Source organism: Parasteatoda tepidariorum, chromosome 12 (genome assembly GCF_982258835.1).
Source record: "Parasteatoda tepidariorum strain Cologne lab strain chromosome 12, Ptep-v5.0, whole genome shotgun sequence".
NCBI lineage: Eukaryota > Metazoa > Arthropoda > Arachnida > Araneae > Theridiidae > Parasteatoda > Parasteatoda tepidariorum.
The window spans coordinates 39,502,829-39,562,710 of record NC_141766.1 but is presented as its reverse complement, the minus strand read 5'-3'; the positions used below and the strand labels follow the sequence as shown (position 1 = coordinate 39,562,710).

General features: G+C 27.7%; 1 protein-coding gene across 7 annotated transcripts; it reads left to right on the top strand.

Annotated features, from left to right (window-relative positions):
- Nucleotides 1–7,195: 7,195 nt before the first annotated feature.
- On the top strand, nucleotides 7,196–58,585 carry LOC107455086 (protein SERAC1). Of its 7 annotated transcripts, none has more exons than XM_087155857.1 (15): nucleotides 7,199–7,291; nucleotides 12,583–12,658; nucleotides 15,029–15,147; nucleotides 17,880–18,032; nucleotides 18,581–18,697; nucleotides 19,933–20,051; nucleotides 22,466–22,585; nucleotides 27,650–27,935; nucleotides 29,309–29,462; nucleotides 38,911–39,097; nucleotides 44,859–44,959; nucleotides 46,174–46,271; nucleotides 48,402–48,590; nucleotides 53,793–53,930; nucleotides 58,370–58,585. In XM_087155857.1, exons 2-15 carry the CDS (start codon nucleotides 12,612–12,614, stop codon nucleotides 58,555–58,557), a joined length of 2,016 nt encoding a protein of 671 aa, XP_087011983.1. In that variant the 5' UTR covers nucleotides 7,199–7,291; nucleotides 12,583–12,611; the 3' UTR covers nucleotides 58,558–58,585. The 7 variants fall into 7 exon arrangements, with proteins under 7 accessions (XP_087011985.1, XP_087011983.1, XP_042912258.2 ...); XM_087155858.1 differs by having other exon boundaries at nucleotides 7,269–7,439; XM_087155859.1 differs by lacking the exon at nucleotides 53,793–53,930 and having other exon boundaries at nucleotides 7,196–7,291.
- Nucleotides 58,586–59,882: the final 1,297 nt, after the last annotated feature.

Here is a 59,882-nt window from a genome sequence, read left to right as displayed (position 1 = left end):
GTGTAGATACGTTGATCAAAAAATGACGTTAATAAAGTGTGACAAAATAAAGATTACTAGTGAAGCAGGATGTAATGAATGCTATTCGGGGGTAATTGTGAGCCCAAGTCAAAATTCCAAAAAATGTCGTGAGTTTAAAAAAGAAAACAAAAAAAGAAAAAGCGTAAATTGAAACAAATGTAAACAAGGTTTTTTTTCCTTTTTCTCAACATTTCTGAGTTTACTTTTATATTTAAAATTTTTATTTATATTTAAGAGTTATATTTAAAATTTTACACATACCTATACCATTTACACATACCTATGATGACCATGAGAAGTAATTAAAATTTACAAATATGTTTTTCTGGAGTTTATGATTGTAACAACTATTTACTGATAAAAAATGAATATTTATCATGAATATAAGCTTATAAAGTATCTCTCTGGCTCTCCTTTACAAACAAATGAAAAAAACTGTGTTTTTAAGCTCCACCTTTGAAAATTTGATTTCCGGAAACTTCAGTGATCAATGATTTTTTGAAACGTCTAGACCAGTGATTCTCAACCTTTCTTTTGTGGCGGCACAATTTTAACGATTTCGAAATTTGCCGGCACACAATAAAAAAAAATTAGTTTAAAAGTTGTTTACTTACCTATAATACACTGTGTTAAATAGTTAGTGATAATAATTTTGAATGTGAAATAAAATAATATGTACAACAAAAGCACGTTTATTAAGAGATAATTATTTCTTTCGACTAATTTTGTATTAGTTGGTAACAGTTATTTATTTTTTTGCTAGTTATTAATTGTTAACTTGTTTTCTATAGTTATTAACTGTTAGTTTTTCTACATTGCTATTTTTGTGTGATTTCTTGTTAACTAGTTTTTTTGCTAATTAATTGTTAGCATGTTTTTTTGTTAGTTATCCTTTGCTAATTCACTTTTATAACTATTAATTGCATAGCTTACTTTAATGATTAGCTTTTATTTCCGTTTGAAAATCATATTTAGTTTTCTTTCTTTTGTTAATTAATAATTTTAATGGTCATTAAATTTTCTACTTATTTCAACATTTTTTGAAATTGCCATAGACAATTTAAATTTAAATGCTTCCTTCTTATTTTAACTTATTTTGAGATTGTCAGAGACAAGACAATCGATGACAAAGATTTTCACGCTGTTAAAACCCGGAAAAATTGTAAAAGTATATATATATATATATATATATATATATATATATATATATATATATATATATATATATATATATATATATATATATACAGAGCCGGATTATACCTTTCGTAGGCCCTAGGCACAGCCGTTTTTGGGACCTCCCCTCCTTCCCCCACTCCTCCCCTCTTTTCAAAATATATGCTAAAATTTTCTTGCATATAATTTTTTACATTTTTATTAATATGGATTTTAATTTACAAATTTGTTTATCGAACTTCATCTGCAATACCGACATACTTCCGATATTGCAGTTGATATCGATAATACCATTATGATTAGTTCGATCGATAACTATGTTAAAGATAAACTTGTGAATACTTTTCCTAACGTTCACATTGCATTAAGAATATATTTGTCGATTCTTGGATCAAATGCAGGAGAAAGATCTTTCTCCAGATTAAAATTGATAAAAAATTATTTGCGTTCAACAATGAATCAAGATCGTTTGGCATCGCTCGCTCTTATGTCTATTGAATACGACATTTTGCGTAGTTTGGAATTCGACAGCATAATACAAGATTTCGTTGAATCCAAAAATCGCGAAAAAGTAATATCATAAGATTCTGCAAAATAATTTATTACCGAAAAATATTATATTTTTTATTTGTATCTTCATAATTTTGTGCAAAATACACTTGTTGTTTTTAAAGCTAAATTATTTTTGTCAACAAATTTTTTTCGCCCAAGTTTTTCGTAGGCCCCTGAATTTCGTAGGCCCTAGGCACGTGCCTAGTGTGCCTATAGGTTAATCCGGCCCTGTATATATATATATATATATATATGATATTATACATAATATACACTTTTCTTTAATTTAAACTTTACTCGTAATAAAAAAAGCATTTTAATTTTTATTGTATCATTTCTAATATTTGGCGACACATTTTAAAAATTTGGCGGCACACAAAAGTGCCGCGGCACAGTGGTTGAGAATCACTGGTCTAGACCTTCGATCTCCGGAAACTTCCGGAGATCGAAGATCACTCTGTTAGCGAAAAATCCGGATTTTTTTCCGGAGTACAATCAGCCCTGACTATTTAAATATTTTTATCTAAGAAAATCAACTTCTGGAGTCGACTTGCTAAGAAAAGAATTATTTACTGATTTGATAATAATAAAAAACACGGTATTTTGATCTGTTCCGCAAATAACCAAACAATTTGTCGTTTCGGGAAAATCTATTCAGCTTCAGTATTTTTCATTTTGGAAAAGCTATGAGTTTTGGAATTATTGGCTACACCTGAAATTTAAGCACATCATAAATAAATGCTAATAATTAGGCTAATAATATGATAATAATTAAATGCTAATAATACGTAGCGAGTCCTAAAACTTGGCTGGGTCCAGTTATTCAAAACTAAACAGAAAAAAAAAAAAAATCTAGGTGTATATATGTATAAACTACAGACGTAACTTATGATGGACGATGGGAGCTACCTAAAGCATTTGCAGCTGTTAATGTTAAACCTTGTCATTTTCAACTACACCTAAAAGATAAGAGGATTCCTAAGTCAAGCCCAGCAACCTTATCGATTCGACCAAAATCGATTTCGTGAAGAATTTTGTAGTTAAAACTAACGTGTATTCGTGGGAGAAGAGAAAAACCGTCCATTGTTAGCCTGACGGTAAGGGAACTCAACCGGAGAGAAATTGAACACATTGCATCGCTACCAATAGATAATTTTATTCCGTTATGCTTCAGTTTTATGTAAGCACGAATAATAAAATTTCCGAAAAAAGTTTATTATGTCAGAAATTAATTTTTTTAAATAATATTTTATGGATGTGTCCTTCTTCTCAATCTTAATGTAACTTTCTGTATTATTGATTTTATTATTTGAATTCTTCAAAATAGAAAATTCGAAAGACTTCAATCTTCAAAGAAAGATAACCAGAAAATAAATAACTTATCAAATGCGAAAAACAAGAAGATTTTCACCGACATCAGAATTTTTCAATTGAAATTGTGGGATTGATGAGAAAAATTTAGAGGAATCGTATTTCACCACTCTTAATGACTTTTTATCATATTTCTTTTATATTACATGTATAAAAGTAACAATTTAAAATTTCTTAAACTAAGGAACCTTATTCGAAAGTGAATAATAAAAAAGAAATTTTTTTAATTTTATTTTTCAGTTTCAGTTAATATGTAATTAAGATGTGTTAACGTCCACTGCAGATTGGTAAGCAAATATATAAATCTTCAACGACGATTAAGTGCACTATTCCCATCCTTTTTGTTAAAAACCTTTAAGGTCGTAATCAGCTATATGGAATTAATAAATGAGAAGTCATAGAAGGGGAGAGGCGAATTCGTGAAAGCAGGACTTTAAAACTAGTTTATTATATGAACCTTATTGACCCTACCCAATATTTATTTCTGAGATCAATTTTTGAACTCAGAAATAAATATTAGGTTGGGTCAATTTTATTGAAGGCAAATGCATATAATTGATTTATTACATGGCAGTTCCTTCCTGGCACCCCCCCCCCCCGAGGCTGGCTGAAGTATTAATAAAATATCAGAATCTAGATTTCTGAAAAACCATGAAAAAAAGATTAAATGATTGAACCCATTAACCCTTTTCTGTTGACACTAGATAAAACTTCTTTTTAATAATTAATTGAAGACTATAAGTGTTATTTATAGAATTCGAAACAGAAGTTAATACCGAGAAATTATTTGAGCAAAAAATATGTTGAAATGTTAATTATTAGGAGTTCAATAATTTTTAAACTATTTAGTGCCTCTGAAAATTAGTTCGTGGATATAAATGCATTAAATGTTTGCATAAGGCGTTTTAAATTGTTACATGCGTAAAATTATTACATTTACAAAATCGGAGTTCCGTCGAAAAAAGTTGGATCATACAGGGTTTCATAATCGAAAAAAATTTGGGAATCGCTGTCGTAATACATACTTTTTTATTTGATTGAATGCTCTTATTCTAAAAAAATGTAATTTATTTTGAATTTTATTCACCCTAATTATTAATGGAAGTTACTATTACGAAATAATTTAAGTCATAAAAAATTTAGTTTATAAGGAATATTTTTTCAGTCATGAAAGCATAACTTCAGTATTGCAATGGTAATAAATTTCCTTTCCTCAAAGTCCCATTGAAGGCGGCGTGATAATTTCACGGTCCTTTCTGGAAGATGAACTTTGACCTTGATGAATTTTTTCCCCACAGCAGCTGTGGGAGGAATGCCTTCTAAGAAAAAGATCATGTGATGCTTTGGCAAGTTTCCCGCCTAACACGCCAAAACTAACGTTTTGATTGGTTCGATAGAAAAGCGCGCACTTCTGTCTTTCAATATGGCTGAGTGGAAAGTTTTGCAAACTGTTTTTTTTGTAAGAGTTTTTATTTGAATTAATAATTTATTAAAATTGTCTAATTTGTAATAAATATAATTTTATTTCTTAATTTCAAACTCCTTTTTTTTGTTAATTTAAGATTTGTTAATTTAAGATTATTAAAAAGTTACTGTTTATTTTCCCCCTTCTCTTTCGACTCGATGTTTATTCGTAAATGAAGTAAGTTTTTTTCCCTGTATTTTAAAAATTTTATAGTGTATAATTTAGACGTAATGCATCTTTATTTTTTACTAATTATTGTTTTTTTTTAAAAAGTAAATATAAATTTAAAGTTAGTATGATTTTGCTTAAAATTTATGTTTAAAAAAAAACACCATTTACTTTGCTTAATTTGTTTAAATAAGATCTAAATTGTATAGAGTATTATAATGTTTAAATACTGGAAGAAAAAGTATTATGTATTCAGTTTTAATATAATAATTATTTTGTTTAGAAATCGATAACCATAAATTGAAGTTTAATTAGAAATTTCTCCGAGAAAGTTTAATTCAATTAGTTATTTAAAGAAAAAAATAGTTTTGTTTCATTGAAAACGTTACCTTAAAAGCATAGTATTTAATATGCAATAAATATAAAAATTATTACGTTTGCCAAACTTTCCATTTCGAATTAACAGTTAAAACTTAACAATTTTAAAATGGATTAGCCTACTTGAACAGAGTTTCCATAAGTAAGTGTTTATTTATGTTTATCTTTGATTTTCTACTTCGTTATCCTTGTTTCTTTAAAACCCAGATTTTTCACTCTTGAACTATGTTTACATTTTGCATGCGATTTTTTTTTCTATCTTCTGTACCTGTTATTTCAATTTCCTCCCCGTTCCTGATATCACGACGGTAACACCGTTCTTTTTTGGTCCTCTCCTCTTAGAGAGCGCCTTTTCTTTCCCCCATCTTCCCCCTTTCCGTCGTGATGTCATGATCGGGTTTCTCTTTTTCCTCCTACCCCTTGGCGACCTATCCAAATAGGTCGCCAAAAAATTGGCGGCACTTGGCCTTGCCGTAGTTATGATAATCATCCCGATTACTGTTGGAATTAGGTGGTGAAAAATTAGTGAATCAATAAATATAACTCATGTCTAGCAAATAAAATGCTAAATGTTAGCAAAATAAATTCTTTAATAAAAAAATTTACCATAGATGAAAAATTTTATTGTGAAACTAACCTGTGCCTTATTAAACTAATTAAGATTATGAAAGGTTCATTATATTTCAAGTGCAAAAGTAAATTAGAAAACTTTAGTAATGAGCAAATAAAATTTTTTTTTTTAAAGAATTAACAGTTCGTCACCTTAAATGAAAAAAATTAAATCAAAATTTTTAGGATGAAAATATTTACTAGTAAATTAAACGTACATTTTTAATTCTAATTGTATATTTCTGCTCCAACAATTACCAAGCATACTAATTACAAATAGTTTTAATTTGATACAATCTGCATAGCAAGTAATTCTAATTTGTAACAACATCCATTTTCAACCAATTGAATCTTCAAATTTTCTGATAGAAATATTGGAAAATATCATGTGATAAATTTGCATAAATAAAATTTGGAAGAATGTGTTGTTTCGAAAAAGACTTGGACAATCCAAGCTCACCAGCTTTGATAAGATAACCCCTCAAGGTGCATCTTGCATAGATGGCAGCACCACTCATTCGTTTTACCACTTTTTAAATTTAGACATAGATTTGAAGGGGAAGGAACATTTTCTTCAGAGCCCTGTACCCATGGTAAGGCTCAGCAACAGAACAAAAGACTTTCGATTCCACAGATTTTACTAAAACTTATGTTACTTGCTTTTGGTGGGTCGAGTGGACTCAAAGACTGGATCCTGTCCTCTCTGGACCCAAGTCCGACTTATTCACGAAACATAAATTACTATTAAGAAATGAAATTGACGATATATAATGTTGTTGTTGTAGTTCATTTACGCTGCACTAGAGCTGCACAATGGGCTATTAGCGACGGTCTGGGAAACATCCCTGAGGATGATCCGAAGACATGCCATCACAATTTTGATCCTCTGCAGAGGGGATGGCACCCCCGCTTCGATAGCCTGACGACCTGTACGCGATGTCAAGCACTTTACGGTAGAACAGTTTAACGAGGACCAATACCGCACACCCTCGTTCCCTACACAGGCTGATCCAAGTGGTCACCCACCCGCACACTGACCGCAGCCAGTGATGCTTGACTTCGGTGATCTGCTGGGAACCGTGTCTTAACGATCAGTCCACTGCGGGTCCGATATATAATGCAATTCAATGCTAAAGAAAACAAAGCCAAGAAAATAGCACAAGGAAACACCGTAAGATGCTATGAGTACATTTGTAAAAAAACGCATTCATTCTAAAAATCACAATTTCGTGTTATCGTATTCGTATCGTATCGTTACAATTTCGTGTTATCGTTATTAAATGTTTTTAATCAAGAAATACTTTCATCAATAAGACCCGATTTGGTTAAGTATCCACGATGTTGAGATTCAAATCAGATTGGTAAAACTCGCCAATCAGGTTTTGCTCGCATCTCCAAATTCACATTCTATTTGTATGCAGTGAGAATATCCCTTATTTTAATTTAGTTTTAAACTTTTATTTCTTTTACGTCTCATAGTAACAGAAATGGATAGCTATAAGCGCCAGTTGTTTAAATTAAACTAAGTAAACAAAAACAATTCTTGCTGTCGTTAGTATAATTTAATTTCTTCGAATTATTTATTTTTGCAATTTTTTCACAATTTTATTATAATAGATAATTGCTTATGAAGAGATACAGAAAGTTACTATAAACTATGCTTTTAATTAACGAAGTTTAGCTTCGATTATAAAAATCAGTATGCTCTTTATAAATTAGAATTCAATATGTTTTTAGTAATATCTATGCTTAATATGTGATTTGTTAATTTAGTGGTATCAATAAAATTTGATTATTTTACTTTAATAATTCTTTATATAATTATTCAATTAAACTTTACTTTATTATAAAAAAAAATATTTAAAAGCTAGTTATTTTAATTTTTTGAAAAAGAGAAGAAAAAAAATTCCAGAAATTTTTTCTGCTTTTTAGTTTTTACTTATTTAAAAATGATACATTAAATAGCTTTAAAATTAATACTACAATTTAAACTAGATTGCAATTATATTCTGTTAAAAAAACGGTTTAGATATTTCATATTTCTTTTTAAAAAGAAGTTTCTTCCATTTGGATTGGATGAAACCTATTTATTCAGGGCAATTTAATGGTTTTTTTCAGCAGTTTTTTCAACTGTAGAAGAAAATATTCATCCCTAATTGTTAAATAACGTGAGCAAATTAGGTCATAATTTCTCTTAAAAATGTTTAAAATAAAAAAAATAACCCATGTTCTGTAGTTTTTTAAATTAGATAATGTTATTATTGAAAGAGTTCAAGTTCCTCAAAGCTTATTTTTATCTACTTGTTAAGTATGCTATGTTTACTACAATGAAAAGTATAAATGGGAATGAGATGTTTTACTAAATTTATTGTTTTCTGTTTAATTTCTGTCACCAGTGTTTATTGTGTGTGTGCAGTGTTATTATATTATTATATATATTCAATAAATTATTGTCGTGTATGTTTAGTGCGATTATATTCTTCATTGTAATTTCCAAATTGCGTTTTCTTATTGTATGAAGAAAGAAAAAAAAAAGAAATTAAAGGAAAATCTTAAATTAATTTAAAATATTTTTAAAGTATTTTTTCTTATTTATTTAATGCTGCAATACATCTTAAGAATATAGTTAAATTTAAGGCTTCATCATGTTAAAATAAATGACAAAAAAGTAATTTATTCTTTATTTTTCAAACAATATTATAAAACATACATTAACAATTTGAGCAAATTTATAGTTATGTAGTCCAGTTGTCTTTTTCATTTCTTTTCATCCTATGAATTTGAAATGTTTTTTAAATGAAAATTAATAAATATGAATATCTCACGCCCATTTATGTTAAAATCTGTTTTGATTCAATAAATAAAAACATGGAATGTGTATTTTAACACAATTATTCCTACAAATTATATATTGCTAAATAATGTCATTATTGTAAATATTGAATTACGACATTTTTATGTATATTAATAATCAAGGAGGTAAAATAACTTTTACATACATGCACTACAAAAAAATTATTTAGATATTAAATGTTAATTTGCCTAAGTTAAGTTGTAATAAATAAGCATATTGAAGATCTTTGTTATACTTTTTTACTATGTTAACATATTTATGATCAAAGATGAAATTTTTTTAGGTAGTCTTTATCAAAATATTAATCAATAATTAAAAATATTTCTGTGAAACACTTTTTAATGGTTTAATTACTTTTAGTCTATGGCTTAGCGTGTTATTCAACCTTTTGTTATAAATAAACCAAAAAAAGAAAACATTTTTTTCCAACCCTAATTTTAACCAAGATTTAAATCAGGCAGTTTTATTAAAAAAGTGAATCCTATTTTTTTTTTAAAATAATACTTTAATTTTTTATTTATTCAAAAGAAAAAACTTTAAATATTCCTTTAATTTTTTTTCCATGTTGTGTTTAATTTTTAAAATTACTACAATATACAAAGCTTGAGTAAAATCAATTGAATAGTTCCTGAGAAATTGAATTTTAAAGAAATCGTATATTTAAAATTCAATTTCTCAAGATTCAACTAATTTCACTCAAGTTTTGTATTTTGTCATGCGAAACTATATTCTTCAAAATGATGTAAGGAATAGTATACCTTACATTTCAAAATTGTTACGACTATTATTTAATACAATAATAAATATTTATTGAAACTTAATTTTTGCATGAAATTATCTTTGGATAAAAAAATTTTATAATGATATGCAAATTTTTTTTAATTTGCTTGAAAATTTTACGGGCTATGGTGAAATACGCAAAAAGTGAATTTAACATTAAGGGATCCAAACTTTTGATTGCTCTCCTGACCAAACTATGGGGACATTATTTCCCAGATTGTGGCTACCTCATATATTTTGGATGTCAGAAATCTGAATTCGTGGAAGAAAAAGATATGCTTATTCAGAGAAAATACGTTTTTGTGTCTGATTTAGTAACTTAAAACATTCATTGGAAAAAAAAGATATGTTTATTCAGAGAAAGTACATTTTTGTGTCTGATTTAGTAACTTAAAACATTGTATGCACCAATTAATTAGCATATTTGAGGTCACCCCCTTAAACCATTAAGAATGAGTCCTAGAGCGTGAGGATCCGATCATTAGATCAAAAGTTATTCAGGGTGGTTCTTTTTTTGGCTCTCTGTACGTACAAATGTGAAAAACCCAATGATGAACGTAAATACAATATGTGTATGTATTTATGTACTTGCAGTGTATTTATACGCACATGTTTGTTGGTAATTCTATTTTTAAAATCCTTCATTTAATAAAATTAATAACAATAAAAAAAAAAAAACAATTCATGCATTGTTATAAAAGCAATCCATTACCAACAATTCCAATTACAATGTGATCAACTCCACTTGAAATTATAATTATATGTAATTGTGCTGTAATCATAGATATTACAATTACTAGTATTTAAGATTGTGTGTAATTGTTACATTATGATTTCTTGTAATGTTACCTTATGATTACAAGAAGTCATGATGACTTGCAATCCCAGGGTTTGATTATATGTAATCCTGATTATCTGTAATCACTTTTTATTATGGTTATAAATTGGGATTATAGTAACATGATTACTTGTAATCATAACTACAGAAAGTTGATTACTAAGTTGTCCTTATCTGTTAATAATTACATTTGTAATCAATTACTGTAATTGACATGCAAGTTGCAATGAAAAAATTCTGGTTATTCAAAATTTTATTCTAAAAAATTAGTCATGACTATTGAATTTATTCATCAATCATAATTCAAAAATTTACATGATGAATAACTAAATTTGCATATGAATAATCTTTCATAATAAATTTATTCTGTCGGAATTTAGTCATGAATAATATTTCTGCAAATGATGCCGATTAAAAGCTCATTAAGCTGAATAATGGAATAAATGAGAGGTAGAAAGCTTGCAGAAGAGTTTTTTCCTACACTGTTTACTTGACTTATCTTTAAAAATTTTTGATGTACAAATCTGTTAATCTGTAGATGACTAATTATCTCCAAAACTCTATTTGATAATATTATCAACAATTATCAAAAAATGTAAGTACAGTGGAAAGTCGCATATCCGGAATCGGCGGGACTTTCCGAAGTCCGTATATTTGATTTTTCCGTATAATTGACTTCCAAGGTAAACAAAGCTTAAAATGATCTGAATCTAAGAAGCAGAAAATAAATAAACATTATTTTTCGGGCAATAATGTTTTAGTATTAGAATGATATCTAATCAATCATAAACAAAATATTAGAAAAAAAATAATTATTGCTATTCTAAAAGTAAATGTAGAAAACGAAAAAAATTCCCAGTTATGAAAATATTAATTGCTCTCTCCACCATTTTGAACTAGAACGATTCAAGCAAGAAGGGGAAATTCCCGTCATTCAATAAGGTGGGTAGGTGGAGAAGAAAAATTCATTTCCTCCTTACTTGTCATTCAAGTTGAGGGCAGGGTAGTGACAAATTCTTATTTTCTCTCCCATCATTGGCTATCAATCAAGCATAAAGGCGTGGCATGCTAATTGGGTTCTCTTTATTTTTTCTTGTGTGACTAAAGGGGATTCCCCCTCCAGTTTAACATTCAAAAAGGTTCCAGGAAATGCCTCTTTTACTAGCCAGCTGCATAGAAAGAAGGGGGAGAGAGGGGACTCAGTTGTGCTCTTTTGAAAACAACCCCCCCCCCCCCCGTTTCCTGCATTCCAGAGGAGGAACGTCATGGTCTTAGTAAATCTTCTGTTGATTTATGGGTTCAATGCATAGATCTCTAGAAGCTGAGAAGGGGAAAAACCTGTCAAAAGACTTCCTTTTTTTTTTTTTTGAGGAGAGGGAAAGATGAAGAAATGTTTGTTTATTTTGATTGTTAAAAAGTGTCCGGGAAATCGACCCTTCCAGAAAAGGGACGTCCGGATATGGGACGTTACACTGTATAATTGTTTAACCAGGCAATGTAAAAAATATTTTTTTTAACGGCTCATTTTAAACTCTCATTCTTCACCTTAGAAGATACCAGAAGTGTTGCTCATTTATCGTTACCCAGAGGGCACCTGTGAACCAAAGTCACGGAGGCGAGCAATGTTACCCATGTCACACTGCCACAGATACCCGTTCATAGGGTGGGCCATATTCAGAGATCACTGAACAGACAAAACACGCAGAGAGAAACATCCATGCCTTGAGCGGGATTCGAACCCACAACCATTGGCTTCGCAGTCAGGCATGTTAACCACTCCGCCGCCTGGCCCCTATTGTTGAAAAATATAATAAAAGAGTTATTTTAGTATTTTAACAAATATCTGCATATTCTTATTTTGAAATATATAGGATATTTAACTGAAAATACAGTGATAGCCAAAACTGACTGTTTTTTATTAGACAAGATTTTTTTAAAAAAAAATAGGCCCCAAAAATTAAACCTGGATCAACGCCTGGTTTTGCTGTATTTCAATTCTTTTTCATAAACGTTTTTATAAATGTGTTTTAATCTTCTTACCCCTAGTTGTTTTCCTGCTGATAATATTGTTTTCTGGCTGTGGCTTTTCTAAACTGTTTCTTTATTGGTTTTAAAACAGTTTTTTTGATAACATTCTTTATTATTTTGAAAAAGACAATAAAAAATATACTATAGGAATGTAACTAAAATAAAAGTAAATTAGTTTTTGGAAATTGGGAAGTGTATATCATATTTTCTTAATTTTTTATGACCTATATTATTTAAAATTTGTATCTAATTTTTCAAGAATTTACTGTGCCAGCATTTTCTTTTGTTATTTTTTTTCAAAGATTTTTATTGTATAATTCTATAATTCTACTACTTTTTTAGGGAATATGATGAATTGAAAATTGACTGAAATGCTGTGGAATAGAAAAATATTTTACTATACCTCTGCTCTTGCTGGGTAATAAAATTTATTATTGTTTTACTAATAATTTAACATCATGAATCATTGTTGGCCAACACAAACCAAAATTCATGTATCTTAGTTACTTAATGAACATAATTAAACAGTATTAAAGTAAATATACTCATTCTCTCAAAGTAATCATGAAGCATAGTGCTCCTCTGGCCAAAACCATGTAATAAATATCAGAAGCCTTGAATTAAAGTTCCTATAAAGGTGTATCAATTAAAAATATTGGGTTTAAGTTCCAAACAAAAAATTTTTGAAAAGTTTTCAATAAAGGTGAAAAGTTGAAAATTAAATGTATTTAATAGGTGCTGTATATTTTAAAAATTTTCATGTTTGTAAAAAATCTTCAGAATATGATTATTGACTTGTGAAATTCATATTCCTGTTGTAGATAAGTGAAACATTAAAAAAAAAAAGGCAATTAAAAGATATTCAAAATTTTTTTAATAAAATAGTATGTGATATTATTATTATGAAGAGTATTAGAGATGTCTTATTCAGTGCCGTTCCTGTCGGGTATGCAGCGAATGCCCCGCACGCAGGCGCCCAATTTAAGGGGCGCCAAATTCAACTATTCGAAAAAAATCAAATTATAGCAAATTATTAAAAATCAAATTATTAAAAATCAAATTATAGCAAAGCTGTAAACTTTGATTACAGGAAGAAACAGTAAACTAATATAAGAAGTAACTTCTACACTTTGCTTCTACACTGGAATTTATGACCTCTATATTGTACGTTAATAGTCTATTTTATTTGATGTCGAAAATAAATTTTTTTGTCATATTTTTTCGTTGTTTTATTTTATTACGCCCATTTTCATAATCAAACACTTACACTAAAGTGACTTTAGTCTATAAGGAAACCATTCAGTTTAAACCTCAAACTAAAAATGATTATGAAAATTGGCCTTATCATCAAAATTTAAGCATAGTATATAAGGGCGCACAAAATTATTCTTGCACGCAGGCGTTCGCCACCCCAGGAACGGCACTGGTCTTATTTGTTATTATTTATTTATAAAAGATGTATTACAAATAAATTTGTATCTAACTGATTTATGGTTTTGATTTTGTTTATATAATATGCAATATTAGAATTCCATAAGAATTATCTATAAGTGAGAATTAAGGATTAGATTGAATTGTTAAATAGTTAATTAAAATTGGATAAGTAAAATCTTGTATTGAAATTAAACTAAATTATTATCTGAAATTATTAAAATATTAACTAAATTATTTAACTGACATATTTTTTATAATGACTTAGCCTTCATTTTTTAGTAGTTTTAATAAAAATGATTTTATATCAGCATAGGCATAAACTTTTCCTGTTGTATCAGCAATAAATATGTTCAAAAATGTAGACCTCTGCCAACTTAAATTTTTTTTTTTTCTGTTAAGAATTAAAAAGATATCGTTGAATTTTCTTGTGCCCTGCTGACCAAAAATAAAAATTTCTATTTTTTTTTTGGTTTTTAATTTTTTTCATAGTTATTGCAACCATAAAATATTTCTAATTTTTTCTTAAAAATTATAAGAAGTTGAAATTTTTTTGCACCCATCTAACCGAGAAGTACCCAAACTGATATCAATAAAAAAGTTTTGCAATACTTTTGTTCAGAGAATATGCTAATTTCTCTTTATTTTTTTAAAAGAAAATAAGGTACACAGGGCTGATTGTGCTCCGGAAAAATCTGGATTTCGGGATTTTTCATTAACAGTGATCCGGAAGTTTCCGGAGATCGAAGGTCCAGACGTTTAAAAAAATCATTAATCACAGAAGTTTCCGGAAATCAAATTTTCAAAGATGGAACTTAAAAACACAGTTTATTTTATTTGTTAGTAAGGGAGAGCTAGAGAGATACTTCATAAGCTTATATTCATGATTAATATTTATTTTTTATCAGTAAATAGTTATTATAATCACAAACTCAAGAAAGAAAGACATATTTGTAAATTTTAATTACTTCTCCAGGTCATCATAGGTATATGTAAATGGTATAGGTATGTGTAAAATTTTAAATATATTTTTAAGTAAACTAAGAAATATTGAGAAAAAGGAAAACAACCTTGTTTAAATTTTTTTCTCAATTTTTAAATTTAAACCGTTTTTTTTTGTTTTTTTTAACTCAAGAAATTTTCCGGAATTTTGACTTGGACTCACATTCATCCCTGGGTACACAGCTTTTCAAATTATTAACTAAGCTACAGGCATTGCTGTCAACAGTGTATTACTTGCTCTTTAATTGTGTAACCGTATACTTATATGTTAATTATTAAATCATATTGTACACTTCATATTATGTTTCTAAAAATTTTCTGTGATTAAATATATTTTTTTTCCTATTTTGTATAGTGGATGTTATTCACTGAGGTGCTTACATAAAGCTCTAAAAGTCCAATGTGAAATTCCAACTTGTGATGAAGTAACAGCAGAAGAGGAAACTTCATTTATCTCTATACCAGAGATATCAGGTATGATTATTAAACTGGAAGCAATGTGAAATGATAGGTGCCAATACCTTTACATGCGTTTTTGGAGCCAGTGTTGGAAATTTGTCAAAAGCCAATGCATCACATCGTTGCTTTTTCTATTATTTGTCAATGTTCTTTGAAACCGATCAATAAATTTTGAGATAAATGATTTTTAAAAAATTTTATTGTGATGCATTTTAGTTTACTTAAAGAAATGGGAATATCAGAAAAAATCAAGGAAGACAAGATTGGATATAAAATGTCACGGAAAAACATAGTTTTACCCCAAAACCTGGAATTGTCTGATAACTCTTCACCTTATCTAATTTCAGGGCTTCATGCTTTTCTTTGCAGTTATGCGAAGTAATATTAAAAAATAATAAAATTAAAGGTTAAATCGACAGTCATTTGGTAGATTATTGAGATTCTTTTTTTGTTATGCTTCAGCATTTCTGCCAATAAAAAAAAAAGCAATTGGATACGTAGAATTTGGAAAACTTTTGTCTTCTCATTCCCAAAAACAATGTTTTAAAAGCAGTGGTAGAGCTCAATGAATTGAAGGTGTACAGACTTTTCTGCCTTTTCAGTGGGCTTGTGATTTCTGATTGCATCTCTTTACCACAGTGTTTGAGCCGAGGAACTTCCAAACAAATTTAAAATTGCTTTTCTTTTCTACAAAAAAATTTGTTTTCATGTTGTGATTTTTTCTGCTCTGATAAAGCAATTCCATTTTCGATGCGTCTCTATAAAAATGATAGTGTTAGTGCACTGTTTGATTTGTTGATCAGTTCTGAAATGCCTGAACGTATGGATTGTTCACTGATCAAGTTTTTCATCTGGGTTTAAGACAGTCAACAACAGAGCCTCATCACTTTGTAATTTTCTTCTCTCTTTTTGATTAAATAAATATAAAATTTCATAAAATTTTAAATTTGTGAAGCTAGCACTGAGGAATCGTTCACTTATTGCAGAAGGTATTTAAAGTATTTATTTCAGTAATTAGATATTTTAAATAGGCAATAGCAAATCGTATATGGTTTAAATTTATCATTTTCAAAACATTAATTATTCCCTTTATCATTCTTGTTAAAAATAATTGATATTAAGAATTAAATGATCACGGAATTATTAAAATAGTTATTAGAACAGAGGAACCATTTACTTCTGGCACAAATGTTTAGCTACTCAAAAAATGTGCTTTTTTTTCAAAATTATTAAAATTCTTTTTTTAATGATTTACTTAATGAAATATTGACCCCAATGGCTAATTTTAATAAAATATTGAATTTTTAAAATAGAGTGACATTTTGATCCAATTTTTTTTTCTAAACATAATAAATTACCCCTTTTTTTAATTTTTACATATTCAACCCTAAATAACAGTTTAAATAATTAAGTTGAATAGACAATTTAATTATTGAAAATTTATTTGAGAGCCATTCACTAATTTACTTACATAATGTGATTTTATGTATGTGCTCCTTTTCTGCTTATTCATGACGCCTGTTTATCGTAAGTAAATGTTAAGGTAATATGGAAAACAGAGATTTTTGGTTATAAAGAAGAGTCAACAGTTAAAAACGATTTTTGATTTTTTTCAGGTACTTTCCTGCATTTCTTTTCTCAATAAAATTTCAGTTTTTTATTATCTATTTGTCTTTAAAGATTTTAAATATAAATCCCTATGCATACCTGCCAACTCTTCCGGATTTTCCGGAAGATTTTATTTTCATATTTAAAGTGGTAGTAAGAATATACTATTTTTTCTTTTAAAAATTTAATTTTTAGATGATTTTGATCACCACTATTCTTTCAAAAATTAAACACATATATTAATATGCGTTAATATCATGATTGTCAGCTTAAGTTTTCTCAAATGCAACGTATTTGTTTGCTTAAAATTGAAGTTTTAATTCCATTTTAATACCACTGGGAAAAATGATAATGGGAGGGATTAAAAGTTGGCAGGTATGCCTATGGCAGAATCATTTCCAACGTTTTTTTAAATTTTGGGCAATTATTACTACTAATTTCCACTTGCTTTTTAAAAATTTTGGTATTTCTTAGTTGATATTATTTTGAGACCTAAAATTCTAATCACGCTTTTAAAGTAAATAATCACTTTTTGACGCACTCAATTTACACTGATAGTATTGTAAGTCCATGTAGTGTTTCAATTGTTTTTATCCAAAAGTTATTGATATTAGTTTTTACTTGGTGTTTTAAGATTCTGATTCATTTCAAACAATATGATATGGGAAATTCAAATTGTGCATTAAAATATTTATTTTGACATTATGATTCTATTGCTTTTCATAATAATTCTTTGGCAGCTATTGTTATTGGCTTCCACATAGTTTTTAAAATCCACTATTTTTAATACAATATTACAGGCAAATCTCGAAATGAAACATATAGTTGAGTAACCCTTTTTTAGCTTTTTTTTTTTACCCTTTTTAATTAGCATGATCTCTTTGTTGATCTTTTTTTGGTAGTTACTTAGGAATTTCTTTAAATAATCTATTCTTGCATTGTAATTTATTTATTATCGTTTAGCGGTATTTTTTTTAAAGCATGACTATTAGATCAAAAGATATAAAGATTGTAATGTTTATTAATTTTTTTGGTGCACTGTGTGTTGGTTGTAGTATAGAAACTTCAGTTTTCCTTAACTTTATTTTATTTGTTGTTTGTTTAATTTTATTATATCTTTATTTGTTTATTTAATGTAGAATACTACTTTGACGATGAAGATGTATCACAGAAGTTTTTTCCTCATCATAACACTTCTCAATTTTGGATGTTACTAATGCTGACTAAGTCTAAAAATCGTTCTGTACGTCACAAAGCTGTCAAACTTTTGTCTAATTTAAACAATTTGGAAAGTAAGATAAATCTATATATGAGTATTTGTTTCTGAATTTGCTTATTATTCTAATTTGTTCTTTAAATATATCTAGAATTGATGAAAAGTATGACTTTCATGTCACAAGCCAGAAAAACATAAGATTACAAATTAATAGCACTATAATAGTTCTTATATTTAGTTTAGAATTAAATTTTTTCAAAGCTTAATTGTGAAATTTTAAAATTAAAATTTGTTAATCTTATTATTTTATATAGTGTAATCATATTTTCTCAGAGCCTAGGGAATAAATTCGGGAAAATTACCTACATTTACTATCATATACTCATTTTTTAAAAGTTCTTTATAGGTGCAAAACTGGATCCGGAAATCGGAAAACCGGAACGAAATTCAATGAAATTTCCCGCCATTTTTTGAAAAAAAAAGTTTTTTTCCTCATAAGATTTTAGGATTTTTCTTTCTATTTTGAGAGGTATTTACCTTACCATCATTTTGGAAATAATCATTAGTGTATTACTTCATCGTTTTTTCTTCTTTTAAAGATTATTTCCAAATTTTTTTTTTTAGTTGGGTTTAACAATAAAAAAACGGCTTTTTGTAGCGATTCAGAAAACCGGAAAAATCAGTTATCCGGAATAGCAATGGTCCCGATAGTTCCGGATAATCGGTTCTCTACTGTAGAAGGTATTTACATAATTTAGACTTTTTTTCCCTGTATACTTTTACTATCTTGTTTTTCTCTTAATTATATTTATGTCTCATTTATTTTTTATTTTATAACTGAGAGAAAAATAAGTTGCCCCTTTTTTAACATCTTGTTCTAGTTTTATGTTCTTACCTAATTTATCATTTAATATATTTCCTGCGGGCGGAAATTAAATATAACAAAGCTTACTTTTTGTATCATTGAAAATTTTACTTTTGATTGGGTTTAATTCCTATTAATTTTATCATTAATTTTATATTTTAATAAAAAATTTTAGAATTCTGGTACTCTTGTTTTTTTTCATGTTTTTAAAGACATAATTTTCTAATAAATTTTTAATGTTTTTCTCTCTGTGTTATGATTTTTTCATCGTAATAAGGGGTTGGATGTTTTCTTTTCTTTATAACAAATTTAATTAAATTTTTTAATCAATATAAAATAGTGGAAAAAAGGTTAAAATGTTATTCATAACTAAGCGGACAATCCTGAACATTTGTCATATTTTGCGTATTTTATTTTTTGGGATATTATTTTATTTAGCTGATAATAAGTAAGCTGATAATAAAGAAAGATTTTAATTACTATTGAATTCAAAATGTCTGGATAATTTAGTATTTTAAAAAATATTTTTTTATGAATTAGTGTCTGTAATACATAGTATATGTGTATAGCAGAGATAATAAATTTATTAATAATTAAATGTAAGCATTTATTATTATTATCAAATTTGGGCAAAAAACTCAGATTAATTAGGTTTATTTTTATATTTAATTTGCATTACACATTAATGTTATTAGCAAGTTTATCTTCATTAATAATAATGAATTAATGATTCATTATTAACTGAAATTGTGTTTTAGGATATCTTCTCTTCATTATTTTTAAATATATGTATAAAAATAGCATTTTATTTTAATTTACACAAAAACTTGAGATACACGCTTTTTTTTTCTTTAAAAATGTCACTTTCGTTCATTTTTGCATCATGCAGGAGCAATGTTTAAAATTAAATTAAGCACGGATATAAAATTAAACATTAAATGAGAAAAGAATGTGCAACAGGAAAATTTCATAACTACTTTGCCTAAGAGCTCAATGCTTATAAGGATTAAAGAAATTATATTTGAATTAAAAATTATATTAAATTGCATTTGTTGCTTTTAATTGCCATAAATTATAATTCTTGAGAACTAACTTATATTTTAAATTTAAGAGTGGGAATATGTGATGATTTCTCAAGCTTGTGAACCATCCACTGCTATTGGTCTTGCTCGATCCCTGAAGATACACAGATCTTTTTTTATATCCCCCCAAAAGAGAACCAGTAAAATGGTAAGAAATTTATTAGCTTAAAAGCTATAATTGTATTTAAATTTTTTTTGACATTTATTAAAAATTGTGTTTGTTATTATTGTTATCCTTTGTTCACATATAGTTCTACAGTGAAACCTGTAAGTTGACTATATCTGTAATTTAACCCTCTATTTAAGTTGATCGTGATTATTAGAAACTGAATTTATCAGATTTAATATAAGGAAACACATTACTTCATAACCTAATCACCTGTCTATCTTGTATTTTGATCACTGAAATCAGTAAAATTTGTCTAGGAGTGTTATAGAATGCTATTAGTGGCTGGGACAATCTCTTCCTCCCACTCTTGCTACTCAGTCTCAATCACACACCATTGGAGCTTGTACACACTAGACTGCTAATATCAACACAGGAGCAACCTAAGTCCGGTGAACTTAATATAGCTCTCCTGGTCTTTTGCAATATGCAGTGAATCAACTAGTGATATCTATTCATCAAATTCTATCTCAAATAAAATTCTGGTGGAGGAGTAATGTAGTGTAACTATCACTACAATAATACAATTCCAATTCACTAGTATGTAGGATGTGTTATCTGGAATCTATCTTGGAGTACCTTTTGATAGATGGTTGACATCGTCAACATTCAAACTAATAATCAAACATTTCCTTTATTTTAAATTTTAGTTCTGATAGTTAGTCTACTCATAACCTGTTTCACAAATGTATTATCATTTAATTTTTGAAGGAAGTTTGCTACCTCTTCCTTTTTGAAACTTAAACACATACATCTTTTTTTTAAAAACATCATCCAACAAAGTAAAAGAATTTATTTTTACCCTTTGGGAGGACATAAGCAAATTAAAGTATAAAAAATACTACCCGTAATATTTGGAAACATAAAAAAAGTTAAATGAAATACCCATTTTGGTAGATATAAAAAGAACTTTTATGGAAATTTTTTTAAAATAATAGCATGCAGTAATATCACATAAAAACATGATTTGTATAGCAAATTTTCAAAATATTTTTAAAATGCAATTTAAGTACAGTTTGGAACATGTGAATTTTATTGAGTTAATAATTTCCAACATTTTTTTATACTTAGTGTATCTTTTAAAATGAAAATGGTAATTATGTGGTAGCACTTTGCACTCTTGTGTGACAGGTCTGGGGCTCTATCCACGAACCAGGCAAGGTTAACTTAGTCATTCATTCCTTCTGTAGGTCAATAAAATGTGTACCAAGCATGCTTTGGAACTAAACATTGGGGGTTCCATGTTCTCTAACCACCTAACCTGAATAACTGCTCCCCAAAGCCAATTTTCAAGAAAACTGGGATGGTCACTGTAGACCTTGGCCCTCTGTGGGCTGTGGCACTACTGAGTTCAAAATTCTCAATTTGAGTTATGTACCTAAGGAATTAATCTGTGTTTTTAATCACTAGTAGGTTACTCAAGTTCAATTAAATATGTATGTTACCCATATCTGATACTTTTAAGTTAGCATTAAAAACTGAATTTGATTTTTTTACAACTAAAATTAAAACTTTGTTTTTTTTTAAAAAATTAATTCAAATCAGTGATTTGTTTTAAGAAAATTATTTGATTTAAATCACTACAGTTCCGGCTGTGTAACAAGTAAATTACTCTTTCTCAGTTAGTAGCCAGAGGTAAAAGTTGTAAAATTTCTCAAGACTCATATTTTTGAGATGTGCCCCATATTTTTAAATGTAAAAAAAGATCTTTATAATACCAATTATTTTTCTGTTTAATAAATACTGAAAAAAAGAAAACAGTTTTTCTACAAAACTTGGACATTAAAATCTGGTAAAAAATTTAATTAATTTACCAAATTCTTATAGTATTTATACTGAAAAAATAAAAATTTTAACAAATAATTTCACTTTAATTTAAAGTTGCAGTCTACACTCTTTATTACAACCCCCCATTAGTGCGACCCTTCCTCTATGTTAATCTCTACAAGAAGCCAGTTTGTTTTTCCAAAGACCCAATATTACTTAAATTTCAATTAAAACATCCAAATTGATATGTTTATTCCAATATAGCGACCAAAATTTTGTGTCATTTTTTTTAATTTCCAGAAAATTATGTTTTTTTTTTTTTAATTCCCAGCCTTATATAACAAAAATATCATTCTCCAGTTTTGCAAAAATGTCACTTTCCTGGCATTATTTGAGCCAGAAGATTGACTTAACAGCTAGATTCATTAAAGTGAGTTCTCTTTATTCTTCTCTTGTTAAGTATCTTATAAAGAGTATGTATGAAAGTTTTTAGCGCATTTTTAGTTTTAAGAATTTCGGATTTGAAAATTTCAAGTTTTTGGAACATCACCCAATTGCATTTGGTGGGAAAATTTTATATTATTTTAGAATATCAATTATTTTGGAATTTATATTATTTTAAATTGCAGAGTGACACATGCCAATCATTACTTGACCTCATTACTTCATTGCCTCCAGATGAAGTTGATTCTTCTGTGCAATTATTGTTAGATAGAGCCAAGAAAATTGGTTATCAAATGTTACAAAAGGTATGGTTATTTTTCTTTATTTAAATAAAAACTTTTTAACTTCAGTGTATTAAAATATTCTAGTAGCAATTTAGTAGCAGTCAAGCTCATTTGTTTCATTATTTTGGTAAACTTAAGAATAATCTACTGAGTGTTATTTAGGTAATATTTGATCTATTTAATTTTTCCATTTCTTGAAACTATAGCTTTGAACTTTTTTGTTAACCTTTCTTATACATTTTACATAAAATAGTTTGGTTGTATATATTATTTTTAAGTGCAAAAGTAAGTTTTTTAAATGGAGAAAAATGGCAAATGTAGCAAATGTCTAGTAGCAAATATTGAAAGGAAAATTTTCAGATACCCTATTGTCACTGCACTGAGAGTAGTTAAACCGATTAGTACTTTCATTCAATTTGCCTCAAAAAATCATTAAAATTTGCATATCTTGTAAAATATTTTTTTTTTTTTACCATTTATTACACAACTTATATTAAACAAAGAAAATGAAATGTTTTGCTTATCCATTATATATGTTATCAAATATTAAGATTGTTTGTGGATTGTAAAATACATTAAAAACATGAAAAAGTTTATTTATTTCAATCTTCTTAAAAAATATTAATGTTATAATCTGAAAACAACTATTGTAACACACATTCCTTTATGCGATAATTTGATTTATGAATCATTTGAAATGTACCAAAGTAAAAAATTTTGTTCTTATAGTTTTACAGAATTTTCTGAAATATTTTTGTAAAATTGTACATAATGAAAAGAGACTAAAATAATTAGTTCAATTTTTTTTTAAATAAAACTATGGTAAAGCCATTTTAAAATCTGACTCAATTTTAAAATCCGACCTATGTTTCTAATCATTGTAGTTATTTTATTTATAAATCAGTTTTAACCTCTAGTAGCACAAAATATTGATAAATATAGAAAATAATGATCCACTCTAAAGTTCTGGATAATTGCAACATCGTTTGTCATTGCAAAAAATTTGTCGTTCTGTATTTTAGAAACGCTGAGGAACTTTGATCATTATCTTCACCATACTGGTCGTTAAAAATGTTTCATGCCATTTACAATGCTCATAGATTACCATGTGATATTTTTTAAATGTTTGTTTCAAAATATATTTAATAGCATTTGTGAACAACATTGAATGCCAATCAATATTTTCGCAGTGATATTCTTAAAAGTAATTTATTGTAGACCTTGATCTATATCCTTTTAATACAGTGCAGGTTCAATTTTGATCTCTTTTGTGCAAATTTTATTTAAAAACTTATTTACGGGATGACAGACGTGCCAACTCTCCCGAATTTTGAGTTATTCTCCCGCCCTCCGGAATTGATTTGAAAAACTCCCGAATTTTACTGCGATCGACGGCCAAACTCAAAATTACCTAATTTTTCCGCGAGTGCGAAAGTAAGTTTTTCTTTCAGCTTGAATTCCATCCCCTCTTATCAAACTACCATCTGCCTGAAGCGTAGCTGAACATGCTTTATTTCCCCCCCTCTTCAACGTTACCTCTTAACACTCCTATTTCACCCGCCCCCTTACACTGGGGGCGGGTGAAATCTTCCTCTTCTTTCGTGTGGAGTTGAATGCAATGACGTCACATGTCGTTATCGAGTGACGTCCGTTCAGGAGTGGGGAAACTCGTACTCTCGATAGTTGGAATTGATATTGTATCTTGCTGTTTTTATAGTTTTTAATGCGTATTTTTCCACGGTTGGCAACAAGCTCGTAAACTAGCAACGTGATATCAATTATTCGTTTAGTCTTCGTATATTTTAAAAAAAAAAAAAAAAATTTCAAGGATGTCTTAAGTCAAAACGGAAGTATGGATCAATTTCAACAAATCATGTACCAATGACTTTAGCAAAACTTAATTGCGAAGAGCTAAGTCTGCAACTCTTTTTTTCATGCATACAGTAGAGAACTATTTATCTGGTATCCAGATAATCCGGAAAAAAAATTTGCTCGGTTCTCCCGCCATTTTGAACTAAAACGATATGAAAAAAAAAGCGGAAACTGGACTAATCCTTGAAGTTGAGTAGAGGAAAATGTGAGGAAGGGAAGAATTTTTTTCCCCGTTTAATCAGAGAAACGTCATTTCTTCCGCGACCTTGAAGATTTTAGATCTTTATTCTCTTTTAGGTCGTTAAACTCAAAGGAGTGGCATGATGATTTCGTTTGCTGTTTGATCTACGAGGGGGTGGGGAAAATGCATTGCACATGCATATCAGTGAACAGAAGATGAAAGAGAAAAATATATTTATCTATTTGACATCGATTAATAAAAATAAAATGTTTTTCTTTTGAATAAATTCTGATTCCTTGGAAGTGCGGTATCATTCGCAAGTTTTTCTTGATGTGGAATCACACCTGCTTTAATTAAAAATCGCGTTTTTATAAAAAAAAAAAAAAAAAAGGAGAATTGTTTATTAATTTAAGCATACAATTATTTTATGAAGCAGATTGCAGTTTCGTTTTTCTGATTCCACTACGTTTTTTTTTTTTTTTTTTTCATGATAAATTTTGCATTCAATAAAATTATTTGTATTACCAAATTTTTTCATTAGTTTTTTTTTTTTTAAAGTCCGTTGATCTTGCCTTGTTCTAGGTTTTAATATTTATGCTAGTGCCGTTTTTTAACTATCGTTTCGGTTCGATAATTTTCAAGTGTTGTTTTTATTTAGATTAATAGGTTTTCCTTTTATTTTCGCCCCCCACCCCCCCCCACGAAATATATTGCGTTATTTAATCATTGGTTTTGTTTATTAGTTGATTTAGGAATCGTAATTATTTTTTAAACTTGTTTTTCTTGTCTAAACTTGCAAATTTTTTTATTCTTTTAAATTTTATTTTTCTACAATTTTTTTCCTTTTTAGATTTAGGAGTGCTTTTCTTTTTTCTCTTACTTTAAAATGTGTTTACATTTTTTCCTTGTAATTTGGGTTTGATAAAACATCGATTAACGACACTTTTTTGTCGATCCAGGAAACCGGGAAATTAAGACATCCGGGATAGCGATGGTCCCGAGCATCCCGGATAATTGGTTCTTTATTGTACAGACATTAGTATTTTTATACATTAGTATTGAATTGGTTTTTTAAAATAAAATAGTTATTCAATTTGTTTATTTTTTAAAAGTTTTTGTGCATTTTTATTACAGTGTCAAGGGTTTTTGAATAATGTATTATTAAGGAAATGGTATTTATTTAAAGAGTATCTACCTAATATAGTTTTGTGTTGCTAAATCTGTGTTTAATTATTTTATTTCCATTTAATATTTTTAAACAATTATTGCTCTATTAGTGTGTAAAATTTCTTGCATTCTTATATTAATAAATTTTTTACTTAAAATTCCTTAGAAGTGCCAAATGTTGCATACCATGCACCTTTTTTTACCCCTCCTGAAATCTCCTGAATTCTTGTTAGGGAAACTCCTGAATGTTAATTTTGCTAGGTTGGCACGTCTGGGATGATTTTCAAAAAATTTGTAATTATTGAAAAATGTATTATAACTTATTGCTTATTATTCGACTTTTATGGATAAAACCTCAATTTAACTTCTGTACTTATTTCTGCTTTTTCCATTTTTTTTCTTCAGATCTTAGGGAATCTGTTCTGCATTTACTCAATTTTTAATACTTACAGAGTTCGCCATTGTTATGTAAAAATTAATTAAGGTGTTGATTTTAATTATACTCTAAATATTTTTTGTTCAAATTGAAAACAATCAATATCATTTAGTTATGGAGACTGAAATTTGAGGTTATTTAAAATATAGATTTTTTTCAAAAAATTTAGTTTTATTGTATGTTTTATATCATCTCTAAATCAATTCCCCTGTTAAATGACTCAATTGCGTATAATATTTTCTATTAAAAATATATAAATATTTCAAGTTACCTCATTCCTTTGGAACTTGAAGTTATAGCAAAAAGTGTTGTGAAATACTCATTTTTAAGCCTGTGTTACAAGGCAATAGCAAGACTTTCTTGTAACACTATTGGAAGATTTGAAAATTTTAAAGATTTTAAAAACAAGCAGTTGTTGCATTTTTATTACAAATGTTATTATTATTAAGAGTAATTTTATTTTAGTTTGTAATGTTTGAAACATAGAAATTGCTCACAGTATTAATTTCTCCCATTTTCTTTTCAAAGCAAAAATACTCTCTTCTGTTAAATAGTTCAGAAACTCTGAACAAAAATCATTTGAACTGACCAATGTTTTTACCTTTTTAATTAAAATTAATTTTTTGGGGAAATTTCAAATTTATGAGTTGATACCTAAAATTTTGTTACTATTAAGACTTAAAAGATAGACAGTACTCACATAAGTATTTTAAATTTTCTTGAATGATTTTTTTTTTGTTGAGTTTTTTCTTTTTGGAATTATCTTATAAATAGTGGGTTGACTAGATGCAACTCAAAGTGAATTTTTGATTGGAACATGTTTATTTTTTCATATATTTATTCAGAATTATTGTAAATTATATTTCTGCATTTAAAATAGAATTTATTTGTAATAGCAGTTATTCTTATTACTCATATTTAGAAATTATAATATATTTTATTAGTTTTTTTCATAAATTAAATGATTGGGTGAAAAGCAAATTGACTTGTATTTGTCATTTTACCCTTCCACTTGATTTAATGGCAATTAAAGTTCATTCTTATGTAAACTAGCTTCCTTTCTGTTTCACTATTTCAATAATTTTCTATGAAATTATTCTTTTGGCTTAAAACTTTTGATAAATTTTGTCTTTGTTCAGTTAAAATATTATTTTAACTCCAAAAAGATTCAAAGATGCATGGATCTTTTTTAGCATTTTTTGCTACAATAATAAAATTTTAATTTTATGCAAATTTTGATAAAATAATGTTTTCAGTATTCTCATTCAAATCTTGATATTGTAGAATTTTTTTCTCCAATAAACTAATATTTTAATTTTCTAATACTGTATGCTATAGTCTTGCATAAATATTGTTTTCTAAATTTCTTTTTGTGTTTACTGAATACTTTTTTCAATTTTAATTATAGTTCAATAATATATTATTATAGAATAGTTCAGACATGGATACAGAACCAGAAACTTTCATGGATTTTTATCATTCTGAAAGGAAAAAGAAGGACCTTTTAATATTCAGCCAACTTTGTTTAGAAGTTGTTTTCAATTATTCTACCATTAAGTCTCATAAACTCATGTTGGTTAAAGGTGGTATTTTGAAGCTCTTCTGGGATATTTTAGAATGTACTAAGCAACAAGCTGTTATCCAAAGTCTTGTGGCACGCACACTGGCTAATTTTGCATTGGAGATAGAGTTAAAAAATCATTTGTACTGTACAGGTAAAGTGCATTTAATCTTCTATTTTTATGTTTAAAACATGATATATCCTAATTAACAATATACAGGGTTACCACAGACAGAGAAAACCAGGAATAGTGGGAATTATCAAAAAATTTTATGAATCTGGAGACATCAGAGAATTGTGGACAATATTAGGAAAAATCATTATATATTTTGCATACATCAATTCATCTTTGCTTTGTTCAATATTCTTATAATTTTCAACTAGTGGTTGTAGTTAAATTTATTTTTAAAAAATGTCCCGTTTTTCTTATTATTTTTAAATGTAACATATAATTTTTTTAAAATATTTTAATCAAAAAAGAAAAACCATAATGTTTAGGTATTAGGGAAAAAAAGTTTGTCTCTGACTTAGAAAACTAAGCATTTTAAATATCGAGTGAAAAGAGACACATCATTTAATGTCTAAGAGTCCATTAAGCAATTGACGCAAGTAAAATGTTTTGTTTCAGTTAATACTTTATCTCAATAGTATGCATGATTTGGCTGATTTGTTAACATTGAGAGCCTTTGGTTGTTTAGAATAATTCCTTCTTGAAGATGGTAATGCCAAGCCACATCTTTCACAGCTAGTGAGAATTTTTATAATGGATTGGCCAGCATGGTTCTAATCATTTGTATCTTTATGTAATAATCAATTTGTTATCTGTGTAGTGTATTAAAATTTGAAGAATATCGTAAAATTCAATATAATTCTAAGGATGACCCCTTAAATCTGATGTATATATTGCTCGAGGGTTTCCATGTACTGTAAACCTTAGCTACATCCCTGCAATCAAGTTTTTTCTTTCTAAATTGCAAGATATGGTTGTTTCATTAAGAGGATACCCGTACAACACAAAAAACACTTCAATTAATGCCTGAGTCATTTCCTGTTTGCGTGCTTTCTTGTTTTGATTATTAGAATTAGCAACTCAAATCGTGTGATTTAACACCTTTGAGCTTTTGTTAAGATTTTTTTCAAGTCTAAGTTTTATGTCAACAAATCTACAATCACAAAAACTTAAAAGAAGAAACTGAGCACTAGATTAAATTTTAACTATATATACAAAAGAGAGTGTATGTGTCAGCTGCGTTATAGAAGACAATAGGTATCATTACTAGGAAGTGTTATTTCACACTCAGCTCTATTCTGTATACTTTATAAATCAATGAATAATACATAATCTTTCATTTAAAACCTATGTTGTTCTGTCTTTAAATTACTTTTTGCCTGAATTTTGCGCCACCCTGTATATTGTTATATGAAGTAGTTGTTACAATGTATATTTCATATGCATATACTTTTTACCTAAAGGGGAAAGTTATTATTTTTAACTTTATGATATTTAAACTCTGTTAATCTCTCTAGGCTGGATTGGAGTTCTTGCTGCTTGGTCCAGATCTCCCCATATTGATGTAAGTTTGCCATCTGTGAAAGCTCTTGCAAACTTAGATGATGATGATTTTAACTACTGTGTGTATGACTCAGATGTATATTTATTGCACCCAATGTTCAGACTCGGGTAAAAATATTTTTTTATTCACTGATTTAATAGTTTGGTTGCTAATGAATAATTTGAATACAGTATATAATATATTTTTTGCATTAAAAAAAAAAAACTTTAACAGAATATTAGTGAATCACTATTTTATGTTTATATATAAATTCTGTGATGTCAGTTGCCACCTGACAATTTGTCTACCACTTCATATTTAAAAAACATTTCAATATAAATTGCTTACCTATTATTTTATAAAATTTTCTTATGAAACTGATCTATTTTAAATGATTTTTTAAAGATTTTGTTAAGCTATGCATGTCTATTATCATAGCTAGATGTTTATTTTCATTTTTGTTTAAAAAAAATTTTAAACATATTTTACTTAAATAAACGAAAAATTTCACATTAAGTATAATTATTCTCACAATGTTATTTTTAATGAATTGAATTAGTTTATATGAAGTCTTTAAACTTTTTATTTAAACAATTAAAAACAATTATTAAATAAAAAGATTTTAATCAAAATTTTTGCTGTTTTATGTGGAGTTTTGCTGTTTTCATATTTGCTATATTTTCTTCCAAACTGTACATTATTCCTTTTTGTTTAAAATGAAGTTTTTCTTTTACACTTATATGTAATAAGACTTAAGAAGCCCTTCCTTTCCCAACCAAACTAAACTATCAAGTGGGGAGGAAAAATTTGAGATATGCTTTTGTTCCTTTTTATTTGATTTTCACAAATAAAATGATGTTAGATATTTACTCTATTTGACTGAATCTTTGAATACATATGAAATACAAGACTGCCAATTAAAATTTGATATGTAAAGCATACGGTATTTCATATTCTCTATTTAATTTTTCTGGCACAATTATGTGGATACAGATCTGAAATTAACAGTTTTTGATAGGTAATTTAATACTTCACAGTAGCCTACTTTTAGATTTTAATAAGTATTTTTGTTTTTTTACAATTAACGTTAAAAGAATTTTTTAGCATCATCCAAATCAGTTTTCATCAGTTTAAACTGTTATAAAATTAAATTTTAAAAAATCTTCTAATTAATAATCTTAATAATCATACAGAGCTATTTCTCTTAATCTAATGAAGCAATTTCTTTATTTTCTACTTTTTTTGAAGGGTATTGTGCTGTCTAATAATACTGTATCATTAAAAGTTTGTTAAGTAAATGAAAACGTCAGGAAAACACAAATAAAAAATTTAACCTAAAATCCAAGATGATGAAGGTAGAGGCCTCTTCATATTTAATTCATACTGTAGAAAACTGTTAACTGCTACTGTAGAAAAAGGATTCTACAAGTGCAAGCTTTTCAGTTTCAGAATGTTTTTAACAGATGTGAGTCTTAATATTACTCATAAAAACCTCTGTTATTTTTTCAATTCAAATGTGATCTTACAGTTTTTTTTCCTTAAAAAATATTAAATGTGGATTTTTTTTTTTTTTTTTTTTTGCACATGCTTTAATTCTGAATACCATTTTTCCTTTTTGCATTTTTGTTGGCACTATAAACAATAAGTTTTTATTCTACCTCTTTTTTTTTGGAAATGAAATTAGGTCTAATTTTGGTAAATCGGAAGAAAAACAGTCAACTAAAGTTTGACCTTATACTATCAAGTATTTTTTTCAATTGCAGATCGGGTTTGGAGCCCCTAGATCAGAGGTCAGCAATCTACTGCCCCTGGATATCAGAGTAACATGCACAAACATTTGCACTGACACACCATAGAATTAAATTCAAGTAAGATTTGGACTCATTAGTTAGAAATCTAGTTTAAAGAAAATAAATTGCAGTTTGTTGTAGCAAATGAAGAAAAAAAAAGATCTAAAAAAAGAATCGTGTCTGTTACTGAAATGTTGAGTTAACTGATTTATAATTGTTATCTGACAAGCAGTGATTTATAGGTAATTTGACAGGTCTGTCCAAAGTTTGACTGCTAAAGTATGTTTCTATCCATTAAAAATATTTTTTGTGCATATTTTTTGAATAAAATTTGCTTACTAATTCCCATTTTCATTTTAAATATTAAATTAAATTTAAATATTATTTACAAAACTACTGTATTAAATAATAGAACTAAAATATAATAAGCTTCAAATATGAATGATGAAAAATAAACAAAAAGAATTGCTAATAGTCATTTAAATTTTATACATTCCATTTTATTTATCTAATTCTTGCAAATCTAATTGCTAAAAAATTGGATATTTTAGCTGTATATGAAAATATTTAGGAAATTTTTTATTAGCCTGTTTCTATCCATATTCAACATAGGTCGCAAGTTCTAAAGACCAATATTATTCTTGTTTGGTCTGTATCATGTTTTAGTGATCTCTCAAACCAGAATATCACTTATGATTTCTAATGCTACCATATACAGTTCATGTTATGTGAAATATCACCATTACGTTGGACACAGTTAACAGTATTATGTATTTTTAGTGGGAATTTCCCTAATAAATTTCCTGTTAGTTGATTTAACCTTTTGATTTTTTTCCTAAAGTAGATTATGCTGACCTCTGTACCTCAAATCAAACTAGCTCTTCTAGTTATTTAAATTTTTCCTTTAATTTACTGCTGAAAAGCTGTTGCATTTAAAAAAAAATCTCATAGGGCCCAATGCAAAGAAGACTCATCATCAGAGCATGTCAGCCATCCTTTTCCTCATCCTTAGATTTCCAGCAGTTCCTTTGGATGATAATGTTCCAATGAACCTTGGTAGATTTCAAATTCCTTTAAATTGCATCTATCAATCACAATTTGGATTGTCTTTTTGTTGTTTCCGCATGAAGGACATTTTGCTGTCCCCTCATTTTACAAGTTTTAAATCATTAAATCTGAAAATATGAGTAGCTTAGTTTAGTCAATCAGGGTTCCCACGGTCCTTGAGAGTCCTTGAAAGTCCTTGAATTTTTTTTTGCAAAATTTAGGTCCTTGAAAGTGCTTGAAAAACGTCTTAGGTCCTTGAAAAACTTGATAGGTCCTTGAATTTGTCCAATACTGCCAGCGGCCCTTTTTATAAAACACCCGCGGATCTTTCTCGTTCTTTCTGTTTTGTTCCCGAGCTCTCTCACGTGGTTTTTAACGCCACCATTTCTAACCAGGCCTAGCGTCTTGGTGTCTGCCAAGCGCGCGGACCACAGCAGACAATCAATGCGTTCGGGGCGAGACTCTACTTCATCTTCTGTCGCATATGCTTATATCTTCTTTTTTCTTATCGAAACTGGAATACTCTCGAATTTTGTAACAATATGTACCTTGTAGTTTTCAATAAATTTGCCGTTTTACCATCCACACTTGTCCTTACGTTTGCGTCATTTCAAAACTTTATTGTAAAGCGTATTCTCAAAGGCACGGCTTCGTATTTGTGTTATGTAGTTTAGACTAGTTATGCCTGGGAAGTGCTATTTTAATCCCCAATGGATGGATAATCAAGCTTATAAAGAATGGATTTTATCGATGCCCGAAAAGAAGTTCAGAGCCAAGTGCCGATTATGCATGAAGGAGATCGATATCGCAAAAATGGAAGAATCTGCTCTGAAATCACACATGAAAGAAAGGTAAAACAAAAAAGCAGTCTCATGCCCTGAGTTCTCTTTTTCCAAAGACATCAACATCTAATTCATCTGGTGTAAATACTCCTTTAACATCGTGTGCCCCATGTGAAACAGAAACTTTAGTGCCCGAGGTAACATTGTCTTCTTATCTAGTCAAAAGGAATGTGCTTGATGCTGAAATTCTCTGGAATCTGAAGTGCATCACTAGTAATTATTCATGTAACTCCTGTGAAGGGATTAGTAAATTGTTCTCCAAAATGTTTGCTGATAGCTGTATAGCGAGGCAATTTTTTTGTAGTGCCACAAGGTGAGCCTATTTGGGCTCCTTTGGATCGGCATTATACTTCAAAGGGATTCTTATAAATGAGCTGAAGAATGTTGATTGCTACACTGTACTCTTTGATGAGACGTTAAATCAGTCTCTGCAATCTAAGCAGATGGACATTATGGTAAGGAATTGATAATAAAGTTTGCACTAAGTATCTTACCTCCCAATTTATGGATCATGGAACTGCAGAAAATATTTTGTCCTCTTTTTACAAATGCATGGATGATGGTTAAAAGCTCTCTAAAATACTTCAATTATCCATGGATGGACCCTATGTCAATTGGAAATTCTATTAGAAGCTTCAGTGTGAATTAAAAGAGAAATATTCCCACCAGGTCATATTCATTGGCAGTTGTGGATTACACATAATGAATAATGCTTTTAAACATGGTGAAAATGGGATATGTTCCTTCTAATTTTTATTTTCAGAGACAATTGTTGCTGCATAACATTTAGAGAAGGTTGTGTAAATTATGGATGAATAATTTCAGAAACGATGTTTAATAGAGGAGAGGAGGGGGTTATGGAATAGTCATGGAATATGGAATACCTAAGATTTAGCTCTGTCTTTCATGCAGCCTTCACATGGAAATACACAGGATTAAAGGATTTCACCATTAACATCTCATTACCATTAGTTATAGATTGTGCTGAAAATGATTTTGTGAATTCATATGTAAAACCAGTAGGGTTGTTTTTAAAAAAATATAAATTTTAGTCCATAATACATATACTCTCTTCTTTCTTAGTACATATATACTCTTTCTTAGCATTTAGGTATTATATTTGAAATTAATTATTGCCACAACAGGCATTGTTGCTTCTAGTAAAATAGAAGAGAATAATTTTTAAAATTGGTCTTAGATTAAGGTCCTTGAAAATTTTGTTGAGGTCCTTGGAAAGTCCTTGAATTTCAATCTCATCATAGAGTGGGAACCCTGTCAATTGATGTTGATAAACTTTATAATATCTGGGTCCTTAAAGCATTTATGAAAATTTTTATTGTATTGCCTTCTCAATTAATCATTTTCTTTTACTCCTCCTAGAACAGCTCTTAAATTCTTTTTTCAAATATACCTAAATAGGACTTATCAAATCTTGACAATGTCTGTGTCTCAGCTGTATCAAAATAGGTTTCAAGGATTTTATGTAACAAGAATTTAGTTTTTCTGCAAATTAACTACATCTTTAAAGAGATTCCTTAGGCTGTAAAAAGTTTTATTAATAGACATAATTCAATTTTTTATTTCAGGTGAAATATTATTCAACAATTAATTTCTGATCCTAAATATTTAAAAACTAAGAATAGATTTGAAGGTGTAAGTGTCAAATAAATAACTTTGAGCTTGTGGAAAATATTTCCTGTTAAGTTTACAGTTGCGCCTTTCAATACTTTTTCTAAAACAATATTAAGAAAGTAGGACTGAAAGTAAATCATCCTGGCAATTTCCTTCTTTGGTGGATAATTGATCAAATATTTTTTTCTGAATTTGAATTCTTTCTTCTTCTTTTTTTTTTTTTTTTTTTTGAATTTGCAACAGTAGCTTTAACTGATAAGATAAGTTTAGTTGGATTACCAAGTGCATTCATTGCTTCTAACAACTTTTCTAAGTTAATGCTATCAAGAGCAGCACAAAAATCAAGCAATAAATAATGAATATCAATACCAAATTATTTTAAATCAATGTAAAAAATATATCAATGGTTGATTTGAAAACCACACTGAGTATTGAGTAGCCACATCCTTACTTAGGAGCCAATATAGTCTTTCAAAATAAAATATGGAAGTCTTTCGAAAAATATATATGAAAGTGTTATACAAAAGATACTAATTCTTTGATAGTTTGAGCAAATTTAGGGATCTCTTGAAATAGCATTTGTGTTCCAATTATATAATGTGTGCTCATTATTTCAAATATTAACTACCAACTCATGAATTTTTTTTTTAACAACTTACCATATTATAGTGGAAATCAAACAAAAATCGGGAACTTGGTGAAAATTATAAAGAAACGAAAAAGTAAGGGATTCTCATGCATGCTAGTATACTTTCATACCAATTTTTATGTTATGGTTTACTAGCTTTTCCAAAAACTGTATCTGTTGCTTTCACTATATTATTCGTAATATTTGTCTATTTTACTTTAAGATCATTATCAGTTGAATTTTCCACTAAAAGATTATCAAGTGCTTTACTGTATTCGATTTTAGTCTTTCCATCCTTCAGTTTTAGATAATCAAAGAGTTTTACTTTCTCACCTTGACTTTTTCTCACATGAAATTTTTCCACGCAGTCTAGCAATGTAAGAGCACATGGTCTTACCCCTTGAGTGGGGTAAAACTGGGTACACAAATTAATGCTATGCAAAATTTAGAAATACTAAAATTTTAGTGAAAAAATAGCAGGCTTTTCTGTTTCATATGATAATTTAAGAAAATTATGCATGTAATTTACATGTGATTTAATCAGTGTTGTACTCAAGGAAGAGAGATATATAGAGAGAATTGTCCAGGGTTCTTAACTGCTGACAGTCATACCAAAATTCCTTATAAAAAATATAATGCTTATTAATTTGTTTATCTGTAAAAAAAAATTGCAGAGAATTTCGTTGTTTGGATATAAGAACAATGTTTTTATATAAAGGGTCTTCAAAATTTTTACAAAATATGGAAATAAAACTTCTTGTGTTCTGGAAAAGGAGTCTGTTAGAACATTTGTTCAGCCTTGTATTTATCTTCACCCTTGTAGTTATCCTCTTCCTCTGCTGCACTGCAGCATTTGTGAGCCCAGCCTAGGGTGGTGCCCTGAGAGCAGAGGTTATCGAGAGAAAACAGCACAGTGCTTCTATTAGACAAAATTCTTATTGTTTGTTAGGGTATGAAATTTTAATAAACGTAAACTAAGCTAGACTAGAAATAATCTTTATAACACTAATAACCAATAAACAAGGATTGTCTAAAAACAAGAGAATATTTGAAAGTTGATGTAGGGAAACAGACTTATTAACACAGATGCTGTGAATTATTCAACAACACATCAATATGGTAAGTCCTTTTTGACTAGTATAGTGTAATTCAGAGTTTGTCCACTGCAAAACAGAACTAATTTAGACACAATCAATGTTCATGATTTTACACCACTATTCCATATATATTCTTTCTTTGAAAGCATGTGCTTCCAACAATCATACAATAAGCTGCAGCAAAATCATCAAATCTACTGCTATTGTCATTACTTACATCATGCAAACTAAAATTTCCAAAAAATGGTTCAAACTATATTGCTTTTCTCAATTTTGCATTCATATTTCCAATAATCAATATTGAAAGAATTTTTTTAGATCTAAAATTAAGCCTTTCTTACTATTTAGTTAAAAACTTTTTTTCTTCCTCATAAATGTTTACTATCTAATTGTTCTCCAAATGATTGTATACATTTTCTGAAACAACACTCATTTTTAAAGAATTTTTTGCACTTTAGAAGATAATTTAGCCGGGAAAAGTCAACCATGGTACTTTATTTTTTCACATGGTGCACCGTGCTTCAGTTGAGATGATCTATTGTATCTCAAACAGGCTATAGGTGACAAAATGTGTTATAATATTTTAATTGATATAGATATATAAGTTAATCATATTTTTCGTGTAAATAAATGTCTATTTTTTAAGAAATATGAAGCATGAAAAGTCTGAATTTTTTTTCTTCTTTTCCCTGTGCAACTGGAAACAGCAAAAATCCAAAAAAATGGATTGATTTTGCATAATTTTGTATCTTAGCGTGATATACAATGCCTTTATTAATTCTTAAAAAGTATATTGTGCCATATATATATGAACTTAAAAAACAGAAAATAAATACTTTTTAAACCGTATTCCACTGTGTACTTAACTTCTCAATATATTTCATATTTACTGTTTTAATTTTTTCTTTAATCAATCTTTATTAAATAATTTTTGGCCTTTCCCTTTTCATTTTATAATTAACTATAATTTAAATTAAAGCTTGTATGTAATTTAACAATCATATAAGAATTAATAATGATCTAAACTAAATCTTGTCTGTGATGTACTTAATTTACAAATTAATCTGGCAATCATATGTAAATTTGTAATAATCTAAAATAAGCTTGTCTGTTTATTTAATAAGGATTTTTTTCTTCATTTTTGCATTATATCCCTCACTATATTTTACTGCTTCCAGTTAAGTGAGAAATCTTATTTAATGTACCTGGCAAATTGTTAAATTTTCAGATAGAGTAAAATATAGGGATGCAATTTTAAATATTTTGTTAATATTGAAAAGGGACACATATTTCTGTTTTCTATTTATGTTAAATGTATGATATAAGTACAAAATAAATGTGGACATGTTTGGGAAAGTTATGGATACATCTTGAATGAATTTTTTATGTTTTATTGAAAGTTCATTTTTTGGGATTCTGTCATTTAGAAGAAAAAAATCTCATTAAACGAAAGATAAAAAAACCCTTATAGAATATTGCTTATTCTCTATGTTGCTTTTAATATATGCTGTCAATATATCTTTTTTTTTGTCAATAGACCTTGTTTTTTCTGAGCGAAAAATTTTAATCCATTGCATTTACAATGGTGTGTTTGAAATTTGTTTTGTGTATCTTTTTGTTCTTTTAGTACTGTTTGCAGTCATAGTTTTCTGCTTAAGCAGTCATAGTTTGTGCTAAATCCATCTTTAGTACCTTTTCTTCTAAAAACTGGTTTAGCTTTTTACGGAACAGTTGTTAATTCTATATAAATAGGCAAAAAATGAATCTCTCCAGATTTAAAAAAAGTTACTGTCTTAGAATATAAAAAATTGTGAATCACTAAACAACACAGAAACAAATATGAGGTTCCTCATATGTCTTACCTTGAAACAAATAATTTTAGTAACTAATAGAACATGTCACAATGCAATCCATGAAATATATTCTAGACCATGGGCTCATCATGTTACTGCTTGCATGTTCCTCACAAAATGTTTGTAAAATGCAGAGTCTGATATTGTTATCCTTGTTTTAATATGTAGAAATGCTGAGAAATTGCGAACTTTTCTGGAATTAATAAGTTTTAGTAACTGTGTATTTCAAGCCCTGTGTAGTACTTTAAAGGATTGCAGAGGTACAATCAGAAAAATAAACTCAAACATTCCAATCAGTCTAAAAAAAATTTTTTTTTTAAAGTTGGCTGTTTTTAAACTTTTTCTTGATTGTTTACGCAGCACATTATAATTTTTACTTCTCATAATTTCTGCTGACTCAGGCTTTACAAGTACCCTGATTTAATGAGAAAACTGTCTTGGTCCCTATATTCTATTAAAAATATTCTCAATATATATTCTATATTCTTGTAAAAGTAAGATATTTTAACCTGTATTATTTTAACAGTCGAAATACATTTATGTTGAGTTTCACAGGTGATGTTTTCAAGCATTTAACTTTTCTTCTTTAAATTATTTAAAAATTGATTTTACACTTTTTTTAAGAAATTAATGTAATATGGCTTTAAACTAGAACAAGATAAAAAATAATGTATATATTATTTTTAGTGACAGAAAGTTGGATGCTGATGTCATATTTATTCACGGTATAAATGGTGCTACATTTTGGACATGGAGACAAAGTGATAATATGAAAAAATACATTAGAGATTATAATCCAGTTGATTCTAATATTTTAGATTTCTCGAGCTTAGTTAGTCACTATCTTCATTCTTATACATTTTGCTGGCCAAAGGTAAATTTCTTTGCACTTTTTATTATTTTTTCCGTTTGATCTAAAATAATTTATATTTTTCTTTCTTGCTTTCATGAAACCGAAAAATTCTTATAATTCGAACAGATATTTATTACTCATTACTATATTTTAAGCTACTATAACTTCTGCTGCATTATCCATGGATAATCTGTTAAGGAAGTGATAATTTGAGTGATACTGATAATGTGACGGAATATTTTTTTCCTTGACAGCTTTTTTTACTTAAATTTTTCTAACATTAGATGGCTCTGCAAATGAAACCGTATTTCAAGAAATTTAAGTTTATTAATGTAACCACATTTTGAAAACAAAGTTTTCCCTTAAAATGCCAATTGCCCTAAAATTGTCCTTTTTCATTTTACTCAAATGCAAATAAACAATGAACACAAAAAACTTCCTTTCTTTTGTCTTTAAACAAGGGCTATGTAAGCTTAACATACTTTATTTTCTTATTTTACGTACCTGAAAGTGAAATGAACTAGAAACCGGATGTTTCTTTTTAAGCTTTCAATGATAGAAAAAGTAATAATATGTTCCATTGTTTCTCTATCTTGGGACTAACCACCAGCATTCTTCCTTTGTCTACATTAAAGAAATACAGAGTTTTTCTTCTTGAATGTAGTCTCTTAGTAACTATTTATCAACATATTTTTCCAGAATTTCTAAGAAACTTAAATACGTGTATTGTTATTGTTTTAGTTTGTACCTCATATGAAAAAATTTTATATTACATAAATATTTTAAAATACTTCATGACCTGGTTGAGGAATTATTTCAGTATATTTTTTACCTAGCTTTTCTAAGTTAAAAAGAAGACTAAAGCATTTTGAGTGTGCAAATAGTACTTCGAACTGTAAATAATATAACAATTGTGAAATAAATCAACTTTGTAAAATTGAAATTATCTATAAATTGAAATTACCTTATATTTTAAAATACAGTATGGGACCCCTAATCCAGCATCCTGAAATCTGGCAGGACCTAAAATTCAGCTTTTAATCTGATCTAATTTTTTTTTAAAGAAATTTTTATTGATAAGAGAAAAAAAAATCCGTTATATTCTCCTTTTATTTGGAATTTATTTATTCTCTTTTTGTTTAATCTCTGCTTATCTCTTCTTATTTAAAGTAAGTAACTTTATTTTATCTTTTAAAAATAAAAAAAGCATGAAAAAAAGCAATAAATTTGTGTCAAACAAAACATCTGCTCCTAAAGCAGTTTAAAATAAAGTGAAAGTGAAAAGTAAAAACACCTGCATTTCCAATGAACAAATTATAGAAATGTAAGTTAGGAGAAACTGATCAATCAATATTGGCATGTGCTCTACTAGTTTGTCCCTACATTTCCTTCTCCTGTTTGACCATAAATTGGCCACACCCAGTTGACATTGAAACTAACATGTGGGGTACAAAATGAATTCTATCTGGTCTTTGAGTCTCCTAGTCATTGCTATAGTGTCCTTACTCTTGTGCAGTTCTCATATCGTTTTCTTTCTCTCGCATCGCTTGTTTTTTTTTTATTAGTTATTAACTTAATTTGTATTTTTTTGTTAATTGTTAGCTTGTTTTTTTATCCTTATTAGTTGTTAGCTTATTTTTTGTTGTTATTCATTGTTAGTTTCTTAGCATTAATTGTTACTTTTTTTGTAGTTCCTTGTTAGCTTATTATTATTTTTATGAGGTGAGCATCTTTTGTTAAAACAAAATGTTATCTAAAAGAAAAACCAGAACAATGATCTCGCTCCGAAGAAGAAATGATTATTTCGTAGTTCGTCGCAGAAAGTGGAATTTCTAAAACAGTTAGACAGTAGAACACCTGTAAAAATGCTTTTCGAGGAATATGGTGTTGAAGGCTCAATGATTTACGACTTGAAGAAACAAAAGGCTGCAATTTTGGATTTTTATCCCCAAAGTGATTCTCCCAAACTAATGAAAGACCGAAAAACTTTTCATGGTTCCAAAAATAAAGATTTGGATAAGTTTTGATAGAATGGATAAGGCAAAGTTGTGCTGAAAGGATTCCTTTGAATCGGACAACTATAATGGAACAAGCAAAAGAGTTTCATAAACTCCTAGAATCGGAAACTGGTTGTGATTATTCTTCGGGATGGTTTAACAAATTTAAGAAGTGACACGGAATAAAAATTTTAAGCATTTCAGGTGATAAAGCTTCGACAGATATTGAAAACGTCGAATTGTTTCTAGAGGAATTTACAAACATTATGTCTGAAGAAAGGTACTCTCCAGATATAGTCTACAATGCGGATGAAACTGGGTTGTTCTGGAAATACATTTCTAGAAAAACGTATGTTGCACCAGAAGAAAGTGCCCCTTCTGGAGTGAAAGATTGCAAAGAAAGAATTGCTATTCATGGATGTAGCAATGTGAAAGATACACATAAGTGAAAATTACTAGTTATGGGCAAAAGTGGTAACCCTGAAAACCCTAGAGTTCTAAAAAACACCAAGATATTGCCCATTATTTATAAGATCAATAAACATGCCTGGATAACGCAGGAAATTTTTATGAACTTGTTTAAGGGTCACTTTCTCCCTGAAGCCAAATTGATTCAGATGATGAATTCAGATTATTCCAAAATATTGCTAGTGTTGGACAGTTGTTCAACTCATCCAAGCGCTGAGATTCTTGAAAAGGATTACGCATGGATCATATTTTTACCTCCTAACTGCACATCTTTAATGCAACCCATGGATCAAGGTGTTTTGAATTCATTAAAATGTTTCTATAAAAGGGATTTCATCCGAAACTGCCTTAACAACTGCATTTCTGATGGCACCTTCCAAACTTTTCAAAAAAGTTTCTACCTAAAAGATGCTTTATGCATTGCAAATGCATGGTAATCAGTCATGCAAGAAACCCTTATCAATTGTGGCCCTCTTCCATTTTCATCGAGGGCAAAAGCGAAGTACAAGAATTTTTCAGATTTCTCCAGAAAATGAAATGATTCAAGAACTTTTAGATTAAGCTACTTCAAGCAAAATAAAAAATGTTCTCGACAAAAACATGATTGAAGACTGCCTATCAATTGAAGAAAATTCGCCATTTACCCTGCAATTGACAGATAAAAAAATCATTAACGTGGATCTCGACAAAGAAAATAGCGTGGAAGATTCCGAAGAAGAAAATATTGAGGAAACGGAAAAAAATTTCAATTGAGCGTTTTGTAGAGTTACAAAGGAATTGATAAAGGGAATGGAGCAAAAGTCATTTTTTTGAAAGAACATTACATTTTATCTGTGTATAAAATTCAAGAAATTTTGTTAAAAGAGCAGTAAGCAATTAAAGGTCATATATTTATATCCAGTAATAAAAATAATAGCATTTAAAAAACGAGTATTTATTTCTTTTGTTCTTTTAAATTTACATTATTAATCATAAACTTCCATCTACTGCATCGAAATAGTGAATATTTGAAAGTCGTTTAGTATATTTAAAAAATATATATCGTTATTTCTATTATATAGATTATTATTTTAATTAATAAAATTTCTTAAAATGGGACAGTTTTCACCCCATCATAATCTGCAATCAAAACTTAACTAAATTTATTGGTTTTTCTGAAATTAACAGTATAATTGAATTATCGTAATATTTTGCCACCGCACTGGAATTTCCGAAATTCGGCAAATTCCGGAATACGAAATTTCGTCGGTCCCGCGAGTGCCGGATTTGGGATACTATACTGTACTTCATGGCCTGTTTGATGAATATTTATATTTCAGTACGTTTTTTACCAAACTTTTCTAATTAAAAAAAAAACTAAAGCAGTTGAGTGTGCAATTAGTACTTGGAACTGTAAACAAAATAACAATTGTGAAATAAATCAACTTTGCAAAATTGAAATTATCTTCTTTATCAAATTATTTAAAAAAAATAGAATTATCATATAATGTTATAATAAAGAGAGCAAGAATGGGATTAAATGAGTCAGTATCCTTAATTGAGAATAAATGATAAAATTATGAATTAAAGTAGTTTATTAAACTAAACTAAACTCAGTGGCACAACAGCCCATAGAGGGCCAAGGCCTACCATGCCCATCTCAGTTTTCTTGACCTTGGGCTATGGGTTGCAGGAGCAGATGTTTCGGTTAGGTGGTCAGCCAAAAGAGAAACCCCCAGTGTTAAGTTCCCAAGCATACTTGGTACTCATTTATTGACCCACTGAAGGGATGAAAGGCTGAGTCAACCTTGTCCGACCCGAGGATTGAACCCAGGACCTGGGGCATGAAGCGCTACCTCTCAGCCACCAGGCATCTTAGTTAATTAAAGTTCGTTTTAATCGTTTTGCAAGTATCTATTGGTAACTCATCTGGAATGCTGAAAGTAAACTATCAAATTTTATTTTTGTTAAATAGGTATTCATGCACCGATATAAATGTACAAAGTAGCTTAGAGGCATCTTTGTCCAAGTGGTAGAAAATTCTTCTTAAGATGAGTACTATTATGTTATCTGCATATAGTATTATTCTTGCTGGTGAGTCGTTTGTAACTGTCATGATCCCATTTATTAACAGAATCTACAGTATTGGTCCTAAATTGGATCCCTGTGGGACTCCAATATTATATGACTTAGTGACATTCACATTGCTATCCATGAAGGTTACAGTTATATCTCTTAGGAAGCTTTTAAATAGAGAGTATATATCCGCATGGCAATTTGTCTTTCTTCCTGCCTCTAGAACCACTGTCCATCTTGTGTTATTGAAGGCTCCTTTTACATCTAATGCAATAGCCATATTATGTCTCTGTTCAACCTTGTTCTGGTTTATGAAATCTATTAGATTTTGAAGTGCAGCAAAAGTAGATCTATTTCTTCCGAACCCAAATTGAAATATATGCATAACATTTAAATATATAAACTACTTAAACTTGCTTGGATTTGTAAGCCAATTCTTTTTTCCGTGGTTTAAAAATTTATATTTTAGTGTTTAATTTGTATTTGTAATTCAGTAAATTTCATTGAGTAATTTTTCTCTCAATGGCATAATAATATTTTAAACAAAGGTATAAAATGCCTCTTGATTCTACTTCTCTCATGGTGAGACTTTTAAAAATGTTGGCAAAATCAAACAGCATTCTGCAAGCTTTAGTTTTTTATTTTTAGCCACTTTATAAATTCTTTTTACAGAAAAAGGGGCATCCCTAGTGAGAATTAAAATAGTTTATTTTGGTAATTATCTGATACCTGTTCAAATTCATGTTGAATTATTTATTTTAAAGAATTATAATTCTTAACTTTTACAAAGTGAGTGTTTTAAATTTTTGTGTTTGTTCCGCTAAATATTATTGTACCCTCTTCATAAAAGTTTATTACTTCTAAAAATATTTGTAAATGTTTGTCTTGAAAATACGGTATATAATAAAGTGAAATTATTCATTTAGATACTTTGATTATTGAATTGCACTGTAGATGTTTAAATCTGTGTTCAACATTTTCACTCTCAAGTATTGACAATTTCTACAGATTATAAGCAAAATTTTCAGAAGTTTTATTGGTTTGTCATTGTGTGTGTAAAGTCTCTTAACTTTATTGAAAAATATTTTAGCTGCAGCTTACTCAGTTTTTAACTATACAGAGTTTTGTATTAAAAATGCACATATTGGCATAAAAATAATAATTTTTTTTCCAAAATTTAATTGTTCTTAAGTGAAAAAAAAATTTTTTATTCACCTCTACATTATGATACATACTTTATTAATTTAATCCTTATTTTTTAGGATTGGTTAGCTGTGGATTTTCCCAATGTACGTATTTTATCGATTGACTATCACACTGAGCTTAACAAGAAAAAATCAATCAAGTCTGAACAAAAAGGAAAGTAAGAACTGATTTTTTTTATAATTAATTTTATCAAGCCTTTGAAGTTTTATTTTTAAACTGCGCCCAAACTTACTTTTTGCTGTCTTTTATTTATCTATCTTTATTGTATTTTTGTAAGCAGCAATGCTGATAAAATTGTTTTTTTTTTTTTTTATTGGCGCTTTTAATATAACCTGGTCATTATATGAAACACTGAAAAATTCGGGATTTAACAAACTAAAACTTTTTATTCAGTAGTATAAAACAAAATAGAAGAATGTAAGGTTCTTATCACTGTTCCAACCAAAATTGTGATGGCATGTCTTCGGATCATCCTCCGGGATGTTTCCCAGACCGTCGCCAATAGCCCATTGTGCAGCTCTAGTGCGACGTAAATTAACAACAACAACAACAACAAATTAAAAATTATTTTACAATATTCAACTTAAAAAAATATATATCTTATATTGACTGCAAATTATTAGAGTAAAAAGTAATATAAGGATTAAAAAATCTTGCTTTTTTTCCTAATTTGTTATTTTTTGTTTAATTATAAAAATAAATATTTTAAATATAACAAAAATGTATTAAGTAGTGAGAAAGGAAATAAAACTATTGTAAGAAAACCCAAATACAAATTGAAATGCTTAGCATTATATAGTTCTTTTTAGAAGGGATAATCCTATGCCTCATTCAACACCACTTAACCATACAGTGGATTGAGTAGCTTAACCAGCACCACTTAATCAAACAAATAATTAAATTGGATTGTGTAGCTATACCAAATTCATAAGCCTAATTACAAATTTTAGATGAAGAGAAGATATAAACACTATCACACCAGGTACAAGAACTTTTCAGTAGGAAAAAAATGTTCTAAATAGAACCATTAAATTGGATGTTTATTAGTAAGTTTGAATCTGATTTAAAAAATTTTATATCAATTTTCTTTTTCAAAGATAATACTATGTAAAAACGAAATATGTATCAGATTTTGTAGATGTTAAATTCTCATTTATTGAATTATAATTCTGATAATAAAATATTGCATTTCATCATTTTATTAATAGAAATTTAACACCATATTTTATGTTATTTTCATATTCCTTACGTCGCCATATTGTTTTAAATAAATATTCTAAGGCTGATACTGACTAATCTAAATGAATTAGATGCAAATTTTATGTAGAAAAAAAAAACAGAATTTAGAATTAGTTAAATTTTTTTTTATAGAGAAATCTTCTGTTCCAAGACTAAACTGTTATTGTCTTCACTTTTAAAAGCAAATGTTGGTGAAAAACCTATAATATGGGTAACACATTCCATGGGAGGTAAGTATCTAGTAATGATTTTGTTTTAGTGTAAATTTCATTTCCTGTGTAATATTTTGTTTTCAATTTCAATTTTCATTTATTATTTTGTATTAAATTATTTACAAATAGACTTTTGACATAAAAAAGTTGTGAACATAGTATTATCATATAAAAGTATGGTAATTTTTTTTTTATTCTTTGCTTATTTTACAATTCATAATTAAATTTTACAATTCATAAATGCTTTTTTAAACATTATTTTGGTGTGTCATCAAGGTAAAACAGAAAAAGTATTGAAAGTTTTTTTAATGTTTGTAATTTAATAATAATATAAAGTTAAAATGAGCAATTAAAACTTGTGTTATAAGACAAGTAATTAAAAAAGATATTGGAGTTCTTATATCATTCAGAGTTTATCTTCATTTTCATTTAAAAAACAGTCTAAAATATCAATGATCCAAAATTAAGAGATTTCACAGTGCAAATTTCTAAAATAATCTTATTTAATTTTAAATTTCAACAGGATAAGGTTACATCTAAAAACATTACATCAAAATCCTAAGTTTATTCCATCATTTAAAGAAAAAACACTTTCATTGAAATTATGCTTGTCTAAAAAATATAGAAAGGGATTTAATAGTGCAATTCTGTTAAAGTAATTTTTAATATGTCCCTTGTAATATTATAAATATGAGATGTGTTTTTATCAAAAAATAAATGTAGTTTCTACTGCCATTTCTGGAAAAAATTATAACTCAAATCCTATGCAGTTGGCTCCAGTTTAATGATTTTGTGGGATAAATTTCTAAAGTGCCCCTTGAAATTTTCAACCTCTCCCTCTCCTCTAAAAAAGGAAAGAAACTTTCAATCTTTGAGTACTACTTCTGAAGAAATTTACAGCTCGAATGTTAAGCTTATGGTTTCATTCTGAAAAATCACACTTGTAGAAATTTTTATGTTCAGAAAATATGTTTCATGTTGCCGAACTGTAAAAAAAAAAGAAAATTTTTTTTAACTTTAACATTTCATTTTTGTTAAAAAAATCTGTAGGTTAGACTTTTCTTCCTAGAAAAAATTACAATCTTAAATGTATTAAAGCATTTTAATGAATGAGAATCATCATTCAAAATACTTACATTCAAACAACATTGGGGCAAATTTAAAAAATTAGTTTCTAAAATGGTTTTTAGAAATTAATTTTTAATGGTTTTCTTCATGAAAATCTTATTTTGATAAAAGCACTTAATGTTTTACTGTTGTTTCTAAAATGCATTTCTGCAAATCAGCCTTCAATTGCTAAGTGTGTGACTCAACTGTACGAAATGTTAATAATAGAAAATTTTTTTGAAAAATTATAGGGTTTTGCCATAATATTCATGAAAATAATTTCTAAAATATCACTTGTTATGTTTAATTTTCATAAAGAAACCTCAAAACTCAAATTCCATTTATGGAACTATTTTTAACTATTGTTGTAGAAAATATAGAGTAATAATATATCAAAATCTATAAGTTTTGCTAAAGCAAATTTGTGAAATTAACTTACAAAATATCATACTTATTTTTGAAAATTATCCAAATTTGACTTTCATATCTGGTAAAAATTCTTTTTAAATTTAAACTGTTGCACTATTGTTTAAAAAATGAGTTGCATGAAAAATATTTCTGTCTAAAATATTATAAATTTTTCGAAGTGAAATTTTTTATATATCTCTTGTACCTTGATGAACCTTTTTTTCACAGAATGCTATTTTTAAAAACATTGCTGCTCAAAATACAAATTAAATGTCACCATTTTAAGGAATGACTCTCATGCAAAAAATATTGTAGACTTGTAAAAAGATTTAGAATTATAGGGGAAATTAGTGAATTTTTTTCAATAACCATTTTAAATTTTATGAATTTTCTATTTACTACAGCATTTTAGTAATTAAATAAAAAATTGTCTACAAAGCTTCTGAAATTTAAAGGCAATTCTCTGAAGAGTATTTTTTTTCTTTTTACCTCATTACCTGATAGCAATTTTACAGAAGAACTTTAGTGTTAAAGAAATTCTTATCAAAAAGTTGTGTTTAACTATTTTAAACTGTAGAATGATATACCACTTTTTTTTACCAAGTTTTCAATTTATTTTTATTAATGCTACAGGTCTTCTACTGAAACAACTTCTTATTGAAGCTTCTGAAAGCCAAGATGACAAAGCTAATTTAATCACTAAGAATACTACTGGGATAATATTTTTCAGTGTACCTCATAAAGGAAGTGAACTTGCCAGCTTTATGCAGTCAGTTTCTTACATTTTTAAACCATCTGTTGACGTTTCTCAGCTACAAAGAGGTTATAATTGCAGATTTAATTTTTTGTATTTAGTAATGTTATATTTTGGATATTTACATTTGTTTACTTATCTTTATTGACTCTCAAAATGCTGTTTTACACAAATATATTAAATTTCATTAAAGAAAAAAAACATATTTCAAAGTGGAAAGAATGATCAATTTCAATGAAAATATTTTGCACATAAAATGATAAAACATTTGTATAGGCCGAAAGAAAATTAGCAGGCATGAGATCCTTCTTTGGATCCCTGATTTTCCATTTTTTTTATCTTTGACACTTTGATATTTTATTATATTTTTGAATATACAAAAAATAACTATACAGTTGATCATACACATTTCAAAACATATTAAAAACAATAAAACTTTTAACCTTTGAATGGATAAAGATTGAGGTAAAGTACTGACAATAAAGATTTTGTAATGTTTTTTTAATAGGGATTTATTCACTTTTAAATTCTATTAATTCATTAAATTAAACAGGGATTTCTATGGTCAAATTCGCTCACATTCTTTCATATTTATATCAGTTGTATTATTTGCATATAGTAGTGAAATTTATTTAATTAAGACTTTTATAAACATTCTATTATTGCAAGGTAATCTGAACATTTTTTAAAAACTTTTAGCTTGTTAGTGATATTATCTATTAATTCTTATTAGAATTTTTAAAAAATTGCTGTAAATTATGTAGTATTAAATTTAATATTTTTCGCACACCCAGTGACTCAACATTCAACAAAAATATTGATAATTAATGCCTTTTCCACACACAGAATAGTCTTTTTTGTTATTTTAAGATTTCATTATTTTGTGTATTATTCCTCTTTCTTTTTAGGAATACTGTGCTTGAATTATTCTAGGCTGCTACCTGTATTGTTTTCAATTCTTATTATTAAAAAAGTCACATTTTGTTTTACGCTATCTTTCTTACATATTGACTAGTACAATTAAACTAAAAATTGTGTCACAAAAAATATCTTTATGTATTTAATTTTAAATGCCTTATTTTGTTGTTTTAAAAAAAAGGGAAAAAAAACAGTTAATCTTCATAGTTTTAAACATTTTGGAAGATTTTGCTTTGCATAATTTTTAACTAACAACTTAAAAATATTTTAAATAAATAAAAAGGAAGAGTGTATATTAATTTAAATTTCATTTTTATTTACCTTTCACTGCTTATTATGTTTGCATGAAATAAGAGCAGGAAGATTGAAAAATTTTTACTTTTAATTTCTATATCAGAATTATTTATTTATTCTATATATATTATTCTATATTTATTTCTATATCAAAATTATTAATTTATTTTCATATATCAAAATTAAAGAAATATCAAAATTAAAGAAATGCTTTAAATTTATTAAATTATAATTTAATGTTAATTTTTTAATAATTATCCCTAACATAAACTATTTCTTTAATGTATGTAATCTTATTTAAATAATTTGTTGTATAAGTAATAATTAATAACAAAGCATTAGTCACAGTTGTACTGTGATAGTTAATAACCAAAGGTAGTGAAATATCTTTCTCTGAACTAGCAGGAAATTATTTAACATTAAATTGTTGAATATATTAAATCATCTGTATCTAACTCTTTTAATAATTTTCTTAAAAGAATTCTTTTTATACTTGTAAGATTGTATTTTAACAGCAATATAATCTGTTCTGATTATGAAGAAATCTACATTGAGAGAAGTATCAGCACTGAAAGGATACTATTACTCAGTCAAAAGTATCAGATAATTTTAAAATTTGTAGAATGATGATAAAGACATATTGTCAATGTCCAAATCTGTCAGTACTTGAATTTAACTACATGGACATATTTTGAAAAATGTATACTTTGTGGTAGTAAACAGTTTAAGTTTATTTCAATATTAATTTTGGCAATATGATTTGTTCATTCTGGTGTTATTAAATTGTTCTGAAGAAATCTGATGTCATTACTACTCTGACTAAAGTATCAGATAACTTATAAAGCAATGTGAAGAAGAAGACATTTATTTTCAAATCAGCATACAACTTAAAATGTACTTCATTGATATATCTTAAAAAAGATCAATATTTTGTGAGGAACAAGAAAATAGAGAAGCACACTTGTCCTTATATAATCATTCTAAAAATATTTTTAAATCAACACTCTATCTTGTTTCCCTTACCCCAAAAATATAATAGAAATTGCTTATTCTGAAACAGCAGTAATGCATGAAAAATTGTAAGAATAGAAAATGTTTTGCAAATTTATGGTTAAAGGCTCAAATTGGATTGTTGCTGTTTTGTTATTTCAGTTTTAAATAAATCATTCATTGAAAATTCAATTAGTAAATCAGAATACTTCTCTGTAAAACTTTTTGTATCTTTACTTCTCATAAATATGATAAATGTAAAAAAGGCTCCTTCACAAATTTTTTCTGTGATTATAAAATATTCCATTTTTAAATTGAGAACTTTTTAAGAGATTTTTGTATACATTACTGCACTTGAATAAATAGCACTCCCCTTTTAGGATGCTTATGTTTTCTATTGAAATCATACCTTATCACAATTTAATCCCATAATTAGACACCGGTTTCTAAGCATCAGATGCAAGATATAAATGACTCATAAAAATGAATACCCCCTCCTTTTTGTTTATATTTAAAATGTTTTCAGATTTTCTGGACCGGGATTTAATTAATAGGCTAGTTACTGTCTCTTCGTTCAACCAAAATCTTTCTCGTATCAAAAATAATAAGTAAAAATTAATTTGATTTTTCCAAGAGCTTAATGCTTTAACTTATTTTTATTTTAGATGCCCAGCAATTAATAACAAGTTATTTTTTCCTTGAAAAATAAGAATGATTAAAATTTTAACATTTTCCACTGTATTTAACACGTTCACGCCAGGGTGACCCAATAAATTTCATTTTTTAGTTTTTTTCTGGGAATAATGAAAATCCTTAACTACCAATTGTTTTTAACGGATGCAATTTTTATATAGAATTGCTTCTTCACCGTGATAAATTTCCTTACAGGGAATTGTTATTGTTGAGAATAGATTAACTCCTCCCAAATATTATCTAATATTGAAATAGTTCTTCTACCAGTATTTTCTCTTTTCCCGTACCAGTATTTTCACTTTTCCCGGCGTGAACGTGTTAATGAATAATAAAAAAAAATTTCTCATGTTTTTTTCCTGGTGTATGGTAACTATGAAAGTTAAATCGATAATCAAAGTTTGTTTTTGTTTTAAATCTATAAATACTTCAGTGACAAATTACTATGCGCTTCATAAACTAATCCAGTAGTTTTAATATGTTTATATATCAATCATACTTTGAAGGCAAAAAGAAAAACATTTATAAAATTTGACTTATCTGGATGTGGTTAGCCTAAGGTTAAAAGTCATAAATTTTAAAATCATTTTAACAGGTTACGAACCAAGTGAAATTACACAAAACTAATTATGACAAATTTCAAAAAATATCTGCAGCGCCTTTAGTAATAAATTTGATATCTACAAAGTTTTGTAATGAGATAAACAAAAATATCTATGCCTGTTTAAATTGCTGTAGACTTAGTAAGGTATCCTCCAAAAATTATTAGGCGAATTTCAGCAATACCATTAGTTTCTTATCTGTAATTGATTGGCTATGTCGAACCTACAAACAAATACTAATCGTTATCATTCTAAATATTATACATATAAAATTATTAAGTGATTAAACTAAGGAGAATAATTGAGCCAACAAAAGAAATTAATAGAAAAAGATAAAATATGTTTGAAAGTTAATTAAAAAATTCCTTTGTTTAACTGTTGTTTACATTAATTATGCTATTTCATTCTGATAAGCCTAAAATTCTATGTAACAAATTGATATGACAAAGACTTTTCATTGAATAATATTTTGTTCTTTTAATTGTTTCTAGAAATTACTACTAAATGAAAATTTTATAATTTAGAATTGTTTAAAACATAGATATTGGTTTAAATTTAAAACTTAATATTTCTAAATTGCATATTTTTTTTTAGGTCGGTGGAATTCTATGAGAAAGCTATTAAAAAACTAAATATTTTTACGCTCAAAATTAGAAATAAGTATAATTAGCTTCTTGTAAATCATGTATTATTTTTTAATTAGTTCTTAAGGCATAGAAATATTTTTAATTAATATTTAATAATGATTCTTATATGTTTTTAAAAATGAAAATGCACACAGGATTTGAACCAATCGTCTCTGCATTACGGATCAACTGCGCTTCCCACTACACTAATTTCGCTCTGTTATTTTTTAGGAAGTTAATAATAAACCACAAATTATTGTAATGTGATAAGAAATATATTATGTGTTTATTTTAGTAATTAATATGATTTGTCATCGCTTAGATCTAAGTTCATATCAAAAGAATACAAATCATTTAAAATGCATTTTATTTTGTCTCATTTGTCTTATTAAACCGATTTAGAATTCTCGTTTCTGCTGTTAATTGAGGAGAATTTCTGCTGTTAATTGAGTTTTCCATGTGTATACCACTTGCTTTTAACCAATATTTTAAGTATTATTTTGAATAATTATTTAATTTTTCAATAAAAATATAAAATCTGCTAAAAGAACAGTAAATTAATCAACACCTCTCTTCTTTGATTACTATGAAGTTGAAAGACTGATTTCTAAAATTACTCTCACAAACCAGTTAATTTAATAAAATAACTCATCAGATCAGTGCTCAATATCATAGGAGATCACAATCCCACCAAAGCCTTGTAAAATTATATTTAAACTATTCAGGCAGATATAATGGTAAATAAATAGTCTTCTTTTGACATTGCATAGTTTTCTACCTAAGAAATATTGGAAATGTGTTAAAATTTATAATCTACTTAGGACTCTCCTTGCTCAGATAGCCATATTGGATTTTAAATACCTTTCAATGGTCAAGGTGGGAAAACCAAATGACGCATAAATTTCATGAGTCATGATAGAAACTTTTAGAAAAAGTTCTGTGAAAATTATTCTTCCTGAGTCATCCTCAAAGATTATTGCTTCGTTGATTGACAGGAGTTCCCAATCGTGGTGCATTTATATAATTCATGTGACTATATCTTACATCCAATGCATAGAAATTGGTGTCTCTAATGCAAGGTATAAAATGACTCAATATTAGTGTTAACACATATATAAAATTTAGATCATAAATTATGATAATTTTTCAGATTCCCCATTATTACTTTCTTTGCACAATGATTTTATGAAGATCGTTAAGAACAACAACATTGGAGTTTTAAGTTTTGCTGAAACAAAGAAATCTAAATGGTTACTGAATTGGGAATTGGTTTCTAAGGAATCAGCATGTAAGTCAGTTATGTAATATTTTTAAAGATTTTGCGTTTATGCATTGCAGTTAAGTATCTAATAATTATTAGCAGATATTTAATATGAGAATAAATTTCTTCTACAAGGTATCTGCATACCCAGAAGTCATTGAAAGTGATGGATTTAGATCTTGATCAAAATTTATCATGGAAAGTCATGATTTTCAGTGATAAATACTAAATTTCCTTGAAACTCTCAGTTTATCATGGATTTTTGCTATTGGAGTCCTTAATAATGTTGCACAATTTGATAATGATCACAATTTCTCTTCACATGATCTAAAAATCACACGTCATGATCTGTATTCACATTATTTAAAGATTTCCCATTGAGATTTGTATTTAGACCGTTTAAAAATCACATGTCTTGATCCGCTTTCATGAGATTTAAGAAATCCCACAACATGATCCATATTTGTACCATCTAAAAATTACTACTTGCGAGACACATTTGTACGATTTTAAAAATTGCACATTGGGATCCATATTAGTGTGTTTTAAAAATCATTGTGCAATCTCTATTTGGGCTATCTAAAAATCTTATATCCCAATTTGTATTCACGCAATTTAAAAAGTACATATCGTAATCCGTATTTGTGCGATTTAAAATAAACCATCGCAGTTTGTATTAACATGATTTAAAAATCAAATGCCATGATCCGCATTTGTGCAGTTTAATAAAATCACACAACGTGATCCAAATTCATACAATTTAAAAATCACAGATCTATATATTTTATATTATTTAAAAAATTCCATGTGGTGATTTATATTTGCATGATTTAAATAACAAACATCGGGATTCGCATTTGTACGAATTAAGAAATCACTGCATATTGCAATGTAATTTAAAAATCATACATTGTAATTTGTATACACATGATTTAAAACTCGCACATCACGATTTATTACATAAATAATTCATTATATTCAGTATTTTAAAGTGAAATGTTTTAAAACAATAAAAAATTTCCTACAAGTACTTTTTGACAATGCCGGTTTTAAAGCTTTAAGTTAATATTTTTTTCTGTTTATGATTTGAAATTTATTTTTTTAAATTTAATTTGTATTTTCTTTATATATTGAATATATAATTAAAATAAGGCTTAAAATATTTTTATTTTCCTATTTATACTCTATTTGATATGAGCGTCTCTTTTTTTTATGATACATATATATTTTTTTAAGATTTCATATTTATATCAAATATTTAGAAATTTTTTATAATAGAAATATATTGTTTAAAAAGAAAGCACACAAAATAAAGATTAGATAGTTTAAATTTTTTTGTGTTTAGTTGCAAGAGTGTTCTTGCTCTTAATGCAATATAATTTAATAATCATATAATTAATATATTTTATTTTTATAAAATTACATTCCTTGAAATGATATAAAACTTTGTATACCTTAAAATGCAGAACTTTCTCTACTATTCTTAATTTAAATAATTAATGATGAATAATTATAAATAATTATTAAAAATTATTTTTTTGCATTGAATTAACGTTGAATAAACACATTTAATAAAATTATGTGCAAAAAGTTTTCAAATCGCTTCAAAAGTTCTTGAAATGGTGAAATACACAAAAAGTTAATTTAACATTAAAGAGTCCAAACTTTCAACCTGTTTTTTATCACAAGATGCCAAAAAAAAAAGGCACCACAAAATGAACTCATCCATAATATTTTTATCTTTAATTTCTGCTGTTATTATATTTATTTAATGTAGTAATTTCTATGAATTTGATATCATTTCAGAAAAAAAGGTTCATTTGAAATCTTCAGGAATATAATATTTTTCATTGTCTGACAGTGTGTGGCATAGTTATTTGTCGTATTTATTTTAACTTATTAACGATTTAAATACCTAATAAAATCATGAAAACTTAGGCACAAATAAGATTTTTAAAAATAGGCCTTGCAAACAATATTTTTACTGGTGTATCAATTTTCATTCTTCTCATAATTTATCTAAGTATTTTCTAAAATCTTATTTAAAATTCATATGGCATAAAAAAAATCCAAAGTTTTTTCCTGTGTGTGTTTTTTAAATTCAATATACAATCCAAAATCATGTCCCACCCTCTTAAAGAAGGCTTTTAGGTGGAATACATATCTTTTGAGGACTGTAAAGTCCTACTATATGGTATCGTTGTGGGCTGTGATATTCAGTAATTTTAAAATCATTTTGAACGTTTTTTTTTCTTGCTATATTCAACCTTCTTTTTTGCTATTCAACCTTTTTTAACTTGACATTGCTATAAAAGCAGATTAACAAAATAAAGTGATTCCATTTTTTTTCTTCTAATTATATTGCAGAGAAATATATTCTAATTATATTACTCAAATATTGCAGAATAAAACCTAAGAAATGCACTAAGCTAAAACATGTTTTTCCACTTGAATCGTGCACGAAGTTGCATTTTGATGAATAATGGTGTGAGTAATGGGTAGATGATAGCTGTATGAATCCTGCTCAACACAGCCTCATTTACATTTGTTTTAATTCAAAATAGTTTATCTCCCACCCACATAGTGGAATCTTTTTTTGAAAAATAAAAGGGTTCAAAGAAAAGAAAAAACCTATCGAACTGTTCTAATGTATTCTGTTCAAAGATTCTTTACTCAATAAGAAAGAATATTTAACTTTCTTTCTCAAATATAAGATTTAAGATCATTTTTTCTATATAAATAAATTTCAGAAAATCAAATAATGATTTAAAAAAAACATTTCTGCAACTGCTAGAGGAAACCCTAAAAACCCTATCCTGGGTGCGCCAAACTATAAACATACATGTAAAGCTCTGAGTGCAGTATTTACTTTCACTAAACTAAAATTTGATCTTTTATCTTTTTAGTCACCTTTAAAATATTCAAATTGTACCCCATAGAGTCTGCTGTCACTCTACATTTTGAGCTGTTGTATTATGCTGCTCAATTTGTTTTAGATAAAATGTAAAAATTAAGCTTGTGTAACAGTTTTTGCTACTGTAACATTTTTAAGCTAAAAACAAATTCAGTGAATTTTATTATACTTACACGAGTGAAGAGATAACTATTTTTTAGTTATTTCCACTTTTTTGCTTACAAAATACGAGTCTGATATTCCAATGGCACAGATAAGGTATTTGTCCTTTTTGTTCACACAGGAGCACTTCTGTTGTGTATAATGTAGGAAAAAAATTTCTATTGCGAGCAAATTTCACTAATTCTTAACTTACTATGATTGATCTGTTTAGGATCAAAATGAAATTTAAATATTAGTTAGAAAGTATTATTTTATTAAGTTATTTGATGTATTTACTTGCAAAATCTAAGATTTTTCAAGTAAAAATCTGTTTTGACTGAATATTCAATTACATTATTTGCTGCCATATTTGTAAAAAACTTAAATTTTTCACCAAATTTAGTAGAAAATTTTAGTTAAAAATTTAGTCTTAAATGATTTTTAAAAAAATGATGTTTTTGAAGTAAATCTAGTTATATACTAAGCATCATTAGTTACTGAAACTTCATTTTGAACATATTTTTCCGTAAAAGATGAAATATACAAGTCAGGACTTGTACAGCTTTTAGTTTCTCTTATTACCACTCCTGTTAATCTCACCACTCTTTTTCTGATTAATGAAATATTAGTGTATGGAATGTGGCTATTGATAATAATGGCAGTTTAATAAAAGAAAATGAGTGTCATTGTCTGGTTTACCTTATGCTGATGTTTTTTGTTAAGGTTAAGTGCCATTGCGTGGTATACATGCATACTTTAACAAACTTCAATTAATTACATTGACTATAACATCTAAACAATGATATTTCATCCTTTTATTAAAATAGTTCAGGTATTTGATAAAAGCCATTTTATGGAAATCACCCCACATAATTATTTTAACAGCAAGCTGAGGGATATGGTCAAATCTCCATTTTTATAGTTTCGCTGTGACATATGTAATAGACAACATAAAATTTTAGGTCTGCTTATTATATAAAGCTATTTTACTATAAAGGTATTTTACAATAGTATTATGGCTCGTAATTGGCTTATATTAGTACAAAACAGTTCTGCAATAGTGATTGATAGTTGTCAATTAACAGGAAATTAATTATTTAACAGATTAGTGTAACTACTTTTGTTTATTTTTACTGAAGAAAACTCAATTTCATCATTTGTTTGCTACAATGTTTCAGTTCTATTTTTTACTCTTTGTGCTGAAAACATTTTTTTCTCCATAACTCTCTCTTAGTTTCTGTAAAATATGTCATCATTTATCTCTGTATGTTCTTTATATGTGCTATTAACAATATTTAATTCTATTTTTCTCTTATATTAGTTCATACAGACTCACTCTGGTGTGCAATTTTTTATTCAAGTTTATAATTTTTATAAAGCATAGGAACTAAAGAAATATTATCTTTTGCAGATCCTGGATTTGGAGAATTCAATCTTCTTCCTGTTGATCATTTAAGTACATGTAAACCAGAGTCCCGAGATTCAACTGTTTATCTTAAAATTAAAGGATTTTTACAGCAACATATTCCTATCAGAAAAAGTGCCTCTAAATCGTATTTAGAAACTGAACTAAAAACTTATATATGTTTAATACCATAAAATTGAAATAAATATGTCATAAAGTGCATTTTCTTTTCTTTGCGTTTTGGAACTTACTACAAAATAATTTGAACTGGTAGATCTGCCAACATGTCCCCAATATTTAAGTGGTAGCGTAATTTAAATTTGAACATTTGAAATAAAATTATTTTGATCACTTTAATATTTAAATAATTTAAAGATTTTCATTATTTTCCATAGTAACATATTTTTCTTTTAAAATCATGTCCTTCAAAAGAAGTGTCTCTTAAAAACAGTTTCTGATATCTCTTAATTCTTCTAATTTTTGAAATTGTTTCCAAAAGAGAGAAGTTATATTCCATGTTAACCTCTTAATAGTTCTCTAAAACATTAACTACTAGCTATTTGCTATAGTGAAATTTCAAGTTATGGATAATGCCCTGGTTTATAAGGGGCAGCCCAAAAGTCTTATTTGGGGGCATAAAAACAATCAGTGGCATACATAGACTTAGGTGCCCCCCCCCGCAAGATTTAAAAGTGCACCCTATTGTAGACTTAAAATTTTTTTAAAAATTATAATATGAAACGAACACAATGAAGATACAGGCATTTATAATCATTCATTTAATTTAAATTTTTATATTTTAATAGTGATTAATAAAGAATGAATTGTGATTTGAGGCAGAATTTAGAAAAAGTACTAAATTGGAACATTGTATAAACTTATCAACTTACCACACTAAAATGAAATTGATCTCAAAAATACAAGAAAATAACTCACTATCTTACAATATTTTGAAAAACGGTGGAATTTAAATGACTAAGTACATATATAACTTAATAAAAGCAATTTGGGATCACGAAATAATTCCTGAGGAATGAAAAATAAGTGTGACCTGCGTAATACACAAGAAAGGCGATTTACTTGAATGCTCTAACTATAGAGGTATTAGCTTGCTTTGTACAAGCTATAAGATATTTTCAAATATTTTATAAAACAGACACTCTCCAATTTGTGGAAAAACTGGTTGGAGACTATCAAGGTGGATTTAGGAAAGGAAGATCCACCACTGAGCAAATATTTAACATTCGGCAGATTCTGGAGATGACTAAAGAATTTGGAATAGATACACACCATCTTTTCATTGATTTCAAAGCTGCCTACGGTAGCATCAATAGAAAAGCCCTCATTGCAGCCTTGAGCGAGTTTTAAGTACCTAAAAAGTTATCTAGACTGATATGCCTGACACTAAATGAAACCAAAACTAGGGTCAAAATACAGAATAATCTATCAAGCCCAATGGTAATAAATAATGGTGTGCGGTAGGGGGATGCATTGGCATGCCTACTCTTCAATTTAGTTT

Excerpts from the sequence above, each read along its gene's own strand:
- LOC107455086 (XM_087155857.1), top strand. The coding sequence starts at position 12,612 with ATGCTGTGGAATAGAAAAATATTTTACTATACCTCTGCTCTTGCTGG. Across the intron at positions 15,148-17,879 it reads CTCTATACCAGAGATATCAG|AATACTACTTTGACGATGAA; the intron begins GTATGATTATTA and ends TATTTAATGTAG. Across the intron at positions 39,098-44,858 it reads ATACATTTTGCTGGCCAAAG|GATTGGTTAGCTGTGGATTT; the intron begins GTAAATTTCTTT and ends CTTATTTTTTAG.